Genomic DNA, 72,089 nt, shown 5'->3' on the forward strand with positions numbered 1-72,089 from the left:
AAGAAAGTGAAATAAGGACAAGTTTTAGTGATAGATAAAAAGTGATTTCCCACCATTTCTTCTATATGAATAGTGTGAAGACCTCAGTATAGGTGCGGTGCAGCATTTGCAAATAGGTAATAGTACCTTGTAAGGTGGAACTGCTCATTAAGTTTTCCCAGTTTTTTGTGGCAAACTTAGGGGGGTCAGCTTATACTCAGGTCGGCTTATTCGCGAGTATATATGGTAATAAGAATTGCATCTGACTTTATAGGCGCCCTCCTTTATATCTTTTTTCAGTGTATAGAATGAAACCAAATAGAATGTGTCTGATCTGCTGACAATACCTATGCTGTGATCCATTATTGTTGTAAATTTTATACATATTATTACACAAACTAGCTTATTTTGTTCACAAAAATGCATGTTCTTGCAAATAACTTTTGATTCATACTTCATCAATAAATTGTGTAGCTCATGTCTGTCACATGCAATAAAACAATAAACCACTCTGCACTTATAAATATGAAACACAAGACTTCGTTCTCGATCTGGTTTTATGTAGTGGTAGACCAGGGAGTCTTCAAAGATACAAAAAAGAAAAGATCAGCTGGAGTACTATTCCAGACACTGCTATGGGGAATAATGTTAAGTATCTGTGTTGACAATCTTTTTTACTATATGCGCCTAAAGCCCGGATATTTGAAATAACCACGAGAAAGGAACTATATTATACACAGAATACACAATATATTTTGATGTTTTTAACGTTATAGTATATAAAATCTCAAACTATGCAGCATCCCACAAAATAAAACATATAAAAAACAATGAAGGGGAATATTTATCAACCTGAATGCATCAGAATTCTGATGTAATTTGTGCCAAATTACAGAATATTTACTGTGACTTACAGAATATTTATTATGTGTTTTAGAGACTTTATGCTTTTTCTCCAACAAGGGGGTGGGTATTGCTGAAAAAGGCATGATTTTGTGGGATTTGACAAAAGTTAACATGGTCTAATAAGTAACACCCTGTGTCAAAGAAAATGTGCTAAACTTTCAGCGTAAATTCCTGACATATGACGTGTAGTTATATCATGTGCCGGCTCCCTGAATTCGATGTGGACTCAGAAACTAAGCCCACGTCTTTGCTTGCAGATGATGGCTGGGATAATCGGCCTTCATCTACCTCTGAGAGCAGCATATATGACGTGTAGGTATATCATATGCCGGCTCCCTGAATTCGATGTGGACTCAGAAACTAAGCCCACGTCTTTGCTTGCAGATGATGGCTGGGATAATCGGCCTTCATCTACCTCTGAGAGCAGCATATATGACGTGTAGTTATATCATATGCCGGCTCCCTGAATTCGATGTGGACTCAGAAACTAAGCCCACGTATTTGATTGCAGATGATGGCTGGGATAATCGGCCTTCATCTACCTCTGAGAGCAGCATATGGAGTGGAGCTCCACCCGCAGCTGTTAACCTGGTAATTTACATCGCGCCAACAGGAGGTTGGATCATTCTAGCCCATCGTCTGCCCATCACTCGATCGTGGGGTGCCGATAGGTTGACAAGACTGTAAGGGGTCTGCCAGAGATACCTATACCTGTCATGATGGTACTCCTATGAATGCCAGTTTCTGCCTGGCATTCATAGGAGAACATTACTTTTGCTAAATACAACAGCACTATGGCATTGCTGTATATAGCACAAGCAATCAGATGATCACAGGTTCAAGTTCCTTAAGGGGACTAACAAATAAAATGAAAAGGGATAAAAATGTTTTTAAAATATATATATATATATGTATACACATATGTTCAAATATCTTCCCCGTTCCCCGTTAATAATACAGCTATAGAAAATACACATATGTGGCATCGTTTCATCCGTAGAAGTCCAATTTCTCAAAATGTTAAAGCAAAGGTGTGAAATTGGTAAACGGTATAATGAGAAAAAAAATCTAAACACCATAATTATATTGGGGCTGCTTCAACACTTTTAAAAAATTTAATAAAAGACGATAAAAACATCCCAAATACCTTAAAATGGTATCAATAAAAATGTCAGCTCAGGCAGAAACAAAGAAGCCCTCACACTGCCCCATAGACCAAAAATTAACACTAGCAAATAGGGATATGCAAACCCGAACTGTAAAGTTCGGGACCATACCGAACACAAGGTCACGAACACGGTTTTCCCATTACAGTTCGGGTCCAGGGTGACTGTAAAAGAAAACATCAAATTAGTAATAAACATTATAAATAATATACTTACCTGTCCAGCGACGCGTCCTCCCGTCCCGCTGCCTCCCAGCCGCATCTGCTTCCGGGGCCGCTCATTACCTTCCGGCGGTATTCACTGCACTCGGCAGTCTTTGGCAGTCTTCAGTGTTTGTCACCACACAAACACTGCCGGAAAAAGCTGAAGTCTGTAGTGAATACTGCGGCCGGGAGACAGCAGGACGGGTGGACACATCACTGGATAGGTAAGTATAATTACAGTATAATGTTTATTTTTAATTTTATGCTTTCTTTTACAGCCCCTCGCCCCATCCCATATCTGTAAAGTTCAAGTTTGGGGATCAGACTAAAGTACGCATCATCTCCGGCCCCAAACTCAAACTTTACAGAACAACTTGGGCGAACCCACCAATCCCGAACATCGGGGTGTTCACCCATCATTTCTAGCAAACTGCTTTGTTTTGTTTTTTGTTTTCTTTTCCAAATTTCTGAATTTTTTCCTACCACTTAAGTAGAAAAAAATCAATGCGTGTTTGGTATTGTTGTGACTGTACTGGCCTGTAGAATCATATTTCTGGGTAATTTTTACTGCATCATGAAAACTGGAAATTAAAAAAAAATGGTGGAATTGCGCTTCTTTTCCCATTTCAACGCACTTGGAATTTTGTTTTCTGTTTTCCAGTAAAATCACATGATTAAAGGCATGGTGTTAATAAAAAGTGCAACTTACCGAACAAAAAACAAACCCTCGTGAAGCTACGTAGATGGGAAAATAAAAAAGTTATGGCTCTTGGAATAAGGAAAGGTAAAATAAATAGATGCAAATAATGGAAAATAGCCATATTGGGAAAGGTTAAAGAAGTCCACTTCTTTGTACCCCCTGGACAGATGATTCCATCTGAAAATTCTCAATTCACAGGTAACATTTGTAGATTTCTCCAGTACTGACAATTGAGATAAACTCTCATAAGGTTCTAGCGAGAACTGTAAAGGTACCGTTACACTAAACGACTTACCAACGATCACGACCAGCGATACGACCTGGCCGTGATCGTTGGTAAGTCGTTGTGTGGTCGCTGGGGAGCTGTCACACAGACAGCTCTCTGCAGTGACCAACGACTTCGGCATCATTGAAACTGTCTTCAACGATGCCGAAGTCCCCGGGTAACCAGGTTAAATATCGGGTTACTAAGTGCAGGGCCGCCCTTAGTAACCCGATATTTACCCTGGTTACCATTGTAAAAGTTAAAAAAAAAAACAGTACATACTCACATCACGATGTCTGTCACGTCCCCCGGCGTCAGCTTCCCTGCACTGACTGTCACCGTCGGCCGTAAAGCAGAGCACAGCGGTGACGTCACCGCTGTGCTCTGCTTTACGGCCGGCCGACGCTGACACAGTCAGAGCGGGAAGCTGACGCCGGGGGACGTGTTAGACATCGGAATGTGAGTATGTACTGGTTTTTTTTTTTTACTTTTACAATGGTAACCAGGGTAAATATCGGGTTACTAAGCGTGGCCCTGCGCTTAGTAACCCGATATTTACCCTGGTTACCAGTGAACACATCGCTGGATCGGCGTCACACACGCCGATTCAGCGATGACAGCGGGTGATCAGCGACCAAAAAAAGGTCCTGATCATTCCCAGTGACCAACGATCTCCCAGCAGGGGCCTGATCGTTGGTCGCTGTCACGCATAACGATTTCGTTAACGATATCGTTGCTACGTCACAAAAAGCAACGATATCGTTAACGAAATCGTTATGTGTGAAGGTACCTTAACTGTCATTTCTGAATAATTTTCAGTATAATGCGTCGGCCTATCGTCTGACTTACTAATGCGAAAATCTGTCTTCATTGAATACAGATTTTACTAATGAATTGAGAGCGAAAGATCATTCCAGAAAGAAAGAAGCAAATTTCTCTAATAAGATATATTACAAAGTTTCTTATTGATTTATTAAATGAAAACAAATAAAATACCGCAAATTTATAAAACAGCATGATGAATCTGGCAAATTTTAAGACTGTCTAGTCGGAATTCCCACAGTCTAAAAATTAGATAGTATAGAACAATCTGTCCCAATAAGTCTAATTAAGGCATTGTCCACCAGTACAATTTCTTATCTGAAACTTTTCAGTGAAAGAAGTAGACCAGTCTTAATAAACGGCTCTCAGATAGTGGTGCATGTAAGCAGCATTAATGAGGGTCACATGAAGCAGACACATGATGTATTACATCACTGCTGCATCCAGAGTTTTCCCAGCCTGAGCATGCGAATACATATAAATCGCTGTTAGCATTCAATAGTGGTGTTGTAGTGGGTAAACTGCAGCAATAGGAGCCAGCTCCCATCGCTGCTGACAATGGAAGACTGTATAACACAGCTGGCACTTGTCATGTTTGGCGCTGGATCACCACTGCTGATAGGAGCCCTGATACACATATTTTGTATTATGGTTATATATCTAGAAAAATTAATGGAGCTTTAGACAATTCCCACCATTAATTACATTGTCAAATACTGTGGTCAAAACATGGCAACCACTATGATTGTGAAGCATGTTTGCTAGAGATCACAATCCAGCCTAGGTCCTTATTTCCTATGGTCTAATCAGCAGGTACATAGCAAGGACAAACTATTTCAAATATAGAAGTGATCATCATGCACAGTGCGATCTTTTTAATAACTCTGCCAATAATTATGAGTGGCTGACAGTTCTATGCTCAGGTATTATTTACCTTGTCAACTCAATCAGCAAATGTTGAATAATTATTGTTATTAAAACCCTACTCTTGGGAAATTAGACGTATTAAAATTGAAAAATGACTTGTCTGCTAAATGGAAGTTGAAAGGTTATTAAAACATAACTTCAGGAAGGAAAAGAAAAACAATTCTAAAAAAAAGTTTAACTGTAGAATGCAACAGTCCTGTTCTATTTGGCCAAGGTCTTACAATATAGCCTCAGTATAATTGCAGTGATACAACTGAAAAAGCTGGGGTAATTCAATACAGATAATATGTCCTGTAGGGCTGTACGGTTGCCGGAGACACATTTTAAAGAAAGTTGTAAAGCTAAAAGAAAGTTCATGCTAAAAAAAACTTGATCTCCGGTATTATTTGTAAAGAATACATTTAGCATCACAATTAATACAAAATAGAAAATGTACCTATTAATCTGTTCTTGAAAAATAATAAAAATAAAGAATGTGTGCATTCATTATTTGTTGAATATTCAACATTCTAAGCAGTTCAAATTGGAAAATGCTTTTAAAAACAAGCAACATTGTCATTTACTTGTCTACAAAAATCCTCTGTTCTCACCTTTGCAGTTAAAAGAAGACAAAGAGCACAGCGCTTACAAGCACTGTGCTAGAGAGCTTGCAAGCACTGCTTTGACCCTGAAGAGAAAGTTGGATCCAGAAAATTTCAGTGCCCCTATGCACTTCCAATGTTGCAAAGGCAAAGCGGCCCCAGATTGTAGCATAGGCGATTGTACAGTTTAGACCAGAGGCTTCACCTCGCTGATGGTCTGAACTGTCAATCATCAGGACACTGCCCCTGCACTGGCAAGCAGGAAGCTTGGATTAGAGGAGCGGTGCGCCACTGAAGAGCTATATTGAGCACAATCAAGACGAGATTCAATTAAAAAATAAAAAATTAAATATATATATAATGTGATGTATATGTATATAATGTATATATATATGTATAGATACAGTAAAACCAAAAGTTTGGACTCACCTTCTCTTTTAAAGATTTTTCAGCATTTTCATGACTATGAAAATTGTACATTCACACAGAAGGCATCAAAACTATGAATTAACACATGTGGAATTATACACTTAACAAAAAAGTGTGAAACAACTGAAATTATGTCTTAAATTCTAGGTTCTTCAAAGTAGCCACCTTTTGCTTTGATGACTGCTTTGCACACTCTTGGCATTCTCTTGATGAGCTTCAAGAGGTAGTCACCGGGAATGGTTTTCAATTCACAGGTGTGCCCTGTCAGGTTTAATAAGTGGGATTTCTTCCCTTATAAATGGGGTTGGGACCATCAGTTGTGTTGAGCAGAAGTCTGGTGGATAGACAGCTGATGCTAATGAATAGACTGTTAGAATTTGTATTATGGCAAGAAAAAAGCAGCTAAGTAAAGAAAAACGATTGGCCATCATTACTTTAAGAAATGAAGGTCAGTCAGTCCGAAAAATTGGGCAAACTTTGGAAAGTGTCCCCAAGTGCAGTGGCAAACCAGTAATGAATTTTCATACCTATGATATTGCTATATATAGCGGATATGCATCCCTGGGAAGTTACTCTCCCTGACAAAGCTGCTCTTCAGCAGCGATACGCGTGGGATCTTCCCACACCCCGCCTTTCACCCTCATGCGCTCCACTATTTTTTGGACTTGCACTCCAGTCGCATTTATCTTTATGCATTAAACTATGCTATTGTAATAAAATTCATTCATTTTTTGTACATTATGTAGCAGGTGTGCACATTTATATGCATTGGCTTTCTTCTTTTTTTGTTATGGCCGATATGTGTGTTGCAGAGGAGGAGACTCTGCGCTGCCAGCCTGAAGCGATCTGGTGTTGTGGGACTATAGGTCCCAGAAGTATTTTGTATGTTTATAATGGGAGGTTGGCAGGGCTAGTTATGTGAGATGGGCGGGTCACATGCCTTGGGTGTTGGACGGAGTCCTGAATGGCACCTGGACAGGCCACACACTTGTGTGTTGGGAGGTCCTGGGAGTAGGACCAGATCCCTGAAAAGTGCACAGTGAAACTGTTGAGGAAGCTACCGTTCTTCGGTGGGTCTGGACTGACTAAGATATGCCGCACAGGCAAGTTGGTGATTCCCGTGAGGCAGCTTTCCCAGAGGACTGACAAGGAGTCAGCAGGTGGAGCAGGAGCTCCCGTAAGGTACCATAGACTGTTGGTGCTTGTGTTGTGATACGAACTGTGTGGTAACCCACGACAACTGGTCAAATGAGGACCAGCATGTTTAGTTGCTGCAACCTGTTAATGTGAAGATAATGAGTTAAACCATATCTTGCTGTGTTAAAGACTGGACTACATGTAAGTCAGTCATCTGCAACTTGGCTTACGATGCGGTTTATGCTGTATAAAATAAACTGTATGGACTGTTTTTGTGTTCAAAATTCGTGCCCGTGTGCTTGAATCCTGTGTCAAGCGAGTAATCCCCTAGCCGTTAGGGTATGTGCACATGTTCAGGTTTTTTCCCTTTTTTTTCGCGTTTTTTTCGCGATAAAAATGCATTAGAAACCACAGACATATGCATCCTATCATTTAGAATGCATTCTGCAATTTTTGTGCACATGATGCGTTTTTTTCCGCGAAAAAAACGCATCGTGGTAAAAAAAAGTAGCATATTCATTAATTTTGCAGATTTTCTGCGTTTTTCCCGCTATTCTATGCATTTGGGTAAAAAAACGCACAAAAAACGCATCAAAAACGCATGAAAAAATGCGAAAAAAACGCATGCGGATTTCTGGCAGAAATGTCCGGTTTTTGTCAGGAAAATTTCTGCAAGAAATCCTGACGTGTGCACATCCCCTTAGTGAGTGCAATCTCACAATATATATAATGTGATCTCCACAAACCATGTTCTCAAATTTTCAAATATTTATTTTAGCAAACTTTGCACAAAATGTATTTAGAATATTCAGTATTCAAATTATCTTTTGTCCATAATATATCTAGTGGGTGCATAAAATCCCAAAAATCTGAAATGATGTCCAAAATTATATTATACATTCCAAACTGGAATCTTTCCATCGTATATTACAGGGAGAGAGTTTTGAGTCACAAAATGAAGTGTGACATGTCGTACGTCAATATTATATATTCATGCATTTTGCAGTAGATTACAACATCCCTGTATACATAAGGCTTTAGTTCCATTCTAAATGTGAATAAATGAGTAGTGATAATTGTTTGCACAGGATTTCACTCTGTCTTGTTCATTAAAAAAAAAAAGACTGAGTCAAAATATACAAAATTGTAAAAGCAAAATTGCGAAAGCTTCTAAAGACATGAATGGCAGCCAAGAGATGACAGGGCGAATCGTTGGTCGGTGATGTCCACAGTTCTCTGCAAGGAATTCTGCATCTGTAGCAGAAGTGAAGTTTGAGACAGAAAATAATAAGTCCCTGTAGAAAGATCAGTCTGACATTAGGCGAAATATTTGCAGGCTTATTGTTTTAAGTCTACCTCCTTCCTTTGCATCTAGGACGTGTAACAGCATGACCAGCGCACCTCTAATTTGCCATTCTCTTTGGTGATGTATAAATTCTACAGTGCATTTTGATGGGCAAGTGAGCGGCAAAAAAAACGGATAATTTTTACTTCCCAGAACAATCTTCTTTATAAATTCACCTTACTTGGATTGCTTGACCCCATCACCCTAATAAAATCGCTGCTTCTCATTAGACAGGCTATATGTCTACTCAGCACAAAGGACGAAAACATAAGTTCAACTCGTAGCATTTTTCTATTGTGCAGCTTATTCCAAGAGAAGACAAAAAAAGCTTGATGGTCAGGTAGACACTTGATCCACATTGTTCATCTCTTGCATTTCCATTTTAAAAGGTGAGGTGCTTGCTTAATTTCCAGCCGTCCTGGTACTAATGGCCAGGAGTAAGACTCAGTTCCCATGGAAACATCCGGCTCACAATGGAAGTTTTTTTTCAACCTACGGATATCACATTGCTAAAATATTGCTAGGAGATTTGGGGAAAGTTTTATTTTCTTGCTGTAAATCTGCAATCTAATAAGATCGTAATCTTATACATTTAAATAAGATTATTTGCAGGAAAGGAGACCAAAATCCAAGTACCGTAAATGCAAAAAAATTAAGCCACTGTGGATCTTTGCTGAATTGCTCTTATCAATTGAATTACACATCCATTATTAATGAAAAGCTTGACCTAACAGTAATAAACAATGCCGTAGGGAGTCATAACACCGCAAATCCATGCCGAGCATAGCGTCGGCCAAAGAAGGCTTAAGGTACTAGCTTTGGACAGAAAATAGTGGAGTCTGATAGATAATGTATTTAAAGAGAATTTTCTTAGAAAATGCATGTGGAGAACATGAAGCGAATCTTTCCATCCTGAATAGTGTTTCCTTCTCCATATGCATTTATAATGGCTGGCAACCAATGCATATCAATATACAACAGAAAAGTGTTATTAACATTTGAGCTAATAAGTAGGATTGAGCGAATCGCTTTGGATAACTCCTAATCTGAATAGCTGCAGAGGGAACCCAGATACCTGGAGCGCTCCCAATAATCAGCTGATCGGCCCCACGGCTGCATGTGTCATGGCTGTGTGACAGTGACAGCACATGCATGGAGATCCTGTTTGTTGGGCTCTCCATGCATGTGCTGTGACTGTCACACAGCCACGACACATGCAGCCGTGGTGCCGATCAGCTAATTATTGGGAGCGCTCCAAGTATCCGGGTACCCAAGGTAGCTGTTCGGTAAGCGCTATAGATATTCGGATAAGAACTTATCGAAAGCTATTCGATCATTCCTACTAATAAGTCATTGTAATGTATTGGTGACTTTGCAACAGGGTGGAGTACATCCTTTTGCCTATAGATTGAAACAGTAATAGATAATGCTACTTCCCTGCCACTGATTGTAATACTTAAAGATAGGCAAAATTGTTTAAATTCAAATTCACCGAATTCTTGAAATTGCTTGTAAAATACACATGGGTAGAGGAGCAAGAGAAATATCCTCGCTGATCATAAGAGCTTACACTTTACAGGAGAGTGAGAGAAGACCCTGCTGACCAAATGAGCTCTTCAGTAGAAAGGCGACACCGCTGAACATAAGTGCTTACACTTTACAGGCGAGAGAGGACCCCACTAACCATAATAGCTTACCGATTGACTGTGGAGATGGAAAATGACTGAGCTCAACTACAAACCACTAATCTGTGATGACCAAGGTTCTGACCACCACTGTAAAAGGTATGATAATCTGTAAGATAGCTGCCGGGCATTATGAGGAGGCCCCTATGGCAATGTAAAATGACATTTGCCTGCTTTCTGATGCTTCAGCAGTGTGGCAAATGGTGTTGAGCAAGTTTGTTCAGGGGACTAACCGCAAATCAAATCTTTAGTCATATTGTATTGTATGCATAGATAGTAGAGATAGGCAAATCTTTTGAAATTCAAGGTTGCCAGCTTTGTGAAATTTTCACAAAAAACTTACATTCACGAGGAATCTGTTAGCTGCAAATCTAAAGTATTGCAATGTCTCCAACTGCCATGAAAAGATGAAAAGTGTATGCCACTCTGAGTATTTCTAGGACTGTGTGCAACCTTTTCCAAGTTTTTTAATGCAATCTTAGCCATAGCCCCTTAAAGGGACTTTCCCACGAACAAAAGTATATTTTAATCAGTAGATCTTGGAATAATTGTAATTTCCACAATTTGGATGTGTTAAAAAAAATGTTTCTGTGCTGAGATAATCTTATAAATGTGCCCCTGCTGTGCACTGTGTAATGGCCGTGTCTGACCATGCAGGAGCATAATCTGATCATACCACAGCTCCTGGGCAGGGGGGAACCAAAAGAGTATACAGACATTACAGCACGGGATCACATATATCACATAAGAAAAGACCTCAAAGTGCAAAAAGAGGTCAAGTCCAGAGTATCCTATAGAAAAAATGATAACTTTATTATATAGAATACAGTATTAATAACATTAATCAGAGTGTAGCTAACCATGCAGGATAGGAAAGGTACTCAATCACCATGTATAACAAAATAAATTATGCACACTATATAAAATATTAAATAAAGTGCAGCTGATCAAAAATTTGCATATAAGAGTATATTCCAGCTCATTGCATAGTTTGTCCCAATAAAAATATATAAAGTGCATGTGCACGGGAGTCTACTGCAACACAGCTGTGCACAATAATCAAATGTCCCAATAAGGCTAATATGGTAAAAGGCTATTGCACAAGTTGTCCATGGAAAAATAGTGCAAATGCTTAGAAACTTATCCAGAGCATAAAAGGATAAAGAATACAGAGCTACACAATAAAAATATAAGGCGCATGTGTGATCATAAAACTTACAAGTGGTGAGAGACCTAGACCCCAGCCTGCCCCCTCAGGGCTGGGGTCTAGGTCTCTCTCGGGATCACAGTTGATTTTTTCTTTGAGGTAAAATATTAAAGTATTGTTTAAAAGCAGACAGGGAAAAGTTTTACCTCACAGAAAGGATCATCTGTGATCCCCTGTAGTAATGTCTGTATACCCTTTTAATTCCTCCCCTGCCCAGAGTCCCACAGGGATAAAACTGGCCTATTGCCCAGAGTCCCCATCTTCATAAGAGCTGCTCTGATATGGGTATACCTTGATGTTTGGTGGAGCAGCTTAGTATACATTTTTTGCAAAAAACGTATCAACCAAATACCCTGTTTTTTACATCTTTTTACTAGCACTTGCGGATTACTGTGATTTTTTTTAAACTGAGTGTTTATGGTTCTACTATGCTCTTTTGTATCTTCAAGTGTCTTGGTGTTGTGTGAACATTTTCCTACAGACTTGTTCACTGTGCAAGTAGCCCATGTGTTCCTGTTTCTATAATTGTTCTCTTGTGTCTACAAGACTCGGGAGTTACCCACCACTCCTCCTGGGCTATCTGCACAAAAGCTGTTCCACTCAGCATGTCCTCATGGATTTTTCCTCTCTGAACCCTGTTCACACGGGTAATATACTGATGATCAGGTTTTTAAATACATCAGACAGGAATTGCATACATCAGTTAGGACTGCTCTGATATGGGTATACCTTGACGTTAGGTGGAGCAGCTTAGTATACATTTTTTGCAAAAAACTTATCAACCAAATACCCTGTTTTTTACATCTTTTTGCTAGCACTTGCGGATTACTGTGATTTTTTGAAACTGAGTATTTTTGGTTCTATTATGCTCTTTTGTGTCTTTAAACCATTTTTTTATAGATTTTGCTTTGTCACCGCCTATCCCCCAACATTATATACATGCAGATTGTACTTCTACCATGTCTCTCCATGTACATTATTTATGCACAGATAGTACAAACTCCAATGGTGTTGACAATAATACAGTAGTGTTTATCTGATCACTTTAGTAACCCCTTAAACAGTAACTTTTAATTTTTATTTCATTTATCAATAACACACATAAAAATAAGTAACTTTGTAATAGGTGTGATCAGATTAACCTGATTCTTTTACCTTCAGAACTGATCGTTCACTCTTACTTCATTGGTAAAATCTGTTGTCAGGGAAGATAGATTTTCAAATTACTAATATAGGAGATGCCAGTTAGTTACAGATCTCCATAGAACTTTATGAGCACCAACAGTCATCTCCTATCTTAGTAATGGGAAAATCTGTATTCACTGAAGGGAGATTTTACCCGTCAATTTAGAATTTTTAGAAGTAATTAGCAGTCCAGGAGGAAAAAGAAGCAGATTTTTTTTTACCAAAATAGATTACAAAGAAAATATTTTCATGTGTAGTATCGATTTTTGAAAGGAAAATTAAAATGATGGTTAGGGTTACTCTTTATTGTTTGCCAAGACATCCAGGATTCACTGTGCAGTAGAATTGTAATATTTTAAGGGTGGCATTATAATCCAAGGATGGCTTGAGAGTGACAGTGAAATGTGCATTGGAAAAGCGGATGCATTTTCATAACACAAAGAATAATGTTTATTTGCGGAAACTGAAGTGCACCTTTGAGTAAAGCAAGTCAAATTCTAGGTAAACCAGTTCTCTGAAACTTTTGCATATAATAAAAAGTCTGAAACTTGTCCAATCAATAGGACACACTTAATTCAGCCGATTGGTTCATAAAGCTGCAAATTGTTTCCAATATAAAAGGCTATTATAGAAAGTCTGTTTAATATGCTTCTTAGCTTTTATTGGGCTTGTGACAGTACTGTACTGGAGTAAAAAAGGACATGTCGGTATGATGGGTAATTTTGCATCAATATTTAAATCAATGAGAACAATCTATGCGTAATATTTATACAGTGACTTACGAAAGTATTCATCCTCATTTTTCTTGTTTTGCTACCTCACAGCATGGAATTTCACAGGTTTTTTTTTTAGGGTTTGTATCAGTTCATGTAAAGAACATGCCTACAACTGTGAACTTTTGGTTGACTTATTTTGTGAAGCAAACAATAAATAGGATAAAATAACTAAAAACTTCAATGTGCATAGCTGTTCACTTCCCTAAAGTCAGTACTTTGTAGAGCCTCCGGCAAGTCACTTTGGATAAGTCTCTATGAGCTTTCCACATCTTGCCATTGGTATTTTTGCCTATACTTCAAGGCAAAACTGCTCCAGCTCTTTCACGTTAAGTGGTTTCCTCTGGTGAACAGCAATGTTCAAGTCTGACCATATATTCTCAATTGGATTAAGATCTGGGCTTTGAGTGGGCCACTCCAAAACATTTACACATTTCCTCTTGAATTACTCTAGTGTTGCTTTAGCAGTATGCTTTGGGTTATTGACCTTGATCCCAGTCTCAAATCACTGACAGACTGAAACAGAATTTGTTCAATAATATCCCTGCATTTCTCACCATCAATCTTCCCCTCGATTTGCACCATTTTCCCTGTCCCTGCTGATGAAAAACCTCCCAACAGCATGATGCTGCCACCACCATATTTCACTGTGGGGGTGTTGTTCTTGGTGTGATGAGCTGTGTTGGTTTGTTGCCAAGCATAGCATTTACCTTGGTGGCCAAAAAGTTCTCATAAGACCACAGCACCTTCTTCCATACATTTGAGGAGTCGCCCATTGGTCTTTTGACAAACTCAAAATGAGCCTTACAATGTTTGTGTGTAACTAAAGGATCTTTCTGCCCACTCTTCCATAAAGGCCACCTCTATGAAGTGTATATCTTATTGTGGTCATATGGACAGACATTACAGTTTCTGCTTGGGAACTCTGCTGCCTCTTTGATTAATGCCCTCCTTGCCCAGAGTGAGAGTTTTGATGGGCAGCCCATTCTTGGCAGGTTTGTTGTGTTACCATGTTCTTTCCATTTGATGATAATAGATTTGATGGTGCTCCGAGGGATCATCAGTGATTAGGATATTTTTTTATAACCCAACCCTCACTTGTACCTCTGAAGAACTGTGTCCCTGACTTGTTTTTGGAGATCTCCTTGTTCTTCGTGTTGTTGCTTAATGACTATTGCACTTAAACACACGGGCTGATGACCGGATCATGCAGCTTTATATGAAAATCCCTATTTGTTATAACTGCCAGACCTGAAATAACAAGCGCCTTTCACCTATTGTGTCCCCCCTTCCTTTTCCTTGTAAATTGTAAGCTTGCGAACAGGTACCTCACTCCTAATGTCACTGTTTAAATTGTCATAACTTGTATTGAATTTATTGTCTGTACATGTCCCCGCTTAATTGTAAAGTGCTGTGGAATATGTTAGCGCTATGTAAATAAAAAATATTATTATTATATTATTAATGGTGTTGCAGCCTCTGTGGCCTTTCAGAAAAGGTGTGTACTGAAAGGCCATGTGACACTTAGATCGCACAAAGGTGGACTTCCTTTCTCTAAGCATGTGACCTATGAAGGTAATTGCTTGTACCAGGAATTCTCAGGGGTTTCATCGCAAAGACTTAGACTATCACACAAAAATCGGATTAAAAAATATTTAAACACAGGTTGTAATGTAAGAAAATAGGTAAAAAGCCAAGGTCGTGAATACTTTTGCAAGCCACTGTATATGCTGGAAATACTAAGACATGGCTGCAGGTCTGAAAAGCAGGGGCATATATTTATAGGGGATGGAAATTTCCAGTTGCCATGTACGAAAATACCAGTATTATGGCATATTGTATGTGAGGGGCATGTAACAGATTTGCATTGGGGTCCAGAAGATTTGACTTACTGGTAACAATTGATAAAGACAGAAAATCCAAATTGCACTTCTGAGAAAAACCTATAATGGGTAAATAAGCACTAAAGACTTATAAAGAAAACACCAGCACAGTTGACAATGAGATAATGCATATAGGAAGGACCTGTACATTGAGACAAAGGAGGGAAGGAGAAAAACCCAAGCGTGTCGCCACTAGACCTGTGGCTTCATCAGAGGTAAAGTTTATCCATTATCTCATGTTCAACTGTGCTGTTTTTTCATTAGTCTTTAGTGCTTATTACCCCATTATAAGCTTTATTATCACAATTGTGCTACATGTACTTATTATCTTTGATATTCTATTTTTATTATACCAAATATATTATTTGTTATGTTGAGGTATTCTTATGGGACCATATTTAGGTTTATTGCTTTTACGTTGTTTTTTAACTACCACTTACAGGTCTTTTGAGTCATTACTAGTGATGTTTAAACCCGAACAGTAAAGTTCAGGGTCCACACCGAACACCTACTCTTCGGGCACAGACTCCAAATAGACACTTCTCCAGGAAGTCCGTGATAATGTTTGAGTTTGGCACCCCGATCATTGGCTGCTTCCCACGCTGTCATCTGCATGACTGAGCGAGAAACACCCGCAGCTCTGAACGGTGGTAGGATTATTATCTCCGGTCAGAATGCTGCTGTCCCCACGTTGTCAGATGAGGGCATGAGCCAGCAGCTATGAACGGTGGTAAAGAGCTTACTGTCAATCACAGAAGCATGGGCTGATGGTGAGTATTCATCAGCTGGTATCTACACTGTAAATAAGTAAATTAAAAAAAAATAGACTGTAGCCACCCCAAAAAAGGCACATCAATTAGATGTGCCAATTCTGGCGATTTGTTCGGCTCTTCCCACTTGCCCTTTGGTGGTGGCAAGTGGGGTAATATTTGTGATTCTATTGTTGACATTATCAAGCCCAGCAGGTTGGAAATGGAAAAGCATCTATAAGAATTTCACGGTGCTCGCGGTGATCTCATTGAGATCACCACAGTTCATCGTCCCGGTTCACAGTGAAGTGCAGGTGGGAACGCAGCCTCAGTAACCTGTGGTAACCTTAATAACGTCACTGCTAGTCACTAAGGCTGTGCTTGCATCACCTCATTCTCCTGTGGTTTTAAACCTGTACAGCCACGTTATGGCACCTTCCAAGTTATAAACCATATATCACCAGGCAAGGATTAAGGCGTGTGACATTTTCATTTCGAACAGATGAGGGATATGGTTGCTTATTATTTTCAGTTTTTTACAGGTGACAAGGGATTTAATGGAATGGGCATACGGTGAGTATCATGGTTATTTATTATTTTCTGTTTTTTACAGATGACATGGGCTTCAATCGAATGGATGTAAGGTGAGTATAACTTTGTTTGTTATTTTAAAATAAATTTGTGAAGCAGAGTGTGGCTTTTAATTTCAAATAAAGGACTTTATTTTGTGTGTTTTTTATTTACAATATGAATATGGATGTGCTCTGTGTCACTCGCACCCATAGACTTATATAGGTACGAGTGAGCCAATTCGGCATGAGAAATTAATTGCAGATGTGATCTGCCCCATAGATTAACACTGGTCTGAGTGCTATGCGATGTTTTCTCCCATAGCGCTGGTCCATGTTATACGCTAGTGTGACCCCAGCCTAACTCTCTCCTCCTGGTTCTGATCTTTACTACCTCCTGTCTGGCTCCTGATTTTCATCCTTTACCTGCTCTCTTTGGCTTCCACATGGCTAGTTGACATTCCTCTGCCAGCTTGCTCCACAAGCCAACAGCATGTCAAAGGATTTTATATGTCCATTTCCCTTTGTAGGAGTTAAATAATGAAGGTCAGGGTAGCTTTAGGATCTGCTAAATGGAGTAGCTTTCTTAAAGTCTGTCCATGGAAGCCCTGATAACAAATGGCAGGTTTTCGTGAATAGCTTTTATTGCCCTCAACATCACCTGTTGAAGGAGAATCAGGAAGGAAACACCATACTCACAAGATAGTTGACTCACTGACAAGTTTGGCTGATGTTTCTTTAATGTGCATCAGAGTCTTTCCTTTGTGTAAATCATTTGACGTTTTTGTTCGGTGAGAATGACCTGCGATTACATAAGGTCGTTCTAACACTGCAGCTGGCTATGGTATTACTCAGGTTGAAATGTATCATCTTTTTGTGTTGTTTTTTCAGAATGTCGGAAGATTAAAGTTCTTTTAAATTAAATTTAAGAGAGTCTGAAACCTTTTTTTCTGTCTTGATAAGAAATAAAGCTTCAAAGAGATATAGTATTAAATTAGAACTGGAGTATGGTAGTTATCTTTCTTCTTCCTGTAGGTATTGTTGTTCAATAATTAGCAGAAATCATAGGGAATCAAAAGTAGCAAATAAGAAAAATGTTTACCTATAATTGCGTTTTTACTAAATTAAAAGGAATAGATACAGTTCTTAAAAATAAGAAATTTGTCAGCCAGTACCAGTCTATATTTACAGGGAACCTGTCACCAGAAATAATGCTGTTAACTTGCAGATATGCGGATAATCTCCAGGTCAACGACGTTATGATGCTTCCTGGCGCAGCCGAATGCAGCAGGGCGAAAATTATTTTTATTCTCCTGGCCAATATTCGGTATTCAGTCATGGAGGCGGGTCGACTCCGGTTCAGTCACCGTCCTGATTATACAGAGCGGCCACTGTTACCGCACCCCTGGCCTTCACTGATACTGGCTCTACATTGAGGACGGCTCAGTCAGGGCTGGGGTCACGGTTACAGCGGCTGCTCTATAACATTATGGTTGTGACTGAACCAGTGCCGGTGCCTCCTCCATGACTGAATACCGAATGCTGGCGGGGAGAATAAAGTTAATTTTCTCCCCAGTGCATTTGGCTGCAGGCGCTGGGCAGCATAACAACGCTGTTAACCTGCAGATTAAGGAATATCTGCAGATTAACAGTGATATTTCTAGTGACAGGTTCTCTTTAAATAAACTAAAGCAAACAGTGATGATAAACAATCAAAAGATAGGGTCTTAAAAATGTGTGAAACCGAGATCTGGCTATGTAAATCACAACTAATAAACAGCATAAATACATGACAGCATCTTCGGGGAAAAGTGTGAGATTTGACATCTTTACCTTGGATGCCAAAGCACATTGTCATGATCATGCACATAGGGGCCGATTAATTCCACTGCCTGAGGCAATAATTAAAATGAAAACCTTCATGTCTCTTCCCATATTACCATATTTTTTGTTAATTAGTGTAATACACATTATAAAAGGCAACACGTTTACAAATAAAGCATGACAAGTTAATACTAAGTTTTGACAATTTCATCTCCGGGTTTATGCTACTGCTAGAATTATGAAGCATCATTTACAGTCATTAAATATTCTACTACTACTTAAATAAACAGTAAATGTGGAAGTTAATTATAACAGTTATTAGGAGATAAACCTATCTACCATGTTTTTCAGATTGAAGATTTTTCGTTTTTTTCCTGAGACAAACCATCCATCCAGCCATTTTATGCTTTAGATATATCCAAGTTAAAGAGGTTGTCCACTGCCAGGACAACCCCTTCTTGACCTGAATTTTTGCCCTCTGAAAATATAAACACTTACACTCTCCTCCCGTGCCGGCGCCATTCCAGGGGTGTCGGCACTTGCATTCCTGGGGTCCAGGTTTGCTTGTTATGACATGAGAGCCCTGCACCCAATCAGTGCTGGTGTCACTGTCCCCACTTTCAGACGTATAAGTAATCAAGGGGCAGTGAGCGGCCAGCCGCAGTTCTCGCTTCCTCTTGATTACGTTTTCTACTTGGATAACCACTACTTAGACAACCCCTTCTCAATCGCTATGTTTCCCCCTGGTATAATAATAACACTTATACTCACCTCCAGTGCCGGCGCTGTTCCAGTGGTGTTGTCACGCTATCCCTGGAGGAGCCAGTGCCGACACTGCAGGAACAGCATCAACACCAGAGGTGAGCATAGGTGGTATTATTTCCCTTCAGCCAATCAGCCCTGGCTTCACTCCCCTCGCCTTCGGACAAATCATATACATCTGGAGGAAGTGAGAGCTACTTGGACAACCTCCTTAAAGAAAGCGTACACAGCCAGACATAGGGGTGTGAGAGAGTTCAAGGTACAACAGCCTCCCTTGCTTAAAGGACATGGCACAGATTCAGAAAAGGTTATCATGATCTGTAACACACCAGTTTAATAACTTGTCACAGAAAGTTATCTCAGCTACGAGGATTATGATAATGTTGCACGAGCCATTGAATGATGCAGACGGTGGCGCAGCACGGTGGCGCAGTGGATAGCACAGCAGCCTTGCAGCGCTGGAGTCCTGGGTTCAAGCCCCATCAAGGACAACATCTGCAAAGAGTTTGTATGTTCTCTCCGTGTTTGCGTGGGTTTCCTCCGGGTACTCCGGTTTCCTCCCACATTCCAAAGACATACTGATAGGGAATTTAGATTGTGAGCCCCAACGGGGACAGTGATGATAATGTGTGCAACCTGTAAAGCGCTGCGGAATATGTTAGCGCTATATAAAAATAAAGATTATTATTATTATGCAGACCTGTCGGGGGGTCTGAATTGCATTTTTGTGGGATTTACACAGAAACTCTGAAGTAAGTGCTCAAGTGATCCTGCTTTATACTGGAAAGTGATCCCAAAATGTTACCAATAAAAACCCTAAATAATCCCGCACAAAACCATCCCCCACTTAGGTCCATCATGTGTCACTGGAAATATAGGGGTTTCCACGTTAGTGGTAGAACAAAGACTCTGGTAAAGTGACATGGCTCCCACCCCCTCAAATAAAATCCATTGAAATCTGTGCTCCCAAATCCAAATGCAATGGCATTACTGTAGCAGTGAGAGCCCAATTAGCAATATCCGAGATGCACGTTGTCAGAATCACAAGCTGAGAACAATGTAAGGTGGCACTACAATATATGAGGGCTCTACATTGTTTGAGGGTACAATGTGTGGGCACTAAACTGGCAGATTTGTAGTTTTTCAGAATAAAGCCTGGCGTGGATGTTACAAAATAGTCACTGCAGCCAAAGATACATTTATTTAGCTGTGCAATTTCTACAATGGGGTCACTTTTGGGGTTATTCTGGTGTTCCGGCACCTTTGGGGCTCTGCAAATCTTTCCTGCATCTATTCTAGCAAAATCTGTGCTCCAAAAGCCAAATAGCATTCCTGCCTTCTCACCCTAAGGTATTGCCAAACAGTAGTTTCTGGCAACATATGGGGCACCATCGCATTCGGGAGAAATTGCACAATAAATTGTGGGTCCAGTTTCATCTAGTAACTCTTGTGTAACTGAAAAATTTGCAGCAAATGCTCCCAGATAAAATCTTTAAGCAGTGAAAATTTATATGTGGGGTCACCTCGGCAGGGTTCTACTGATCTGGCACCTCACGGGCTCCACTAAGGCTGCCGTCACACTAGCAGTATTTGGTCAGTATTTTACATCAGTATTTCTCAGCCAAAACCAGGAGTGGGTGATAAATGCAGAAGTGGTGCATATGTTTCTGTTATACTTTTCCTCTAATTGTTTCACTCCTGATTTTGGCTTACAAATACGGATGTAAAATACTGACCAAATACTGACCGTGTGATGGCAGCCTAATAGAGCCCACAATCTATTCGAACAGAATCTGCATTCATAAAGCCAAGTAGGGCTCCTTCCTATCTGCCGTGTACTCAAACAGTACTGTACCAGCACATATGGGGAATTGCCACGTTCGGTTACAATTGCATAACAAATTATGGGGTCCATTTTCTCCTATTACCCCTCATGGAAATTATAAATTTGGTGCTAAAACAGTATTTTACTGGAAAAAGATGTTTGTTTGTTTTCTTTTCAAATCTAAATGTTATAAAGCTTTGTGAATCACCTGTAGGCTAAAAATGCTCATTACATCTCCCGATGAATTCCTTGAGGGGTCTAGTTTCCAAAATGGGATTACTTATGGGGAATTCTTGCTGTTTTGTCATTGCAGATGAGCAGCAAATGTGACATGGCATTTGCAATCTATTCCAGACAAATTTTTGCTCCCAAAATCAAATAGCGCTCTTTCCTTTCCGAGCCCCGCCATATGCCCAAAATGCAGTTTTTTACTGCATATGGGATATCTATATTTCGAAAGTAATTGCATAACAAATTATGGGGTCCATTTTTTCCTATTATCTATTGTGAAATTTACAAATTTGGAGCTAAAACAACATTTTAGCAGGAAAAAACATAATTTTCATTTTAACATCCACATTTTAAAAAGTTCTATGAAGCACCTATGGGTTTGACAAGCTCAACATACACTTAGATGAATTCCTTGATAGGTCTAGTTTCCAAAATGGGGTCACTGCTGTTTTGGTACCTCAGTGGCTCTGCAAATGAGACATGGTGTCTGCAATCTTTTCCAGCCATATTTACATTCCAAATACCAAATGTTGCTTCTTCCCTTCCAAGCCCTGTTCGACTACATATGTGGCATTGCCCCACTCAGAAGAAAGTGGGTAACAAACTGTGTAGTCCACATTTTCGTCCCAAAAAATAAAAAATTGCAAAATGACCAAATGTTATAAAATTCTGTGTAGTACCTGTGAGTTCAAAATGCTCACTATATCCCTGGATAAAATCTTTGAGTGGTGTAGTTTCCAAAAGAGGGTCACTTGTGGGGGGGTTTCTGCTGTTTGTGTTCCTTAGAGGCCGTGTAAATGCAACATGGTGCCCGCAATCTATTTCAGCCAAATTCATGTCCCAAAATTCAAATGTGCTCCTTCCCTTTTGAGCCCTGTCGTTTGTCCAAACAGATGTCTCTGACCACATGTGGGGTATGAACGCGCTCAGATAAATCTAGCTAACAAATTGTGGGGTCCATTTTCTTGTGCTATTCTTTGTACAAGTGAGAAAATTGTGGATAAAGAAACATTTTAGAATAAAAATAAGATGTTTATGTATTAATTCCTGCGAAGCACCTGAAGCATGACAAAAATTCCAGGCAGTAGTTTTGAAGTATTTGAGGGGCACAGTTTTTAAAATGGTATCACTAACAGGTTTTGTAAATTTCTTGAAAAAATGAGAAATTACTACTAAACTTTTAACTCTTCTAACATACTAACAAAATATAAAAAGTTTCAAACTTGATGCAGATGTAAACATATGGGAAATGCTATTTTTTTTATCATTTTGTACAGCTATGACTAACTGGTTTAAGGATGTAAAGATAGAAAGTTTGAAAATTGTGAATCTTTCAAACTTTTCGCCAAAATTCTGATATTTTCACAGATAAACGCAAAACATATCGACCTAAATTTAGCACTTACATAAGTAAAATGTGTGAAAAAAAATAATCTCAGAGTCACTGGGATATGTTGAAGCATGTATTTGGCAAAATAAATTTTGCTTTGTTCGCCATTATCCATTTGCACCCTGTCTATGGTTTTTATGTTTGTGGATTCATTACCTTTGGTATTTGGACTCTGAATCCTGAGTCCTGCTGGCCATTCCAATTAACAAAGTTTTAGGTTAGGTCAACCCTTAAAAGTCTGACCACTAGTGATGAGCGAACGTGTTCGGATAAGCTGTTATCCGAGCTTGCTCGGGTGCTATCCAAGTGTCTTCGGCGTGCTCGAATAATATATTTGAGACCACATGGCTGCAAGTCTCGTGGCTGTTAGGCAGCCGCAACACATGCAGGGATTGCCTAACAAACAGGCAATCCCTGCATGTGTTGCAGCTGTCTAACAGCCGCGAAATATGCAGCCGCAGGGACTCGAACTTATTATTCGAGCACGCCAAAGACACTTGGATAGCACCCGAGCAAGCTCGGATAACAGCTTATCAAAGCACGTTCGCTCATCACTACTCACCATCCCTACAAAGTTGCACTCTAAGGAAGGAAGGGGGTACCCAAAAAATATATCATATGAGGAAATAGATGTAATGCTTTTCCGTCAGAAAAAGGTACTGCTCATATACCAGGTGCATTCTCCATCTTCAATCTCAACCCTCTTAATTTTACGTGTAGCACTAATATTTCACTATTCTACAAGCTGTTTATTATTGCCTAACTCAGAATAAAACTGATTTTTTTTTCATTGAGCTCTATTAATATCAATGCAATAAAGTGGAAACCTGAAGCACAAAGGTGGCTAATACTAAGCCTGAGGTCTGTATTCCTAGGCAATTGCTTGAATCTTCCAGTTGTTGCATGTGTTCTTGGCATATGTAGATTAGAAGGTAAGTAAAGCTATATAATGTAGACACTGGAATACAAGTGAATCAACATCCATTTACACAAGCTGTAAGTGTCCCGATGAGACCATTTGTTATTGAAATGCATAAAGCAGCAGATATATATGCTGTAAAACCAGGAAAGCATTAATTAATGCTCAGACAATCTTGTAAAATGAAATTCTGTACTTTTCAATGACTTATGAATAATGCACATTTTTATTACCCATCACTCAGAGCAAATATGACGCTAATACCATGGAGAAAATAATTATGCTGAAAGCAAAGTCAAAATTATTAACATTTGAAATGTATCCCTATACGGCCATAAAGTATACGGCTATAAATATTTTACCAAACAACGTGCTGGAAATCGGATGTTTACAACTTTGCTCCCATCATAAAAGCGATCATTTTCTATATGTTGCGCTGACATTAAATCAAAAATGGTTTTCTTGACTAATATATGTCTATATATTACAGTCTGACAATGAGAAACGAGGAATGAATGTTGGAATATGTCGAATCGCAAGAGAAAGTAGTCAACGTGATTTACAGTTTGGCTGGCGGAAGGTGCGTTTTGGGACGTGTCTGTTGAGATTCTGCCCATTTCCATCATTACAACTAGGAAATCAATAGACACTACATCAGTACTAGCATCAGACTCAAAATTAGTATGCAGGACGTGTACTACAGTATTTCAGAAGCAAGGAGGATGTTACGCTGACTGATCAGATAGACGACTGGGGAATTGTAAATGTCAGCTGTGCTCATGTCTGTTCTTTTTTTTTTCGAGTTCGATTTCCCGCAGTGTCGTAAAGGACGTATTATTTAGTCTCATTGATGAACATGGCGTCCTGTGGAGATAGCAAATTACCATAGGCTTAAGTTATCAAAGGTTCTCACTAATGTTACACAACAGCAAAAACAAGTTCATCAATGTAGGGATTCCGGATTGAAGCGGTGGCAGGGAATACAAAGACATATGAAGTCTTGAGAGATTAATTTGAACCCTGACTATTTCACCTTTTGTGTGAGCAAAGAGCAATAATTGCTAATTTCATCGTCATTCTCTATAGTTTTCATTGTGTCTAGATGCAAATAATTGGGAAACTGATTTAAAAAATGCTATGAATTTCTAATTCTAATGTGAATACTGTGCTGTACTTGATACATACAGTGGGTATGGAAAGTATTCAGACCCCTTTAAATTTTTCACTCTGTTTCATTGCAGCCATTTGGTAAATTCAAAAAAGTTCTTTCTTTTCTCATTAATGTACACTCTTGACTTGGCCCATCTTGACTGAAAAAAAACAGAAATGTAGAAATGTTTGCAAATTTATTAAAAAATAAAAACTGAAATATCACATGGTCATAAGTATTCAGACCCTTTGCTTAGTATTGAGTAGAAGCACCTTTTGAGCTAGTAGAGCCATGAGTCTTCTTGGGAATGATGCAACAAGTTTTTCACACCTGGATTTGGGGATCCCCTGCCATTCTTCCTTGCAGATCATCTCCAGTTCCGTCAGGCTGGATGGTGAACGTTGGTGGACGCCATTTTCATGTCTCTCCAGAGATGCTCAATTGGGTTTAGGTCAGGGTTCTGGCTTTGTTGTGCCAAGTCGTCCGACCACACCCCTTCTCTGATAAGTAGCTCACTGTCAATATACAATGTACACAAAGCACTGTGCTGTGGGCGGGGGCAGCTTCTGAGCTCTGCGACATGCTACATCTAAAAACTGCACCCAGTAAACTAAGTGATACATCGTTGGTTTCAGGGTCTCTTTTTCTACATTATGCTGCTCTTAGATGAGGCAGCAAAAACTTGCTGACAGATTCCCTTTAAGGATTCATTCACATATCGGTAATTTTCTCTACACAAAAAAAAAATCCGACTTTCATCATTGTTTTAAATATGAGTTTCATCAGAGTTTGGTCAGTGTGTTCATTTTTACCTTCACTATATGGACCATAAACGGCTGCACATTTCCTCAGAATCTGCAGAGACACCAGCACAAGCGGTGGGGTATCAGAAGATTCGGCAAGGACCGGATGGGTGGCAGTAAGTAGGGAAGTGACTGGAGAGGTGAGCAGTGAGTTGAATATTGAAATCTTTTACATATTATGTTTATTATGCTCTGTGCTCTGTAAAGACCCCAGATCAAAGTAGAGACATTTAATTTGTAGGGAATAACTTCTCCCCATCTCTAATTTCCTGGGAAAAAACTAAGAAACATGCAAATTCAAATTTAGCCTGATCAGCTTATCTCTGTCTGCCTAATGTCTAAATAAAGTTTTCGAGTGAAATGTGTTTTTAGAATATCTATATATATATATGTATATATGTATTTTTTTACATATAGCAATCAGTTTTTTAAAAAAACAATAACTTCCTGTTTATAGAAATGATACATCTACATAGTCACAATGGTCAGACTCTGAATGCATCTTTTGTATTAAAGTATGAGCATGTGCAAAGGTCATTGTGAAGGGAGGGGAGCAGGGTCAGACATGATGCCATCTATTGTGAATTACAAAATGTATTTAACTATTTTACTCACTTAAACAGCACCATCTTATTCCACAGCGCTTTTCAAACATTATCATCACTGTCACCATTGATGCTCACAATCTAAGTTTCCTATCAGTATGTTTTTGGGAGTACTAATTTTGGTATTTTAATAAATGTTGTGATATGAAAAAAAGAAGATTAACAACATTTTTTTAAAAAATCCATGTGACACAAAAACCTAGTATAAACAGTAGTATGTTTTCTGATTATGGCTTCCCTATAACAGCTTAACAAACGCGAATACGCCTTTTAGCAACGGCAGTTAAGGGTACTTATTCCTCAGCGCTGCTTTTTAATGGCGCTGAGAAATAAGGGTATAGCGCCCCCCACATTGGAAAATCTGCAGGGTCTTGGCTATCGGGGGTAGCTGAGACCCTGGGGAACATAATCAGGGCCAGTTTTTACAGTCCCCTGTCCTGTGAATGTCATTATTCACCAAATAATGGTGATCACAAAAAATCAGATTTAGAATTAATTTCTGTCTTCTCTGATATGATCTAGCATATCAGAGAAGAGAGAAATGGGGTCTCCCGAGCACCCCCCCCAGTACCTCCGCCATCCTCAGACTCTCCTGATCTGTCCCACAGCACTCCGCGCCATCTTCCTGGAAAAAAATGGAACAAATTAAACAAAATCTATCAATCATATTTTGAAAATGCAGCAAGGTAGTGGTGGACTAATAAAAAATAGCTTTTATTAATAATCCTTTAAAATTCTGAATATTGACAAAGACCACAACAAAAAACTCCAAAAACCAAATAACCAACACACCGAATCTTGTAAGTATCAATCAACTCCAAGATAAATTCCTCATTTTTGTCTGTCAGACAGTAGACTTGCGCAACCTAAGTTATCTCACAGCAGTAGCCTTTGTCACTGTATAGATCCCATATATACGATATCCAATATCAAAAAGCTGTGAACAAAAGACATCTGTGTAATGTAATGAAACAATCTCGTGTGCATCAGATCATCTCGGTTTTTGAGACGACTCCAGTGGTGATTCTGATGATCCGGTTGTGGGGGGAGGATAAACAAACATCCCCATATACTTCAAAACCCACCACTAGGGATTGCAGATATTTGACCATTTCCCCATAAACCTCCCAACTAGAGTTGAGCGACCTTGACCTTTTTAGAGTCGAGCCGGGTTTTGCGAAACCCGACTATGTCCAAAGTCGGGTCGAGTGAAATCGGCCGATTATGACGTAAAGTCGGGATCGACCGAAACACGAAACCCAATGCAAGTCAATGGGGCAGCATAGTCGGCAGTGAGTGGGGGCCAGGAAAACACCTAGAGTGCCCATTTTAATGTCAAAACCATCCATTCTTCTTAATGAAGCTTGTCAAGCGTAATTTACCTTATAATAATTGGAAGGCATTTGAAATTGGGGGTCATTTGGCTAAAGTTGTGGGGGGTAGGGCTGGTTCAAGTAATTAGTGGGCCCAGGAAATCTGGACCACGTCACGGCAGTGGAGCAGGGAGAGGTAAGTATTTCAACTTTGCAAGTGCTGTGAACCTGAGCAAGCAGGGGGGGCCCACTCGTTGGCATTGGCACTGGCACAGGGCCCCTCAAAGTACAGCGGTGTGTTTGCACGGCGGGGGCGCCTCCCACCGGCAGCAACACTTTTGCGTACTATGAGAGGCCCTGTGCCAGTGACGTCGCCAACTAGTATTCCTCCCCCCACCTGATGAAGGAACCTGCACTTTCATCTGCACCTTCCTCTTTGTCCCCGTGTAAGGTGGTATGGTATGCGGGAAGAGCAACCTGACTTTCAGCAGGGTCACAATGTTGTTGTGTAGCGTGCACGGGGAATGTTGCGTTATGGGTCAATGTACCAGCAGACTCATCTATCACTGGCTGGGCAATGGGCACGATGAAGTGGAAACACAGATATAGGCCCAAAGAAGAAAGTGGGCTAAATGCAGTTCAAAATTGGTAACACAGGAATAACCAGGGGGCATTGCAGTGGAGGACAACTGGAATGAGAGGCTGACACAGAGAGTAAGGCCAAATCAGTAAGTAGTCGAAATGCAGTTCAAAATTGGCAACCGTAGTAAACAGGCGGCACAGCTTTGTTCAGTGGAGGAGAACAGCAAGGAGTGGCAGACACCGATAGTAGGCCCCAACCCAACTAGTAGGCCAAATGCAGTTTAACATTAACAACTACTTAACGAGAGGCTGAAAATGGAATTTCAGGACAGGAAACCAGGAGAACAGCAAGGAGCGGCAGACACCGATAGTAGGCCCCAAACCAACTAGTACGCCAAATGCAGTTGTTCCATTTAACCACAATTTAATGAGAGCCTGAAGATAGAAGCTCAGGAAAGGCAACCTGGTGAAAACCTTGGAGTGTAACACAACCTGTCTCTACACCCCATACCAAATTTGTAGGCCTAATGCAGCGTAGTTTCCACCAACTACTAAACGAGAGCCGGAAGATCGAAGCTCATGAAAGGCAACCCGGGGAACACCTTGGAGTGTAACACAACCTCTCTCTACACCACGAAAGGGCTGATTCTTAGGAAGGAAGGCTGTTGTAAATAAGCATTGCGCGTCCGAGGGTGATTATATTCTTATTCGGTATCTACTCACCCTCGGACGCGCCATGCTTCTTGATTTGTAATTAATGTTTATTTGCAATGTGCTTTTGACTTACTCAATTATTTTTTTAATTATTGATTTTATTAAATTAATAGTTTAACATCTTATTGGAAATAATTTAAAGGAGACGCGACAGGACAACACTCGGTGGATGCCATATCTGTGTTAACAACTCCAAAAAACTTTCAGTTAACTTCTTGCAGGAGAAAGAAATTGTAGCTGTTGGACCTTTGTAGTACAGTTCCAGATATTTGTTGTGTGTTTGTTTTGATTGTTAAAATGTCTGCATTTGAGATCTCAACACGATCTTATTTTTTATAATCAAATTAATTTTTTTTATATTTAATGATGTTGGTTCAAGGGGTACACGGGCAGCAATAGACAGGTCAGTGGAGGCCTAGTGGAAGGAGTGACGGCAGACAGGCATCAAAGGCCTAACATTGGGCTGGCTGTAGGCAAGTTAAAATTGGTTCCAGGGGAACACGGCCATCAGTGGCCTGGTCAGTGTAGTTGTAGTTGAAAGAACGGGACGCAGACAGGCTTCGAAGGCCTAACATAATAACATAGGGCTGGCTGTAGGCAAGTTAAAATTGGTTCCAGGGGAACACGGCCATCAGTGGCCTGGTCAGTGTAGTTGTAGTTGAAAGAACGGGACGCAGACAGGCTTCGAAGGCCTAACATAACAAACTTGGGCTGGCTGTAGGCACTTTTAAATTTGTTCCAGGGGTACATGGGCAGCAGTGTATGGTCAGTGGAAGTCTAGTGGAAGGAGTGACCGCAGACAGGCTTCCAAGGCCTAACATAACAAACTTGGGCTGGCTGTAGGCACTTTTAAATTGGTTCCAGGGGTACACGGGCAGCAGTGGTCTGGTCTGTGGAAGTCTAGTGGAAGGAGTGACCGCAGACAGGCTTCGAAGGCCTAACATAACAAACTTGGGCTGGCTGTAGGCACTTTTAAATTGGTTCCAGGGGTACACGGGCAGCAGTGGTCTGGTCAGTGGAAGTCTAGTGGAAGGAGTGACCGCAGACAGGCTTCGAAGGCCTAACATAACAAACTTGGGCTGGCTGTAGGCACTTTTAAATTGGTTCCAGGGGTACATGGGCAGCAGTGTATGGTCAGTGGAAGTCTAGTGGAAGGAGTGACCGCAGACAGGCTTCCAAGGCCTAACATAACAAACTTCGGCTGGCTGTAGGCACTTTTAAATTGGTTCCAGGGGTACACGGGCAGCAGTGGTCTGGTCTGTGGAAGTCTAGTGGAAGGAGTGACCGCAGACAGGCTTCGAAGGCCTAACATAACAAACTTGGGCTGGCTGTAGGCACTTTTAAATTGGTTCCAGGGGTACACGGGCAGCAGTGGTCTGGTCAGTGGAAGTCTAGTGGAAGGAGTGACCGCAGACAGGCTTCCAAGGCCTAACATAACAAACTTGGGCTGGCTGTAGGCACTTTTAAATTGGTTCCAGGGGTACACGGGCAGCAGTGGTCTGGTCTGTGGAAGTCTAGTGGAAGGAGTGACCGCAGACAGGCTTCCAAGGCCTAACATAACAAACTTGGGCTGGCTGTAGGCACTTTTAAATTGGTTCCAGGGGTACACGGGCAGCAGTGGTCTGGTCAGTGGAAGTCTAGTGGAAGGAGTGACCGCAGACAGGCTTCGAAGGCCTAACATAACAAACTTGGGCTGGCTGTAGGCACTTTTAAATTGGTTCCAGGGTAACACGGCCAGCAGTGGCCTGGTCAGTGTAGTAGTTGTAGAAAGAAGGGACCGCAGACAGGCTTCGAAGGCCTAACATAACAAAAATGTCAAAACAATGGTATTGTCAGTGCCAGGCATTGAAGGATGTCAGCGCCTAGACTACACATTGGTGAAGCTGTGAGAGATAATTTTGCTAGTGGTAGAGCACTGTTTGAGCTGGGGGGGGGAACTGTCTTGTGGCCGGCGGTACAGGCACAGGGCCCCTCATATTACAACGGTGTGTCTGACGTTGGGTGCGCACCACCACCGCCAGAGACACTTTATTGTACTATGAGGGACCCAGTGGCAGTGCCGTCGACCAAAAGCGGCCACACCCACCTCTTCAGACAAACAGCACTCTCAAGGGTCCAAGCGCAAAGTGGCGATAGCACGGCCCCGTGTGGGGAGTTTGGCCATTTCGTGAGGTGGAAACATGTCGTATGCTGGACAATCAGGTGAAGAAAATTACGAGATTGGAAAAGTCATTCAGAATAGTCCACAGGCAAGACCTTTTCATAGGAAAGCTAGGTGTCAGCCGGGCAGGGTGGGGCAAAAGATTTTGAAATCCAGTTGTGGTTCATTTTAATGAAGGTTAGATCATCTACATTTTGGGTAGCCAGACGAGTCCTTTTTTCTGTTAGTATTGAACCTGCAGCACTGAATACTCTTTCTGATAGGACACTAGCTGCCGGGCAAGCAAGCTCCTGCAATGCATATTCTGCCAATTCTGGCCAGGTGTCTAATTTGGATGCCCAGTAATCAAATGGGAATGACGGTTGAGGGAGAACGTCGATAAGGGATGAAAAATAGTTTGTAACCATACTGGACAAATGTTGTCTCCTGTCACTTTGAATTGATGCTGCAGTACCTGTCCTGTCTGCGGTCATAGAAAAATCACTCCACAACCTGGTCAGAAAACCCCTCTGGCCAACGCCACTTCTGATTTCTGCCCCTCTAACACCTCTGGTCTGCTGGCCCCTGGAGCTCGTGTGAGAACGATCACGGGCGCTGTGTGCAGGGAATGCCAGAAGCAAACGGTCAACAAGAGTTGATTGTTTTGTTGCTAATATTAGTTCCAAGTTCTCATGTGGCATAATATTTTGCAATTTGCCTTTATAGCGAGGATCAAGGAGGCAGGCCAACCAGTAATCGTCATCGTTCATCATTTTTGTAATGCGTGTGTCCCTTTTGAGGATACGCAAGGCATAATCCGCCATGTGGGCCAAAGTTCCCGTTGTCAAATCTGCGGTTGTGCTTGGTTGAGGGGCAGTTGCAGGCAAATCTACGTCACTTGTGTCCCTCAAAAAACCAGAACCCGGCCTTGCCACGCCACCAATTTCCCGTGCCCCCGGGAAAGCTTCCTCATTAAAAATATACTCATCCCCATCATCCTCCTCATCCTCCACCTCCTCTTCGCCCGGTACCTCGTCATGTACACTGCCCTGACCAGACAATCGCTGACTGTCATCAAGGCTTTCCTCTTCCTCTGGTGCAGACGCCTGATCCTTTATGTGCGTCAAACTTTGCATCAGCAGACGCATTAGGGGGATGCTCATGCTTATTATGGCGTTGTCTGCACTAACCAGCCGTGTGCATTCCTCAAAACACTGAAGGACTTGACACATGTCTTGAATCTTCGACCACTGCACACCTGACAACTCCATGTCTGCCATCCTACTGCCTGCCCGTGTATGTGTATCCTCCCACAAAAACATAACAGCCCGCCTCTGTTCGCACAGTCTCTGAAGCATGTGCAGTGTTGAGTTCCACCTTGTTGCAACATCTATGATTAGGCGATGCTGGGGAAGGTTCAAAGAACGCTGATAGGTCTGCATACGGCTGGAGTGTACAGGCGAACGGCGGATATGTGCGCAAAGTCCACGCACTTTGAGGAGCAGGTCGGATAACCCCGGATAACTTTTCAGGAAGCACTGCACCACCAGGTTTAAGGTGTGAGCCAGGCAAGGAATGTGTTTCAGTTGGGAAAGGGAGATGGCAGCCATGAAATTCCTTCCGTTATCACTCACTACCTTGCCTGCCTCAAGATCTACAGTGCCCAGCCACGACTGCGTTTCTTGCTGCAAGAACTCGGACAGAACTTCCGCGGTGTGTCTATTGTCGCCCAAACACTTCATAGCCAATACAGCCTGCTGACGTTTGCCAGTAGCTGCCCCATAATGGGAGACCTGGTGTGCAACAGTGGCAGGTGCGGATGGAGTGTTTGTGCGACTGCGGTCTGTGGACGAGCTCTTGCTTCTGCAGGAGGACGAGGAGGAGGAGGAGGAGGAGGGGGTGCGAACGGCTACAGACAACTGTTTACTAGACCGTGGGCTAGGCAGAACTGTCCCAAACTTGCTGTCCCCTGTGGACCCTGAATCCACCACATTTACCCAGTGTGCCGTGATGGACACGTAACGTCCCTGGCCATGCCTACTGGTCCATGCATCTGTTGTCAGGTGCACCTTTGTGCTCACAGATTGCCTGAGTGCATGGACGATGCGCTCTTTAACATGCTGGTGGAGGGCTGGGATGGCTTTTCTGGAAAAAAAGTGTCGACTGGGTAGCTCGTAGCGTGGTACAGCGTAGTCCATCAGGTCTTTGAAAGCTTCGCTTTCAACTAACCGGTAGGGCATCATCTCTAACGAGATTAGTCTAGCTATGTGGGCGTTCAAACCCTGTGTACGCGGATGCGAGGCTAAGTATTTCCTTTTTCTAACCATAGTCTCATGTAGGGTGAGCTGTACTGGAGAGCTGGAGATCGTGGAACTAGCGGGGGTGCCGGTGGACATGGCAGACTGAGAGACGGTGGGAGATGGTATTGTTGCCGCCGGTGCCCTAGATGCAGTGTTTCCTACTACGAAACTGGTGATTCCCTGACCCTGACTGCTTTGGCCTGGCAAAGATACCTGCACAGATACAGCAGGTGGTGCGCTAAATGGTGGTCCTACACTGCCGGAAGGGATGTTGCGTTGATGACTAGCTTCATTGGCCGAGGGTGCAACAACCTTAAGGGACGTTTGGTAGTTAGTCCAAGCTTTCAAATGCATGGTGGTTAAATGTCTATGCATGCAACTAGTATTGAGACTTTTCAGATTCTGACCTCTGCTTAAGGAAGTAGAACATTTTTGACAGATGACTTTGCGCTGATCAATTGGATGTTGTTTAAAAAAATGCCAGACTGCACTCTTTCTAGCATCGGATACCTTTTCAGGCATTGCAGACTGAGCTTTAACCGGATGGCCACGCTGTCCTCCACCAGGTTTTGGCTTTGCCACGCGTTTTGGGCAAGATACGGGCCCGGCAGATGGAACCTGTGGCGATGTTGATGCCTGCTGCGGCCCCTCCTCCTCCTCTGCTTCAGAACTGCTGCCGCCTGCACCCTGTTCCCCCAATGGCTGCCAATCGGGGTCAAGAACTGGGTCATCTAATAACTCTTCTTGTACCTCCTGCGCAACTTCGTCTGTGTCACCGTGTCGTTTGGTGGTATAGCGTTCGTGATGGGGCAACATAGTCTCATCAGGGTCTGATTCTTGATCAGCACCCTGCGAGGGCAATGTTGTGGTCTGAGTCAAAGGACCAGCATAGTAGTCTGGCTGTGGCTGTGCGTCAGTGCACTCCATGTCAGATTCAACTTGTAATGGGCATGGACTGTTAACTGCTTCACTTTCTAAGCCAGGGACGGTATGTGTAAAGAGCTCCATGGAGTAACCCGTTGTGTCGCCTGCTGCATTCTTCTCTGTTGTTGTTTTTGCTGAAGAGGACAAGGAAGTGACTTGTCCCTGACCGTGAACATCCACTAACGACGCGCTGCTTTTACTTTTACCAGTTTCACGAGAGGAGGCAAAAGAGCTAGAGGCTGAGTCAGCAAGATAAGCCAAAACTTGCTCTTGCTGCTCCGGCTTTAAAAGCGGTTTTCCTAATCCCAGAAAAGGGAGCGTTCGAGGCCTTGTGTAGCCGGACGACGAACCTGGCTCCACAGCTCCAGACTTAGGTGCAATATTTTTTTCCCCACGACCACCTGATGCTCCACCACTACCACTACCCTCATTACCAGCTGACAATGAACGCCCCCGGCCACGACCTCTTCCACTAGACTTCCTCATTGTTTTAAAAACGTAACCAAACTAACGTTATTTGTTGCAGTCACACAACTTACACGGTGAGCTATAACTTCAGTATGATTTAGCTACCCCTTTACAGGTTGGTGAGACCACAGCGAAAATCAGGCCCAATGTTACACACTCTGTTTTTGGTGGCTGCAAATTAGAGAGATGCCCCACACGCAGGACTGTCACTGAAGCACAAATGTTAATATTAATGTCACACTATTATTTTTTTTTTATTTTTATTTTTTTCAGGAACACTTTAGAAACACCAAAAAAAAAAAAAAAAATAGATTTTTGCAGGGAGAATTTAGAAAACAAATGTAACAAACTATATGCTTTCTATGGGCCACTGAGTGAGAGATGACGCACACAGGAATCAGGAGTGGCACACAAGCCCAGAGGCCAATATTTTTCTACCAATGATTGATGGAGTTATTTTCTCTGGTAGATTTTGGAACCCAAATCAAGGAAAAAAAATATAGGCTTTCTATGGACCACAATTGGAGAGAGAGAGAGAGAGAGAGAGAGAGAGAGATGGCACACCCAGGAGTCAAGACTGGCACACAAGCAGAAAGGCCAATATTAATCTCCCACTGTTTTTTTTGGTTGTTTTTTTTTTTTTTTTTCAGGGAGACTTTAGAAAAAAAAATAATAAAAAAAATATGATTTTATCAGGAAGAATTTAGAAACCAAATAAAATAAAATGATTTTTTCAGGAAGAATTTATAAAACAAATAAAACCAAAAATAGGCGTTCTATGGCCCACTGACTGAGAGATGACGCACACAGGAGTCAAGACTGGCACACAAGCAGAAAGGCCAATATTAATCTCCCACTGTTTTTTTTTTTTTTTTTTCAGGGAGACTTTAGAAAAAAAAATAATAAAAAAAATATGATTTTATCAGGAAGAATTTAGAAACCAAATAAAATAAAATGATTTTTTCAGGGAGAATTTATAAAACAAATAAAAACAAAAATAGGCGTTCTATGGCCCACTGACTGAGAGATGACGCACACAGGAGTCAGGAGTGGCACACAAGCCCAGAGGCCAATATTTTTCTACCAATGATTGATGTAGTTATTTTCTCTGGTAGATTTTGGAACCCAAATCAAGGAAAAAAAATATAGGCTTTCTATGGACCACAATTGGAGAGAGAGAGAGAGAGAGAGAGAGAGAGAGATGGCACACCCAGGAGTCAAGACTGGCACACAAGCAGAAAGGCCAATATTAATCTCCCACTGTTTTTTTTGGTTGTTTTTTTTTTTTTTTTTTCAGGGAGACTTTAGAAAAAAAAATAATAAAAAAAATATGATTTTATCAGGAAGAATTTAGAAACCAAATAAAATAAAATGATTTTTTCAGGAAGAATTTATAAAACAAATAAAACCAAAAATAGGCGTTCTATGGCCCACTGACTGAGAGATGACGCACACAGGAGTCAAGACTGGCACACAAGCAGAAAGGCCAATATTAATCTCCCACTGTTTTTTTTTTTTTTTTTTCAGGGAGACTTTAGAAAAAAAAATAATAAAAAGAATATGATTTTATCAGGAAGAATTTAGAAACCAAATAAAATAAAATGATTTTTTCAGGGAGAATTTATAAAACTAATAAAACAAAAAATAGGCGTTCTATGGCCCACTGAGTGAGAGATGACGCACACAGGAGTCAAGACTGGCACACAAGCAGAAAGGCCAATATTAATCCCCCACTGTTTTTTTTGTTTGTTTTTTTTTTTGTTTTGTTTTTTTCAGGGAGACTTTAGAAAAAAAATAATAAAAAAAATATGATTTTATCAGGAAGAATTTAGAAACCAAATAAAATATAATGATTTTTTCAGGGAGAATTTAGAAAACAAATAAAACCAAAAATAGGCGTTCTATGGCCCACTGACTGAGAGAGAGAGAGAGAGAGATGGCACGCTTAGTACTGGCACACAAGCCCAAAGGGCAATATTAATCTCCCTTTTTTTTTCAGGGAGAATTTCTAAAACCCCAAAAAAAAAAAAAATAGGCTTTCTATGGCCCACTATTTGTGAGAGAGATGGGACGCTCAGGACTGGCACAGATGGCACGCTCAGGACTGGCACAGAAGCCCAGAGGCCAATATTAATCTCCCTTTTTTTCTGGGAGAATTTATAAAACCAAAAAAATATTTAAATAGGCTTTCTATGGCCCACTATTTGTGAGAGAGATGGCACGCTCAGGACTGGCACAGATGGCACGCTCACAACTGGCACACAAGCCCAGAGGCCAATATTAATCTCCCTTTTTTTCAGGGAGAATTTATAAAACCAAAAAAAAAATTAAATAGGCTTTCTATGGCCCACTATTTGTGAGAGAGATGGCACGCTCAGGACTGGCACAGATGGCACGCTCACAACTGGCACACAAGCCCAGAGGCCAATATTAATCTCCCTTTTTTTCTGGGAGAATTTATAAAACCAAAAAAATATTTAAATAGGCTTTCTATGGCCCACTATTTGTGAGAGAGATGGCACGCTCAGGACTGGCACAGATGGCACGCTCAGGACTGGCACAGAAGCCCAGAGGCCAATATTAATCTCCCTTTTTTTCTGGGAGAATTTATAAAACCAAAAAAATATTTAAATAGGCTTTCTATGGCCCACTATTTGTGAGAGAGATGGCACGCTCAGGACTGGCACAGATGGCACGCTCACAACTGGCACACAAGCCCAGAGGCCAATATTAATCTCCCTTTTTTCAGGGAAAATTTATAAAACCAAAAAAAAAATTAAATAGGCTTTCTATGGCCCACTATTTGTGAGAGAGATGGCACGCTCACAACTGGCACAGATGGCACGCTCACAACTGGCACACAAGCCCAGAGGCCAATATTAATCTCCCTTTTTTCAGGGAAAATTTATAAAACCAAAAAAAAAATTAAATAGGCTTTCTATGGCCCACTATTTGTGAGAGAGATGGCACGCTCAGGACTGGCACAGATGGCACGCTCACAACTGGCACACAACCCCAGAGGCCAATATTAATCTCCCTTTTTTTCAGGGAGAATTTATAAAACCAAAAAAAAAAATTAAATAGGCTTTCTATGGCCCACTATTTGTGAGAGAGATGGCACGCTCAGGGCTGGCACAGATGGCACGCTCACAACTGGCACACAAGCCCAGAGGCCAATATTAATCTCCCTTTTTTCAGGGAAAATTTATAAAACCCAAAAAAAAATTAAATAGGCTTTCTATGGCCCACTATTTGTGAGAGAGATGGCACGCTCAGGACTGGCACAGATGGCACGCTCACAACTGGCACACAACCCCAGAGGCCAATATTAATCTCCCTTTTTTTCAGGGAGAATTTATAAAACCAAAAAAAAAAATTAAATAGGCTTTCTATGGCCCACTATTTGTGAGAGAGATGGCACGCTCAGGGCTGGCACAGATGGCACGCTCACAACTGGCACACAAGCCCAGAGGCCAATATTAATCTCCCTTTTTTCAGGGAAAATTTATAAAACCCAAAAAAAAATTAAATAGGCTTTCTATGGCCCACTATTTGTGAGAGAGATGGCACGCTCAGGGCTGGCACAGATGGCACGCTCACAACTGGCACACAAGCCCAGAGGCCAATATTAATCTCCCTTTTTTCAGGGAAAATTTATAAAACCCAAAAAAAAATTAAATAGGCTTTCTATGGCCCACTATTTGTGAGAGAGATGGCACACTCAGGACTGGCACACAAGCCCAAAGGCTAATATTAATCTCCCACTGTATTTTTATCAGGGAGAATTTATACACCCCACAAAAAAAAATACAGAAAAATGAAAAGGCTTTCTATGGCCCACTATGTGAGAGAGATGGCACACACAGGGATGGCACTCTAGCAGAAATGCCAAATTGCCAATCTTAATCTCCCACCAAAAAAAAAAAAAAACAGGGAATGTCCTACAATTACTATCTCCCTGCCTGCAGTAATCTCAGCCAGGTATGGCAGGCAGCAATAAGGAGTGGACTGATGCACAAATCAAATAAAAAGTGTGGACAAACAAAAAAGATAGCTGTGCAGAAAGGAAGGAACAAGAGGATTTGTGCTTTGAAAAAAGCAGTTGGTTTGCACAGCGGCGTACACACAGCAATGCAGCTATCAGGGAGCCTTCTAGGGCAGCCCAATGAGCTACAGCGCTGAGGGGGAAAAAAAAAAAAAAAAACTTCCACTGTCCCTGCACACCGAGGGTGGTGTTGGACAGTGCAAATCGCTGCAGCACAAGCGGTTTTGTGGTTAATGGACCCTGCCTAACGCTATCCCTGCTTCTGACAAAGCGGCAGCAACCTCTCCCTAAGCTCAGATCAGCAGCAGTAAGATGGCGGTCGGCGGGAACGCCTCTTTATAGCCCCTGTGACGTCGCAGACAGCAAGCCAATCACTGCAATGCCCTTCTCAAAGATGGTGGGGACCAGGACCTATGTCATCACGCTGCCCACACTCTGCGTTTACCTTCATTGGCTGAGAAATGGCGCTTTTCGCGTCATTGAAACGCGACTTTGGCGCGAAAGTCGCGTACCGCATGGCCGACCCCGCACAGGGGTCGGATCGGGTTTCATGAAACCCCGACTTAGCCAAAAGTCGGCGACTTTTGAAAATGTTCGACCCGTTTCGCTCAACCCTACTCCCAACGTGTTTCATTTCTCAAATCATCAGGGGAGGAAAAGAAAAAGTAACAAGGTTGGTGGAGGTAGACGTTTTCCTAAAAGGAATAAACATCCTTCTTGTTCAAAATCATCTTGCGGTGGAAAAAAATGCCTTCAAGAATTGGGAATTTCTCATATTCTCTCTATTGATAGACCCTAACACAGTGGTCAAAATAAAAAAATAGTAAATCAAATCAAATCCCCCTTTGTCATCCTGTTAGTTAGATATAAATGTTAAAAAAAAAATCCATTCTTTGCAGTTAGGGTTAGGGATGGGGTTGGAGTTAGGGTTGTGTTAGAGTTGGAGTTAGAATTGAGAGATTTTCAAAAGAAAAAATGATGACAATATCATGGCTAGTTTTGAGCACAAGTGCTCGCTACTCAAGTTTATATCTGAGGCTCTGTTACGCGCAGAGATTTGTGGAATCCCGTATGTTTTTTTGGGGTGTCTTAACACCCATGAAACATGCAGGGCAGGGACTCAAGAATGTTACTCAAACACCCGTGATATTTGGTGCATACATGAGCAACCGATGCAAACTGGAGTAGCGGCACAGCGCTCAACACTAATGACAACATATTCTATATGACGAGCTAATGCTATCAAATTCTGTGTAGAACCTGTGGGTTCAAAATGCTCACTATAACTGTGGATAAAATCCTTGAGGGGTGTGTTTTCCAAAATGGGGTCACATGTAGAGAGTTTCCACTGTTTAGGCATATCAAGGGCTCTCCAAACCTGACATGGCGTCCTCTCTCGATTCCTGCCAATTTTGTGTTCAAAAAGTCATTTTCTCCTGATACCCTTGTAAATATAAAAAAGTTTGGATCTAAAGTAAATTTTTTGTAAAAAAAAAGTTAAATGTTAATTTTTTTCTTCCACATTGCTTCAGTTATCGTGAAGCACATGAAGGGTTAATAAACTTCTTGAATGTGGTTTTGAGCACCTTGAGGGGTGCAGATTTTAAAATGGTGTCACTTTTGGGTGCTGTCTGTCATATAGGCCCCTCAAAGTCACTTCAAATGTGAGGTGGTCCCTAACAAAAATGGTTTTGCGAATTCGCTGGTCAAATTTTAACACTTATAACGTCCTAACTAGTGTTGAGCATTCCGATACCGCAAGTATCGGGTATCGGCCGATATTTGCGGTATCGGAATTCCGATACCGAATTCCGATACTTCCCGCGTATCGGATACCGGAATCGGAAGTTCCCAGAATTCAAATTGAACGCAGCAGCCAATGAGGAATGAATGAAAGTGTGGGCACATCCTGTTTAGCATGGTGGGCATGTAAGTACTGGCAAGGCTGGGATTGGCTGCTGAAATGATGTCACTCTGCACTATAAAAAAGCGCTGCCGCCATTTTGCGCTCACTCTGCTGTGATTTCAGTTAGGGACAGGACGCTGTGTTCTAACTGAGGGCCAGTTGAGCTTGCTAATTGCTTTATTTTTCTTTCCAAAGGCTAATTTAGCAAAACGCTGTGTGTTCTTCACTGTTCACCTTGCTCTTGCCTTGCAGCGCTGTTTTAACAGCGTTCTGCAAGGTCTCTGTGTGTGTGTGTGTGTGCAGCTCACTCTGTAGTCTGTGTGCAGCCATATACCCGGTTGTATTCAGCTCAGGGGGGGTTCACACTGCCTCACACAGTTGTTCTTTTTTGCTCTTAGTGCAGCCTGCTGCACATTTTTTCTCAAATTTCCTATTAGTGTTTTTCCACCAGTCTCCAGCTCTATTGTGGAAAAACACTACATAGGATAACCTAGAGGGGGGTTTTAGGGCCTTGCAGCGCCGTTTATGGCTGTCTGCACGGTCTCCGTGTGAGCCCAGCTCGCCCTGCAGTCTGTGTGCAGCCATAGCCGGTTGGATTCAGCTCAGGGTTCGTTACTGGCTCATACCTTGAGAAAAATTTTCCTTTTTTTCAAATAGTGCAGCCTGTTTAAAATTTGAAAAAAAAATTTCCTATTAGTGTCTTTCCACTCGTATCCAGCTAAATAGTGGAAAAACACTATATAGGATAACCTAGAGGAGGGTTTTTTGGCCTTGCAGCGCCGTTTACGGCTGTCTGCACGGTCTCCGTGTGAGCCCAGCTCGCCCTGTAGTCTGTGTGCAGCCATAGCCGGTTGGATTCAGCTCAGGGTTCGTTACTGGCTCATACCTTGAGAAAAATTTTCCTTTTTTTGAAATAGTGCAGCCTGTTTAAAATTTGAAAAAAAAAATCCTATAAGTGTCTTTCCACTCGTATCCAGCTAAATAGTGGAAAAACACTATATAGGATAACCTAGAGGAGGGTTTTTTGGCCTTGCAGCGCCGTTTACGGCTGTCTGCACGGTCTCCGTGTGATTTAAACTAGCTCTGTAGCCCGATCTGCACCAAAAAAAAAGTTAAGTTCACCAAACACAACTTAACACTTGTGTAGGCCACATTTGAAAAATAATAAAGTTTAGTCCACAATTTACAACATTAGTGTTTCTTACACCTGTTAGGAGGAGCATTACAGGAATAAGCACACTAAGGCCTTAGTACTTTTCTGCTTATCTTTATCTGTCAACCAAGATGAAGAGGGCAGGGAGTAAGGCACGTGGGCGTGGGCGCGGAGCAGGGAGAGGAGCAGGGAGAGGACGTGGTGATTCTGTGCCTGCTGCGGGCGCCGGTGACTCGTCGTCACTCAGTTTCAGCAGGGAACAGTCCTTCATGCGCAGCTTTGTCGGAGAGCGCCGTGCACCGCTGCTGCGTGAAGACCAACTTGAAGCCGTTGTCGGGTGGATGGCAGCTAACGCCTCGGCATCGACTTCAGTTAGTGCCACATCCTCTCAGGCACAGAGCACTGGAGAGCAGCCATCTGTCTCTTCACCACCTGCCAAATTGGCCAGGCAGTCAGAGAGCCCAGGACAGGAGCCGTCTCTACTTCTGTTCTCTGAATCTCTTGGCTTGGAAACAGGGGGCCAGCCAAGCAGCATTGGAGAAATGGAAGAAGAGGCAGTGTGCAGTGATGCCCAACACCTTTTTCTCTCTGACTCTGAAGAGGCAGGTGGGCCAGTGCCTCCGGTGACCACAGCGCAGTACGCATCTGATGATGAAACTCAGGTGCCGCTTTCTCGTGCGTACTGTGCTGCTGAGACTACCCAGGAGGAGCAGTTGGTGGCAGAGGGTAGTGGAGATGATGAGGTCCTTGACCCATCGTGGCGTGAGGAACAGGAAGGTGGTGGGAGCAGCTCAGAGGAAGAGCTTCCTCTTACGGGCCAAAGAGGGAGAGGGAGGGGGAAGACTGCGGAGCCTGTAGCCTCCACTTTGGCACCCGTTAGGAGCCTGTCTCTTTCCAAAGCCAAAAAGGGCGCTCCCAAGACTTGCAGTGCCTGGTCCTTTTTTGACACAGTTGCAGATGACATTTGTTTTGTCAAATGCAAGCTGTGTCATCATAAAGTAAAAAGAGGGAAAAATGTCAGCAACCTCAATACCACAAATATGTGGAAACATGTGCGGACCAGGCACGCGGTGGAGTTACAGAAACACACTGAAGATGTAGGCCAACCAACAGCGGCAGCTACCACCTCTTCAGCTCGTGTTGCCTCTTCCTCCAGCTCACGCACAGCTGGTTTGGCTTCCTCCCAGAGACCTTGTGTAATTCCACCCACAGCACCACCTTCCCAGTCATCCTCACACTCCCAGTCTACTCTACAGCCATCGGTAGTACAGGCATGGGAGAAAAGGCGGGCATTCTCGGCCAACCACCCCCGAGCACAGGCTCTGAATGCAGGCATTGCCAAACTGTTGTCCCTGGAAATGCTCTCGTTCAGGCTGGTGGAGACTGACAGCTTCCGTGACTTGATGGCATTGGCAGTCCCACAGTACAAGGTGCCCAGCCGCTTTTACTTCAGCAGGCAGGCTGTCCCTGCCCTGCACAGGCATGTTGAGGCAAACATAAAACATGCGCTACTGAACGCCATCAGTAGCAAGGTCCACCTCACCACCGATGCATGGACCAGTCAGCATGGACAGGGGCGATATGTTTCCCTCACTGCCCATTGGGTTAATGTTGTTGAGCCAGGTACAGATCGTGCGAGTGGCGCAGGACGTGTCCTGCCCACTCCAAGGATTGCAGGAATCCAGTCTGTACGCATCGACTCCTCCTCTTACACCAGTTCCTCTGATTCCTCTCTGCAGGATCCGTCACAGTCCACCCCCACATGGACCCGTGAACGTTTACCTATGACCGACATGAGCACAGCCGTGGCCAAACGTCAGCAGGCCGTCTTGAAACTAGTTTCATTGGGGCATCGAAGCCACACAGCGCAGGAGCTCTGGAATGCCATCAAGCAGGAGAGCGATGTGTGGTTACTGCCAGCGAATCTCCAGCCAGGCATGGTAGTGTGTGACAATGGCCGAAATCTGGTGGCAGCTTTGGCCCTTGGCAACCTCACTCACATCCCATGTCTGGCACATGTGCTCAATTTGGTTGTGCAGAGTTTTCTGAGGGACTATCCGGATCTTGATGCCCTGCTGCACAAGGTCCGCCTAGAGTGTGCTCACTTGCGGCGTTCCAGCTTGGCCAGATCCCGCATTGCTGCTCTGCAGCGCAGATTCCGCCTTCTGGAACACCGCATCATATGTGACCTACCTACCCGGTGGAATTCCACGTTACATATGTTGGAGCGGTTGTGTGAGCAGCAGCAAGCAGTTATGGAGTACCAGCTGCATCAGGCGCAAAGAAGTCGCAGTCAGCGCCGATCAGACTTCACAACCACAGAGTGGGCCACTCTGAAGGACGTCTGCCAGGTTTTGAGTCCTTTTGATTATTCCACGCGGATGGCAAGTGCAGATGATGCACTAGTCAGCATGACTGTCCCCCTTATCTGCCTGCTTCAGCAAACTTTGCAAGGGTTAAGGGATGATGTGGTGGAAGAGGTGGAGGATGAGGAGTCACCTTTTCCATCAGCTTCTGGAGAGTCAGCGCCACGTGGTTCCTCACAAAGGGGTACGCAGGGGCCAATTTGTGAGGAGGATGAGGAGGAGTCAATGGACGAGGAAGAGCTCCGTCCAGAGGAGGGAGCGACACAATTGTCCAGTGGTCAGTGTGTACAGCGAGGGTGGGGTGATGACGAGCGGGCAGAGATCATGTCTCAAGCAGGGGACAGCGTTTCTGGGCCGGTTGGCACTCTGCAGCACATGGTGGATTTTATGCTGCAGTGCCTGAGAAATGACCGCCGCATCGACCACATTCTCAACATGCCTGATTATTGGGTGTTCACCCTCCTCGATCCTCGCTACCGGGACAACGTCCAAAACCTCATCCCTGCGTTGACCCGGGAGCGTAAATTGCGGGAGTACCACGACACACTGGTGAATTCCATCATCTTCTCCTGTCCAACTGAGAGGAGTGCTGCTAGTGCTTTACAAAGCAGCTCAGTGCGTCGAGGCAGTGGGGGAGGCTCTGCCCAAAGAGGGAGCAGAAGCAGTGCCTCTGCCCAAGGCAAGCCGAGTATGGCACAACTCTGGCACACTTTTGTCTGCCCGCCCCAAATGTCTACACCATCACCGGCGGCTCCAGTCAGCAGGAGGCAACGGTTCCGTCAGATGGTGACAGACTACATGGCTTGCCCTCTTACTGTACTCCCCGACGGCTCTTCCCCGTTCAAGTTTTGGGTCTCTAAGCTGGATACATGGCCAGAGCTAAGTCAGTATGCATTGGAGGTGCTGGCTTGCCCTGCGGCTAGTGTCTTATCAGAACGTGTCTTTAGTGCCGCAGGTGGTGTACTAACAGACCGTCGCATGCGACTATCCTCCGATAACGTTGACCGGCTTACTTTCCTGAAAATGAACCAGGCATGGATCTCGCAGGAATTTGCCACTCCTCTGCCTGATTAATTAATTGGGTGTCATCCAGGTCTTCTGCTGTGTTCATCTTTCTACCACCTGAAATGCTATTCCTGGGCTCCAACACCGCCAGTTGCGGCTCAGAAGTGCAGGCTGCACAGTCAAAACATACGACCCAGTGTTATTGGGTTTCAGTAACGTCAGCTGATCCCCAGCTGTGTAGCCGGCAATGTGTCCTGCGACCGCTACGCTGGCACAACAACCTGAATGTAAGGGAACCTGCCCCCCCCCCCCGTCGTTTGTTACTGAAAGAGCCATCTTGTGCAGCAGTAATGCTGCACAAGGAAAAGGTAGCTATTTTTTTTGGGCTCCTTGCACACGCAGAACTTAACACTTATAAAATGTGTTCACTGATACCGTTATACCGTCCCAGAGCTGGGACTTTCCTTCGTAATGTGACGCAGCACAGCCGTCATTCCTACCCCCTTGGTGCCATGCGCTGCCTCCTCAGCGTTGTTTTAAGCTGTCATGGAGCCTGCGCTGTTCTGTTATCCCTTGGCCATGCCCTATTTGCGCTGCCTGTCTTCTGACATAATTTGGTGTCAGGCTGGCTGCGCCTGTGCGGCCGCGCTGCCATAGATCCCGCCTCGCAGTGTCTTCTGATTGAGTCACACTGCGGGCCTGGGATCCATGGGCATGCGCAGTGCATATCTTCCCCTCGGGCTCTCGCTCATTTCCCTCCGCCTTCTTTAGACTGTGCGCCGTCAGCTGATCCCTAATAGCATGCCACGGCCGTGACAACGCACAGTCTGAAGAAGAGGGAAGGAGGGGAGTGAGAGTCGAGGATATGCACTGTGCATGCCCATGGATCCAAGGCCCGCAGTGGGATTACGTTAGACGAGACTGCGAGGTGGGATCTGGAGCAGCGTGGACGCACAGGCAGTGACAGCCTGACACCAAATTATGTCAGAAGACAGGCAGCGCTAATTGGGCATGGCCAAGGGATAACAGAACAGCGCAGGCTCCGTGACAGTTTAAAACAACGCTGAGGAGGCAGCACATGGCACCAAGGGGATAGGAATGACAGCTGTGCTGTGTCCCATTACGAAGGAAATTCGCACCTCCGTGACGGTTTAACGGTATAAGGGGACACATTTTTAGTGTTTACTTCTGTGTTTGCAAGGAGCATAATTAAAAGAGCAACCTTTTCCTTTTGCATCCTTAGCGCTGCACAAGATGGCTCTTTCAGCTACAAACGTCTTGGGGGGGGGGGTTAAAGGTTCCCTTTCAACTTGCTCCAATCAGGCTTCGGCCTACACTCTGTTCCTCTGCTCCTCCTGCTGTCCCTGGTCTCTAACACCGCCAGTTGGTGCCTGGAAGTGCTGTGTGCACAGTCAACAGTCGCTCCTCTGTTATTGGGGTTCAGTAACGTCAGCTGATCCCCAGCTGTGTGTGCGGTAATACCTCCAATCTGCTCCTCCTGCTGTCCCTGGGCTCTAACACCGCCAGTTGGTGCCTGGAAGTGCTGTGTGCACAGTCAACAGTCGCTCCTCTGTTATTGGGGTTCAGTAACGTCAGCTGATCCCCAGCTGTGTGTGCGGTAATACCTCCAATCTGCTCCTCCTGCTGTCCCTGGGCTCTAACACCGCCAGTTGGTGCCTGGAAGTGCTGTGTGCACAGTCAACAGTCGCTCCTCTGTTATTGGGGTTCAGTAACGTCAGCTGATCCCCAGCTGTGTGTGCGGTAATACCTCCAATCTGCTCCTCCTGCTGTCCCTGGGCTCTAACACCGCCAGTTGGTGCCTGGAAGTGCTGTGTGCACAGTCAACAGTCGCTCCTCTGTTATTGGGGTTCAGTAACGTCAGCTGATCCCCAGCTGTGTGTGCGGTAATACCTCCAATCTGCTCCTCCTGCTGTCCCTGGGCTCTAACACCGCCAGTTGGTGCCTGGAAGTGCTGTGTGCACAGTCAACAGTCGCTCCTCTGTTATTGGGGTTCAGTAACGTCAGCTGATCCCCAGCTGTGTGTGCGGTAATACCTCCAATCTGCTCCTCCTGCTGTCCCTGGGCTCTAACACCGCCAGTTGGTGCCTGGAAGTGCTGTGTGCACAGTCAACAGTCGCTCCTCTGTTATTGGGGTTCAGTAACGTCAGCTGATCCCCAGCTGTGTATCCGGCAACGTGTCATGCGACCGCCACGCTGGCACAACTAAAATGTAAGGGGACCTGTCCCCCCCCCCCCCTAGGCGTTTGTTACTGAAAGAGCCACCATGTGCAGCACTAATACTGCACAAGGGAAAGGTCGCTCTTGAAATTATGCTCCTTGGAAACGCTGAACTACACACTCATGTAATGTGTCCCTTCACACCGTCCAACCGTCCCAGAGGTGGGACTTTCCTTTGTAATGTGACGCAGCACAGCCGTCATTGCTACCCCCTTGGCACCGTGCGCTGCCTCCTTAGCGTTGTTTGATTCCGTCATGGACCCTGCACTGTTATGTTATCCCTTGGCCATGCACAGTTTGCGCTGCCCGTCCTCTGACATCATTTGTTGTCGTCCTGGCTGCGCCTGTGCGTCCACGCTGCCCGAAATCCCACCTCGCAGTGTCGTCTAATGTGATCCCACAGTGGGCCTGGTATCCATGGCCATGCGCAGTGCATATACTAGCCTCTCATTCCCCTTCTTCATGCTTCTTCAGACTAGGCGGCGTCAGCTGATCCCTAATAGCATGCCACGGCCGTGACGCCGCACAGTCTGAAGAAGCATGAAGGAGGTGAGTGAGAGGCGATGATATGCACTGCGCATGCCCATGGATCCCTGGCCCGCAGTGGGATTACATTTGATGACACTGCAAGGTTGGATCTCGGGCAGCTTTGACGCACAGGCACTGCCAGCCTGACACCTAAATGATGTCAGAAGACGGGCACCGCTAACTGTGCATGGCCAAGGGATAACATTACAGCGCGGGCTCCGTGACAGAACCAAACAACGTTGAGGAGGTGGCGCACGGCACCAAGGGGGTTGGAATGACGGCTGTGCTGTGTCACATTACAAAGGAAAGTCCCACTTCCGGGATGGTTTGACGGTGTGAGGGGACACATTATATGAGTGTGTACTTCAGCGTTTGCAAGGAGCATAATTTTCGGAGCCACCATTTTCCATGTGCAGTATTACTGCTGTACAAGATGGCTCTTTCAGCAACAAATGCCTGAGGGGGGGGGGGTTAAAGGTTCCCTTTCAACTTGCTCCACTGCAGGCTTCGGCCTACACTCTGCTCCTCTTTGATTCCCTGGGTTTCAACACTGTCAGTTGACACCTGGAAGTGTTGTCTACACAGAAAAAACACTAGGTGATGTGTCAGTGGGGTTCAGCACCGCCAGCTGTTCCCCTGCTGTGTAGTCGGCATCGTGTCCAGCACAAGCCACGCTGGCACAACCGACCAAAAGCTTCCACCAGTGCAGGCTTCGGCCTACACTTTGCTCCTCTCCTCCTCCTGCTGACCCTGGGCTCAAACACCGCTAGTTTTTGCCCGGAACTGCTAGCTGCACAGAGAAAAACACCAGCCAATGTGTTAGTGGGGTTCAGCAACGCCAGCTGTTCCCCTGCTGTGTAGCTGGCAACGTGTCCTGCAAACGCCACGCAGGCACATGAACTGAAATTGAAGGGAGCCTGGCCCCCTCTCCCCCAGGTGTTTCTATGTATAACAGCCACCTTGTACAGTAGTACTGCTGCATTTGTACAAGGTGGCTGACTTTTTATCCTTACACACGTGGAACTCAACACGTACAAAATGTGTCTCTTTGAGACCATTCCACTGTCCCTGAGGTGTGACTTTCCTTTCTAATGATACGCAGCACCCCCCTTGGTAGCGCTTCCCATCTTCTGACATCATCGGTTGGCTAGTTGCGCCTGTGCGTCCGCCCTGCCTGAATAAAATGCTCCTCGTTGTCTTAATTATTTTGACTGCGAGGGTGTGATTGATGGGCACGAGCAGTGCATATCTTCGCCTGTCTTAACTCATCTCCTTCCGCCTTCTTCAGACTGTGCAGCCTCATGGCCGCGGCATGCGAGAAGGGATCAGATGAGGCCGCCCAGTCTGAAGCAGGTGTAAGGACATGTGTGAGCGGCAAACATATTTAGTGCACCAGGGCACAAATCCCAGCACCGCAGTGTGATTTTTTAAAAACACACTGTGGGTCTGGGATTCATGTCCACCGCTAACCGCAACGGCCAACATGAAATGAGGTCGTAAGACAGGAAGCGCTCACAGCGCATGGCCAAAGGATCACAAGAGCGCAGACTCCTGTACAGCAACTAACAACGCTCAGGAAGCTGCGCCCATGCAAAAAGGTGTTGTTTTCGACACCTGTGCTGCTTTTCTTTAAAAAGACAAGTCACGCCTCCACTACTGTTTAACAGTATAATGGGCTAAATAGTGTACGTGTTGCATTCAGCGTGTGCAAGTAGACAAATTAATAGAGCAACCTTTTACTTGTGCAGCATTAATGCTGCAGAAGGAGTGGCTCTTGTACTTTGTAACACCTGAGGGGGGGTTAAAGGTAACCTTTGAAATTGGTTCAACTAGGCTTCGGCCTACACTCTGCTCCTCTCCTCCTCCTGCTGACCCTGGGTTCTAACAACGCTAGTTTTTGCCCGGAAATGCTAGCTGCACAGAGAAAAACGCCAGCCAATGTGTTAGTGGGGTTCAGCAACGCCAGCTGTTTCCCTGCTGTGTAGCTTGCATCGTGTCCAGCACAAGCCACGCTGGCACAACCGACCAAAAGCTGCCACCAGTGCAGGCTTCGGCCTACACTTTGCTCCTCTCCTCCTCCTCCTGCTGACCCTGGGCTCTAACACCGCTAGTTTTTGCCCGGAACTGCTAGCTGCACAGAGAAAATCACCAGTCAATGTGTCAGTGGGGTTCAGCAACGCCAGCTGTTCCCCTGCTGTGTAGCTTGCAACGTGACCTGCAAACGCCACGCAGGCACATGAACTGAAATTGAAGGGAGCCTGCCCCCCACCCCCAGGTGTTTCTATGTATAACAGCCACCTTGTACAGCAGTACTGCTGCATTTGTACAAGGTGGCTGACTTTTTCTCCTTGCCCACGTGGAACTCAACACGTACAAAATGTGTCTCATTAGAGACCATTACAATGTCCCTGAGGTGTGACTTTCCTTTGTAATGACACGCAGCACCACCCTTGTTAGCGCTGCCCGTCTTTTGACATCATTGGTTAGCTGGCTGCGCCTGTGCATCTCCCCTGCTCGAAACAACGCCCCTCGGTGTCTTATTTTTTTGGACAGCGAGGGTGTGATTGATGGGCATGTGCAGTGCATATGTTTGCCTGTGTTCACTCATCTCCTTCCGCCTTCTTCAGACTGGGTGTCCTCATGGCCGCGGCAGGCGATAAGGGATCAGATGAGGCCGCCCAGTCTGAAGCAGGTGTAAGGACATGTGTGAGCGTCAAACATATTTACTGCACAAGGCCACGAATCCCAGCCATGCAGTGTGATTTTTTGAAAACACACTGTGGGTCTGGGATTCATGTCCACCTCTAACCGCAACGGCCAACATGAAATGAGGTCATAAGACAGGAAGCGCTCACAGCGCATGGCCAAAGGATCACAAGAGCGCAGACTCCTGTACAGCAACTAACAACGCTCAGGAAGCTGCGCCCATGCAAAAAGGTGTTGTTTTCGACACCTGTGCTGCTTTTCTTTAAAAAGACAAGTCACGCCTCCACTACTGTTTAACAGTATAATGGGCTAAATAGTGTACGTGTTGCATTCAGCGTGTGCAAGTAGACAAATTAATAGAGCAACCTTTTACTTGTGCAGCATTAATGCTGCAGAAGGAGTGGCTCTTGTACTTTGTAACACCTGAGGGGGGGTTAAAGGTAACCTTTGAAATTGGTTCAACTAGGCTTCGGCCTACACTCTGCTCCTCTCCCCTCCTCCTGCTGACCCTGGGCTCTAACAACGCTAGTTTTTGCCCGGAACTGCTAGCTGCACAGAGAAAAACACCAGCCAATGTGTTAGTGGGGTTCAGCACCGCCAGCTGTTCCCCCGCTGTGTAGCCGGCATCGTGTCCAGCAAAAGCCACGCTGGCACAACCGACCAAAAGCTGCCACCAGTGCAGGCTTCGGCCTACACTTTGCTCCTCTCCTCCTCTTGCTGACCCTGGGCTCAAACACCGCTAGTTTTTGCCCGGAAATGCTAGCTGCACAGAGAAAAACACCAGCCAATGTGTTAGTGGGGTTCAGCACTGCCAGCTGTTCCCCCGCTGTGTAGCCGGCATCGTGTCCAGCACAAGCCACGCTGGCACAACCGACCAAAAGCTGCCACCAGTGCAGGCTTCGGCCTACACTTTGCTCCTCTCCTCCTCCTCCTGCTGACCCTGGGCTCTAACACCGCTAGTTTTTGCCCGGACATGCAATCTGCACAGAGAAAAACACCAGTCAATGTGTCAGTGGGGTTCAGCAACGCCAGCTGTTCCCCTGCTGTGTAGCTTGCAACGTGACCTGCAAACGCCACGCAGGCACATGAACTGAAATTGAAGGGAGCCTGCCCCCCACCCCCAGGTGTTTCTATGTATAACAGCCACCTTGTACAGCAGTACTGCTGCATTTGTACAAGGTGGCTGACTTTTTCTCCTTGCCCACGTGGAACTCAACACGTACAAAATGTGTCTCATTAGAGACCATTACAATGTCCCTGAGGTGTGACTTTCCTTTGTAATGACACGCAGCACCACCCTTGTTAGCGCTGCCCGTCTTTTGACATCATTGGTTAGCTGGCTGCGCCTGTGCATCTCCCCTGCTCGAAACAACGCCCCTCGGTGTCTTATTTTTTTGGACAGCGAGGGTGTGATTGATGGGCATGTGCAGTGCATATGTTTGCCTGTGTTCACTCATCTCCTTCTGCCTTCTTCAGACTGGGTGTCCTCATGGCCGCGGCAGGCGATAAGGGATCAGATGAGGCCGCCCAGTCTGAAGCAGGTGTAAGGACATGTGTGAGCGTCAAACATATTTACTGCACAAGGCCACGAATCCCAGCCACGCAGTGTGATTTTTTGAAAACACACTGTGGGTCTGGGATTCATGTCCACCGCTAACCGCAACGGCCAACATGAAATGAGGTCATAAGACAGGAAGCGCTCACAGCGCATGGCCAAAGGATCACAAGAGCGCAGACTCCTGTACAGCAACTAACAACGCTCAGGAAGCTGCGCCCATGCAAAAAGGTGTTGTTTTCGACACCTGTGCTGCTTTTCTTTAAAAAGACAAGTCACGCCTCCACTACTGTTTAACAGTATAATGGGCTAAATAGTGTACGTGTTGCATTCAGCTTGTGCAAGTAGACAAATTAATAGAGCAACCTTTTACTTGTGCAGCATTAATGCTGCAGAAGGAGTGGCTCTTGTACTTTGTAACACCTGAGGGGGGGTTAAAGGTAACCTTTGAAATTGGTTCAACTAGGCTTCGGCCTACACTCTGCTCCTCTCCTCCTCCTGCTGACCCTGGGCTCTAACAACGCTAGTTTTTGCCCGGAACTGCTAGCTGCACAGAGAAAAACACCAGCCAATGTGTTAGTGGGGTTCAGCACCGCCAGCTGTTCCCCTGCTGTGTAGCCGGCATCGTGTCCAGCAAAAGCCACGCTGGCACAACCGACCAAAAGCTGCCACCAGTGCAGGCTTCGGCCTACACTTTGCTCCTCTCCTCCTCCTGCTGACCCTGGGCTCAAACACCGCTAGTTTTTGCCCGGAAATGCTAGCTGCACAGAGAAAAACACCAGCCAATGTGTTAGTGGGGTTCAGCACCGCCAGCTGTTCCCCCGCTGTGTAGCCGGCATCGTGTCCAGCACAAGCCACGCTGGCACAACCGACCAAAAGCTGCCACCAGTGCAGGCTTCGGCCTACACTTTGCTCCTCTCCTCCTCCTCCTGCTGACCCTGGGCTCTAACACCGCTAGTTTTTGCCCGGACATGCAATCTGCACAGAGAAAAACACCAGTCAATGTGTCAGTGGGGTTCAGCAACGCCAGCTGTTCCCCTGCTGTGTAGCTTGCAACGTGACCTGCAAAAACGCCACGCAGGTACATGAACTGAAATTGAAGGGAGCCTGCCCCCCACCCCCAGGTGTTTCTATGTATAACAGCCACCTTGTACAGCAGTACTGCTGCATTTGTACAAGGTGGCTGACTTTTTCTCCTTGCCCACGTGGAACTCAACACGTACAAAATGTGTCTCATTAGAGACCATTACAATGTCCCTGAGGTGTGACTTTCCTTTGTAATGACACGCAGCACCACCCTTGTTAGCGCTGCCCGTCTTTTGACATCATTGGTTAGCTGGCTGCGCCTGTGCATCTCCCCTGCTCGAAACAACGCCCCTCGGTGTCTTATTTTTTTGGACAGCGAGGGTGTGATTGATGGGCATGTGCAGTGCATATGTTTGCCTGTGTTCACTCATCTCCTTCCGCCTTCTTCAGACTGGGTGTCCTCATGGCCGCGGCAGGCGATAAGGGATCAGATGAGGCCGCCCAGTCTGAAGCAGGTGTAAGGACATGTGTGAGCGTCAAACATATTTACTGCACAAGGCCACGAATCCCAGCCACGCAGTGTGATTTTTTGAAAACACACTGTGGGTCTGGGATTCATGTCCACCGCTAACCGCAACGGCCAACATGAAATGAGGTCATAAGACAGGAAGCGCTCACAGCGCATGGCCAAAGGATCACAAGAGCGCAGACTCCTGTACAGCAACTAACAACGCTCAGGAAGCTGCGCCCATGCAAAAAGGTGTTGTTTTCGACACCTGTGCTGCTTTTCTTTAAAAAGACAAGTCACGCCTCCACTACTGTTTAACAGTATAATGGGCTAAATAGTGTACGTGTTGCATTCAGCTTGTGCAAGTAGACAAATTAATAGAGCAACCTTTTACTTGTGCAGCATTAATGCTGCAGAAGGAGTGGCTCTTGTACTTTGTAACACCTGAGGGGGGGTTAAAGGTAACCTTTGAAATTGGTTCAACTAGGCTTCGGCCTACACTCTGCTCCTCTCCTCCTCCTGCTGACCCTGGGCTCTAACAACGCTAGTTTTTGCCCGGAACTGCTAGCTGCACAGAGAAAAACACCAGCCAATGTGTTAGTGGGGTTCAGCACCGCCAGCTGTTCCCCCGCTGTGTAGCCGGCATCGTGTCCAGCAAAAGCCACGCTGGCACAACCGACCAAAAGCTGCCACCAGTGCAGGCTTCGGCCTACACTTTGCTCCTCTCCTCCTCCTGCTGACCCTGGGCTCAAACACCGCTAGTTTTTGCCCGGAAATGCTAGCTGCACAGAGAAAAACACCAGCCAATGTGTTAGTGGGGTTCAGCACCGCCAGCTGTTCCCCCGCTGTGTAGCCGGCATCGTGTCCAGCACAAGCCACGCTGGCACAACCGACCAAAAGCTGCCACCAGTGCAGGCTTCGGCCTACACTTTGCTCCTCTCCTCCTCCTCCTGCTGACCCTGGGCTCTAACACCGCTAGTTTTTGCCCGGACATGCAATCTGCACAGAGAAAAACACCAGTCAATGTGTCAGTGGGGTTCAGCAACGCCAGCTGTTCCCCTGCTGTGTAGCTTGCAACGTGACCTGCAAACGCCACGCAGGCACATGAACTGAAATTGAAGGGAGCCTGCCCCCCACCCCCAGGTGTTTCTATGTATAACAGCCACCTTGTACAGCAGTACTGCTGCATTTGTACAAGGTGGCTGACTTTTTCTCCTTGCCCACGTGGAACTCAACACGTACAAAATGTGTCTCATTAGAGACCATTACAATGTCCCTGAGGTGTGACTTTCCTTTGTAATGACACGCAGCACCACCCTTGTTAGCGCTGCCCGTCTTTTGACATCATTGGTTAGCTGGCTGCGCCTGTGCATCTCCCCTGCTCGAAACAACGCCCCTCGGTGTCTTATTTTTTTGGACAGCGAGGGTGTGATTGATGGGCATGTGCAGTGCATATGTTTGCCTGTGCTCACTCATCTCCTTCCGCCTTCTTCAGACTGGGTGTCCTCATGGCCGTGGCAGGCGATAAGGGATCAGATGAGGCCGCCCAGTCTGAAGCAGGTGTAAGGACATGTGTGAGCGTCAAACATATTTACTGCACAAGGCCACGAATCCCAGCCACGCAGTGTGATTTTTTGAAAACACACTGTGGGTCTGGGATTCATGTCCACCGCTAACCGCAACGGCCAACATGAAATGAGGTCATAAGACAGGAAGCGCTCACAGCGCATGGCCAAAGGATCACAAGAGCGCAGACTCCTGTACAGCAACTAACAACGCTCAGGAAGCTGCGCCCATGCAAAAAGGTGTTGTTTTCGACACCTGTGTTGCTTTTCTTTAAAAAGACAAGTCACGCCTCCACTACTGTTTAACAGTATAATGGGCTAAATAGTGTACGTGTTGCATTCAGCTTGTGCAAGTAGACAAATTAATAGAGCAACCTTTTACTTGTGCAGCATTAATGCTGCAGAAGGAGTGGCTCTTGTACTTTGTAACACCTGAGGGGGGGTTAAAGGTAACCTTTGAAATTGGTTCAACTAGGCTTCGGCCTACACTCTGCTCCTCTCCTCCTCCTGCTGACCCTGGGCTCTAACAACGCTAGTTTTTGCCCGGAACTGCTAGCTGCACAGAGAAAAACACCAGCCAATGTGTTAGTGGGGTTCAGCACCGCCAGCTGTTCCCCCGCTGTGTAGCCGGCATCGTGTCCAGCAAAAGCCACGCTGGCACAACCGACCAAAAGCTGCCACCAGTGCAGGCTTCGGCCTACACTTTGCTCCTCTCCTCCTCCTGCTGACCCTGGGCTCTAACACCGCCAGTTTTTGCCCGGACATGCGATCTGCACAGAGAAAAACACCAGCCAATGTGTTAGTGGGGTTCAGCAACGCCAGCTGTTCCCCTGCTGTGTAGCTTGCAACGTGACCTGCAAACGCCACGCAGGCACATGAACTGAAATTGAAGGGAGCCTGGCCCCCACCCCCAGGTGTTTCTATGTATAACAGCCACCTTGTACAGCAGTACTGCTGCATTTGTACAAGGTGGCTGATGTTTTCTCCTTGCCCACGTGGAACTCAACACGTACAAAATGTGTCTCTTTGAGACCATTCCACTGTCCCTGAGGTGTGACTTTCCTTTCTAATGATACGCAGCACCCCCCTTGGTAGCGCTTCCCGTCTTCTGACATCATTGGTTGGCTACTTGCGCCTGTTCGTCCGCCCTGCCTGAATAAAATGCTCCTCGTTGTCTTAATTATTTTGACTGCGAGGGTGTGATTGATGGGCACGAGCAGTGCATATCTTCGCCTGTCTTAACTCATCTCCTTCCGCCTTCTTCAGACTGTGCAGCCTCATGGCCGCGGCATGCGAGAAGGGATCAGCAGAGGCCGCCCAGTCTGAAGCAGGTGTAAGGACGTGTGTGAGCGGCCAAAATATTTACAGCTCAAGGCCACGAATCCCAGCACCGCAGTGTGGCTTTATGAAAAGACACTGTGGGTCTGGGATTTATGGCCATCGTTAACCGCAACGGCCAACATGAAATGATGTCATAAGATGGGCAGCGCTAACAGGGCATTGCCAAGGGATAACACAAGAGCGCAGACTCCTGTACAGCAAATAACAACGCTCAGGAAGCTGCGCCAAGCACCAAGGCGTTATTTTGGACACCTGTGCTGCGTCTCATCAAAAAACCAAGTCACGCATCCACTACAGTTTGACTGTAGAATGGGGTAAATTGTGTATGTCTTTCATTCAGCGTGTGCAAGTAGACAAATTAATAGAGCAACCTTTCACTTGTGCAGCATTAATACTGCACAAGGTGTGTCTCTTGTACTTTGTAACACCTGAGGGGGGGGTTAAAGGTTTCCTTTGAAATTGGTTCAACTAGGCTTCGGCCTACACTCTGCTCCTCTCCTCCTCCTCCTGCTTCAACACGGGCTCTAACATCGCTAGTTTTTGCCCGCAAGTGCTAGCTGCACAGAAAAAAACACACGCCATTGTGTTAGTGGGGTTCAGCTACGCCAGCTGTTCCCCCAGTGTGTAGCCGGCAAAGTGTCCTGCAAACGCAACGCAGACACAAAGCTGCCTCCAGTGCAGGCTTCGGCCTACACTCATCTCCCCTTGCTTACCCTTTGCTCCAACACCGCTAGTTGGGGCTCTAGGAAGACAATCTTTAATAGGCAAGGCAACGCATCTGGGTTCCAGCACCGCCAGCTGGTTCTCGGCAGTGTTCTTGTCACAGGTACTCCCTCGTGCCAAGCCTGGTTTCAGCACCGTCAGCTGTTTCCGGGTTGTGTCAACTTCACTGAGACGCCTATGCTTGCCCCGTCGTGGTGCGGTCGAGTTAGCCAACTCCAGGGTGCCTCCAGTTTAGGAGCTTCCTATGTGGGCTGCGTGAACTGGTAGTCAAGGCTGGTTCTGTAGTGCCAGTAGGCCCAGCTCCCCCTGTAGGACTGTTGGGGTTCGGTAACTGCGGCTGCCTCGCGGCCTAGCTGTTCTCTCCTCTCCTGTGGGCCTTCGGGTCCACCACCTGGTTCCAGCACCGTCAGCTGGTTCCGGGCCGAGCCTTTGGCTTAGGTGCCTCCTCCTGGGTATCCGAGTTCCGCCAACGCCAGGCGGTCCTTGGTAGTGCTTTTAAGCGCGGGCACCTACAGCTTAGTAACCGGGTTACAGCACCGTCAGCTGGTCCTCGGTCGTGCCATTGGCTCTTGCACACTGGGGCAACGCATCCGGGTTCCAGCACCGCCAGCTGGTTCTCGGCAGTGTTCTTGTCACAGGTACTCCCTCGTGCCAAGCCTGGTTTCAGCACCGTCAGCTGTTTCCGGGTTGTGTCAACTTCACTGAGACGCCTATGCTTGCCCCGTCGTGGTGCGGTCGAGTTAGCCAACTCCAGGGTGCCTCCAGTTTAGGAGCTTCCTATGTGGGCTGCGTGAACTGGTAGTCAAGGCTGGTTCTGTAGTGCCAGTAGGCCCAGCTCCCCCTGTAGGACTGTTGGGGTTCGGTAACTGCGGCTGCCTCGCGGCCTAGCTGTTCTCTCCTCTCCTGTGGGCCTTCGGGTCCACCACCTGGTTCCAGCACCGTCAGCTGGTTCCGGGCCGAGCCTTTGGCTTAGGTGCCTCCTCCTGGGTTTCCGAGTTCCGCCAACGCCAGGCGGTCCTTGGTAGTGCTTTTAAGCGCGGGCACCTACAGCTTAGTAACCGGGTTCCAGCACCGTCAGCTGGTCCTCGGTCGTGCCATTGGCTCTTGCACACTGGGGCAACGCATCCGGGTTCCAGCACCGCCAGCTGGTTCTCGGCAGTGTTCTTGTCACAGGTACTCCCTCGTGCCAAGCCTGGTTTCAGCACCGTCAGCTGTTTCCGGGTTGTGTCAACTTCACTGAGACGCCTATGCTTGCCCCGTCGTGGTGCGGTCGAGTTAGCCAACTCCAGGGTGCCTCCAGTTTAGGAGCTTCCTATGTGGGCTGCGTGAACTGGTAGTCAAGGCTGGTTCTGTAGTGCCAGTAGGCCCAGCTCCCCCTGTAGGACTGTTGGGGTTCGGTAACTGCGGCTGCCTCGCGGCCTAGCTGTTCTCTCCTCTCCTGTGGGCCTTCGGGTCCACCACCTGGTTCCAGCACCGTCAGCTGGTTCCGGGCCGAGCCTTTGGCTTAGGTGCCTCCTCCTGGGTATCCGAGTTCCGCCAACGCCAGGCGGTCCTTGGTAGTGCTTTTAAGCGCGGGCACCTACAGCTTAGTAACCGGGTTCCAGCACCGTCAGCTGGTCCTCGGTCGTGCCATTGGCTCTTGCACACTGGGGCAACGCATCTGGGTTCCAGCACCGCCAGCTGGTTCTCGGCAGTGTTCTTGTCACAGGTACTCCCTCGTGCCAAGCCTGGTTTCAGCACCGTCAGCTGTTTCCGGGTTGTGTCAACTTCACTGAGACGCCTATGCTTGCCCCGTCGTGGTGCGGTCGAGTTAGCCAACTCCAGGGTGCCTCCAGTTTAGGAGCTTCCTATGTGGGCTGCGTGAACTGGTAGTCAAGGCTGGTTCTGTAGTGCCAGTAGGCCCAGCTCCCCCTGTAGGACTGTTGGGGTTCGGTAACTGCGGCTGCCTCGCGGCCTAGCTGTTCTCTCCTCTCCTGTGGGCCTTCGGGTCCACCACCTGGTTCCAGCACCGTCAGCTGGTTCCGGGCCGAGCCTTTGGCTTAGGTGCCTCCTCCTGGGTATCCGAGTTCCGCCAACGCCAGGCGGTCCTTGGTAGTGCTTTTAAGCGCGGGCACCTACAGCTTAGTAACCGGGTTCCAGCACCGTCAGCTGGTCCTCGGTCGTGCCATTGGCTCTTGCACACTGGGGCAACGCATCCGGGTTCCAGCACCGCCAGCTGGTTCTCGGCAGTGTTCTTGTCACAGGTACTCCCTCGTGCCAAGCCTGGTTTCAGCACCGTCAGCTGTTTCCGGGTTGTGTCAACTTCACTGAGACGCCTATGCTTGCCCCGTCGTGGTGCGGTCGAGTTAGCCAACTCCAGGGTGCCTCCAGTTTAGGAGCTTCCTATGTGGGCTGCGTGAACTGGTAGTCAAGGCTGGTTCTGTAGTGCCAGTAGGCCCAGCTCCCCCTGTAGGACTGTTGGGGTTCGGTAACTGCGGCTGCCTCGCGGCCTAGCTGTTCTCTCCTCTCCTGTGGGCCTTCGGGTCCACCACCTGGTTCCAGCACCGTCAGCTGGTTCCGGGCCGAGCCTTTGGCTTAGGTGCCTCCTCCTGGGTATCCGAGTTCCGCCAACGCCAGGCGGTCCTTGGTAGTGCTTTTAAGCGCGGGCACCTACAGCTTAGTAACCGGGTTCCAGCACCGTCAGCTGGTCCTCGGTCGTGCCATTGGCTCTTGCACACTGGGGCAACGCATCCGGGTTCCAGCACCGCCAGCTGGTTCTCGGCAGTGTTCTTGTCACAGGTACTCCCTCGTGCCAAGCCTGGTTTCAGCACCGTCAGCTGTTTCCGGGTTGTGTCAACTTCACTGAGACGCCTATGCTTGCCCCGTCGTGGTGCGGTCGAGTTAGCCAACTCCAGGGTGCCTCCAGTTTAGGAGCTTCCTATGTGGGCTGCGTGAACTGGTAGTCAAGGCTGGTTCTGTAGTGCCAGTAGGCCCAGCTCCCCCTGTAGGACTGTTGGGGTTCGGTAACTGCGGCTGCCTCGCAGCCTAGCTGTTCTCTCCTCTCCTGTGGGCCTTCGGGTCCACCACCTGGTTCCAGCACCGTCAGCTGGTTCCGGGCCGAGCCTTTGGCTTAGGTGCCTCCTCCTGGGTATCCGAGTTCCGCCAACGCCAGGCGGTCCTTGGTAGTGCTTTTAAGCGCGGGCACCTACAGCTTAGTAACCGGGTTCCAGCACCGTCAGCTGGTCCTCGGTCGTGCCATTGGCTCTTGCACACTGGGGCAACGCATCTGGGTTCCAGCACCGCCAGCTGGTTCTCGGCAGTGTTCTTGTCACAGGTACTCCCTCGTGCCAAGCCTGGTTTCAGCACCGTCAGCTGTTTCCGGGTTGTGTCAACTTCACTGAGACGCCTATGCTTGCCCCGTCGTGGTGCGGTCGAGTTAGCCAACTCCAGGGTGCCTCCAGTTTAGGAGCTTCCTATGTGGGCTGCGTGAACTGGTAGTCAAGGCTGGTTCTGTAGTGCCAGTAGGCCCAGCTCCCCCTGTAGGACTGTTGGGGTTCGGTAACTGCGGCTGCCTCGCGGCCTAGCTGTTCTCTCCTCTCCTGTGGGCCTTCGGGTCCACCACCTGGTTCCAGCACCGTCAGCTGGTTCCGGGCCGAGCCTTTGGCTTAGGTGCCTCCTCCTGGGTATCCGAGTTCCGCCAACGCCAGTCGGTCCTTGGTAGTGCTTTTAAGCGCGGGCACCTACAGCTTAGTAACCGGGTTCCAGCACCGTCAGCTGGTCCTCGGTCGTGCCATTGGCTCTTGCACACTGGGGCAACGCATCCGGGTTCCAGCACCGCCAGCTGGTTCTCGGCAGTGTTCTTGTCACAGGTACTCCCTCGTGCCAAGCCTGGTTTCAGCACCGTCAGCTGTTTCCGGGTTGTGTCAACTTCACTGAGACGCCTATGCTTGCCCCGTCGTGGTGCGGTCGAGTTAGCCAACTCCAGGGTGCCTCCAGTTTAGGAGCTTCCTATGTGGGCTGCGTGAACTGGTAGTCAAGGCTGGTTCTGTAGTGTCAGTAGGCCCAGCTCCCCCTGTAGGACTGTTGGGGTTCGGTAACTGCGGCTGCCTCGCGGCCTAGCTGTTCTCTCCTCTCCTGTGGGCCTTCGGGTCCACCACCTGGTTCCAGCACCGTCAGCTGGTTCCGGGCCGAGCCTTTGGCTTAGGTGCCTCCTCCTGGGTATCCGAGTTCCGCCAACGCCAGGCGGTCCTTGGTAGTGCTTTTAAGCGCGGGCACCTACAGCTTAGTAACCGGGTTCCAGCACCGTCAGCTGGTCCTCGGTCGTGCCATTGGCTCTTGCACACTGGGGCAACGCATCCGGGTTCCAGCACCGCCAGCTGGTTCTCGGCAGTGTTCTTGTCACAGGTACTCCCTCGTGCCAAGCCTGGTTTCAGCACCGTCAGCTGTTTCCGGGTTGTGTCAACTTCACTGAGACGCCTATGCTTGCCCCGTCGTGGTGCGGTCGAGTTAGCCAACTCCAGGGTGCCTCCAGTTTAGGAGCTTCCTATGTGGGCTGCGTGAACTGGTAGTCAAGGCTGGTTCTGTAGTGCCAGTAGGCCCAGCTCCCCCTGTAGGACTGTTGGGGTTCGGTAACTGCGGCTGCCTCGCGGCCTAGCTGTTCTCTCCTCTCCTGTGGGCCTTCGGGTCCACCACCTGGTTCCAGCACCGTCAGCTGGTTCTAGGCAGTGTCTTTTGCTCTTGTACCTTCTGCTCCCCATCCTGGTTCCAGTAACGTCAGCTGGTTCCGGGCAGAGCCTTTGGCTTAGGTGCCTCCTTCTGGGTATCCAAGTTCCACCAACGTCAGGTGGTCCTTGGTAGTGCTTTCAGGCACGGGTACCTCCTGCTTAGTAACCGGGTTCCAGTAACGTCAGCTGGTCCTAGGTAGTTCCATTGGCTCTTGGACCTTCGGCTACCCATCCGGGTTCCAGTACCGTCAGCTGGTTCTCGGCAGTGTCTTTTGCTCTTGTACCTTCTGCTCCCCATCCTGGTTCCAGTAACGTCAGCTGGTTCCGGGCAGAGCCTTTGGCTTAGGTGCCTCCTTCTGGGTATCCGAGTTCCGCCAACGTCAGGCGGTCCTTGGTAGTGCTTTTTAGCACGGGTACCTCCTGCTTAGTAACCGGGTTCCAGTAACATCACCTGGTCCTCGGTAGTTCCATAGGCTCTTGAACCTTCGGGTAGCCATCCAAGTTCCAGTTCCATCAGCTGGTTCTTGGCATTTTCTCAGCCTTCTTGTACCTTCTGCTACATTTCCAAGTTTAAGACCCTAAAGTCGACGACCCGGAAGACCACCCCGATGACGACGACGACGACGGCGGAGACGACGACGGAGACGACGACGGCGGAGACGACGACGGAGACGACGACGGCGGAGACGACGACGGCGGACATGACGACACTGAAGACGACGACCCTGGAGACGACGACATGGAAGACCGAGAAGCAGAAGAACAAGAGGCTGCAGAACAAAGAGCAGAAGAACATTAAGCATAACACTTAATATCAGAGCAAAAGATATTATCTAAATTATATGCAGAAGAAGACTAAGCAGTGTATGGGGGTGAGTCCGTTCCTCCTCGTGGTGCCCCTGGATAAAGCCTGATGCTGCAGGCCAAACTGAACGCGGACAAATGTAACTTTTGTGACTGGCAGAACGGAAGGTGTAATCTTCCAACTTTTATAGATAACAACTACGGGAATGCCTGTCACAAATGAGAATATGATGAAGAAGTAGAATAGGAAGAATAATAACAGTGGAACAAAAAGAATATGTAGAATAGGAAGAATAATAATAGTTGAAGAAAATGAATGTAATAAAAAAAAAAAATAGGTAGAAGATGAAGAAGAAGATGAATAAGGTGAAGAAGTTGATGTCAAAGATGCTGATGATGATGAAGATGAAAGTGTGGGAAAAGGAAAAAAAAGAAGGGGAAGGTCGTGGAATAGTGAAACATCAATATCTGACAAAATAAAAAAAAATTTACATAGTCAATATCTTTTTCAATCCGAACGTCTTTAAAAAAAAAAAAATCATGCTATTCTATTTGATTGGACTAATCCTCATTGCCTTTAATGTCTCCGCCACCTCCCCCATACATCCTACATTATTCTTAGTTGTTTTCCTTCATGTAGAATGAACCTACAAGGAAAGAAAGGGTTTATTTTAATTCAGATATTTTGGTCCCATTGACTTGCATTGGGATCGGGTATCGGTATCGGCGATATCCGATATTTTTTGAATATCGGCCGATCCAAACCGATACCGATACTTTCCGATATCGGAAGGTATCGCTCAACACTAGTCCTAACAGAAAACAATGTTTCCAAAATTGTGCTGATGTAAAGTGGACATCTGGGAAATGTTATTTAATGAACTATTTTGTGGAGCATATCTCTCTGATTTAAGGGCACAAAAATTTAAACTTTAAAAACTGCTAAATTTTCAACATTTTTTCAAAATTGCTGCTTTTTTCCCTATAAATTACGCAAATCATATAGACGAAATTTTAACACTATTATGAAGTTCAGTATATCACGAAAAAACATTCTCAAAATCGGTGGGATCCGCTGAAACGTTCCAGAGTTATTACCACATAAAGTGACAGAGGGCAGAATTGTAAAAATTGGCTTGGTCATTAAGGTCAAATTTGGTTCAGTCACTAAGGGGTTAAATAGAGAGAATTTGATTTGTCTATTTATATAGTTTGCCTTTGAGAAGATAAAAATACACAGCAAATATGTTTTTTTAGATACCATACAGTTATATACATCATGAAACTCTATATTTTCTTTCAGACACCATCTTTTTCCCCTATGTTTTTCTTCCTGATGATGTATGTAGATTGACAAGTCCCAAGAGTGTGTCCTGTCAACTTGGATGTAAAAGGTTAAAGGGAACCTGTCACCTGAATTTGGCGGGACTGGTTTTGGGTCATATGGGCGGAGTTTTCGGGTGTTTGATTCACCCTTTCCTTACCCGCTGGCTGCATGCTGGCTGCAATATTGGATTGAAGTTCATTCTCTGTCCTCCATAGTACACGCCTGCACAAGGCAAGATTGCCAGCGGTGGCTGCAACTGCGTCTCAGCGCCGGCAGCGCGTCCTGTCTTCAGCGGTCACATGGTACCGCTCATGAATATGCGCATATTCATTACCTTAATTAGCGCTATCATGTGACCGCTGAAGACAGGAAGGAAGACGCTGCAGAAGAGATGCCAGGAAGTTTTGTTCTGTGCCGCGCGGTGAGAGGTAAGTATGACAGGGAAAAAGGATGGGGAGGCATGCACACAGGGGAGAAGGATGGGGAGCCATGCACACAGGGGAGAAGGATGGGGAGCCATGCACACAGGGGAGAAGGATGGGGAGCCATGCACACAGGGAAAAAGGATGGGGAGCCATGCACACAGGGAAGAAGGATGGGGGAGCCATGCACACAGGGGAGAAGGATGGGGGAGCCATGCACACAGGGGAGAAGGATAGGGGAGCCATGCACGCAGGGTGGGAGGATAGGGGAGGCATGCACGCAGGGGAGAAGGATGGGGGGGCCGTGAACGCAAGGAAGAAAGATGGGGAGCCGTGAACGCAGGCGAGAAGGATGGGGGAGCCGTGAACGCAGGCGAGAAGGATGGGGGAGCCGTGAACACAGGGGAGAAGGATGGGGGAGCCATGCACGCAGGGTGGGAGGATAGGGGAGGCATGCACGCAGGGGAGAAGGATGGGGGAGCCGTGAACACAAGGGAGAAAGATGGGGAGCCGTGAACGCAGGGAAGAAGGATGGGGGAGCCGTGAACGCAGGGGAGAAGGATGGGGGAGCCGTGAACGCAGGGGAGAAGGATGGGGGAGCCGTGAACGAGGGGAGAAGGATGGGGGAGCCCAGCACGCAGGGGAGAAGGATGGGGGAGCCGTGAACGCAGGGGAGAAGGATGGGGGAGCCGTGAACGCAGGGGAGAAGGATGGGGGAGCCCAGCACGCAGGGGAGAAGAATGGGGGAGCCGTGAACGCAGGGGAGAAGGATGGGGGAGCCGTGAATGTAGGGGAGAAGGATGGGGGAGCCCAGCACGCAGGGGAAAAGGATGGGGGAGCTGTGAACGCAGGGGAGAAGGATGGGGAAGCCGTGAACGCAGGGGAGAAGGATGGGGGAGCCCAGCACGCAGGGGAGAAGGATGGGGGAGCCGTGAACGCAGGGGAGAAGGATGGGGGAGCCGTGAACGCAGGGGAGAAGGGTGGGGGAGCCCAGCACGCAGGGGAGAAGGATGGGGGAGCTGTGAACGCAGGGGAGAAGGATGGGGGATGTTGTGGATTCTGTTTTTGGGCTCCCTCTGGTGGTTACAGATGGTACTGGGTGACTTGTGTTTTCTGCGGTCTCTGGTGTCCACCTGTTCTATCAGGATATGGGAGTTTCCTATTTAACCTGGCTTTCTTGTCATTTCCTCGCCGGCTATCAATGTAATCAGTGTGTCTTGTTACCTCTGCTTCCCGCTTCTGTAATCTTCAGGACAAGCTAAGTTTTTGATTTTCCTGTTCCACGTTTTGCTTAATTTTTGTCTTAGTCCAGCTTGCAGATATGTGATTCCTTTTTGCTGGTTGCTCTAGTGGGCTGATATTACTCCTCATGTTCCATGAGTTGGCACATGAGTTCAAGTAATTTCAGGATGGTTTTTTGTAGGGTTTTTCGCTGACCGCGCAGTTCACTTTTGTATCCTCTGCTATCTAGCTTTAGCGGGCCTCATTTTGCTGAATCTATTTTCATAACTACGTATGTGCTTTCCTCTCATTTCACCGTCATTACATGTGGGGGGCTGCTATTTCTGTGGGGTGTTTCTCTGGAGGCAAGAGAGGTCTGTGTTTCTTCTAATAGGGGAAGTTAGTCCTTCGGCTGGCGCGAGACGTCTAGGAATCATCGTAGGCACGTTCCCCGGCTACAGCTAGTTGTGTGTTTAGGTTCAGGATCGCGGTCAGCTCAGTTTCCATCACCCTAGAGCTTGTTTTGTTTTTTGTGCTTGTCCTTTTGTGATCCCCTGCCATTGGGATCATGACAGGGGGAGCCATGAACGCAGGGGAGAAGGAATTGCGGGAGCCGTGAACGCAGGGGAGAAGGATGGGGGAGCCGTGAACGCAGGGGAGAAGGAATTATGGGAGCCGTGAACGCAAGGGAGAAGGATGGGGGAGCCATGCACACAGGGTGGGAGGATGGAGTACAAATATGGAGTATAAATACTAGGCCCTATAGGGGGGACACAGTGTGAGTGGACAGTGTGAAGAGGGGGCCGGTATAGAAAGGAGAGGTCAGTGTGAAGAGCATATACCATAAGAGGGACAGTGGGGGGGTCATATCTTGTGCAGACAATATAGTGAGGGGCAATTTTTTATTCCGGAGCATTATAATGACACTTGTATCTTTAAGGGCGTCATGTGGAGACTTTCTGCAAAAGAGCAGAAAAGATGGAAGTCTGCAGAGACGGCTGTGGCTGAGAAAACTCATCATGGGGTCTGGAAAAGATGAAGAAAAGAAGAACGGCTCCAGAGTCAACGCCATCTATAAGGTACCTGGATGTAAATGTTATTTGTGATACTAACTAATTCTCATGTTTTTATTTATGTTCGGAGATTTAAAGGGGATGTCCAGGTTTGTGATGAGTCTGCAGTCATTCTTTGTGACTGCAGACTTCTGACTTCTCACAGTGCGCACTGCACGCTGTCAGGATTCTCTTGTGCTGGTGATTTACATACATGCGGTCATGTGCTGACTAGACATGTGTAGCCTCCGTCATTGAAAATGAACTGAGCGAGGCCGGGCACGTCTAGTCGGAATGTGATCAGAAGTATACAAATCACATGCTTGTGCTGACATGACCGTCCACCGGCAAGGGAGAATCCTAGTAGTGTGTAGTGCATGCGTTGCGAGAATTCATAAGCTGCGATGTCAGGATTCAGCTCTGCAGGTTCCAGTAGTCGTCACATGGACACTTCACTCATATGCGACTTTCATACTTATGGTCCTGTGACATCGAGCTTCTCTTCTGCTTCTCTCAGTTTTTCACTGAACATTGAGAGCATTAGGGAGAGGAGCTCGTGGGCACATGACTAAGTGTACAAATCGCATATGTCCTTGGCGGAGGGGGGGCACCAAAATGAATTCTTGCCCCTGGTGCCAGAAACCCTAGATACACCTCTGCTGGTATGCTACTGCGAGCGGCGATTACCGGGTCCGGTGGAGGGATGTGTGTGCACAGGCAGTGAGGCAGGGACTGTGTGGGGGGGGTCGCCATTTTTCCGTTCGCCTCAGGCAGCAGAGAGGCTAGGTTCACCCCTCAGGGCGGCTAATATAGAGGGCAATCTGGCCAGTCTATCCGGCCCCGAGGCTCCGGGGGCCCCCTGGCCTGATTGCCCTCATGTGCGGCAGGCATGGAGCAATCCCTGCAGCTCCGCTGCCTGCAAGTGAAAATGGCAACGGATCTGCAGGGAATGGATGCTTCCTGCTTCCTTTCTCACACAGACAGCAGCGGCTCAGCTGAATGACATCATTCCGCGCTGCGGCTGTGCGAGACAGGAAGCTGCCGGCGTGCAGCTTCAGGATAGGATCCGTGTGCAGAGGTCTTCTTCACGGCTGCTCCTCCTCCCGGCTCGTCCTGTCTGGCACCTTCTCCCTGCACACACTTCCAGCCTGTGCAGAACGGCGTCTGCACACTCATGCCTGGAAGGAAGCTGCAGCTGTGCAGGACCTCAATCACCCCCTGAACAGGAGGTAAAGAACGGTCTGAATGTGACAGATTGTTTAGAGAGTAAAGAGGGGAGACAGGGGCTGCAGTCAGAGACTAGAAGCAGTGATTTACTGACTGTGACCCCCGGAGCTTTGTGTTCTCTGGTCAGTGCAGGATTTTCATCCACACACAGCAGGGACAAGAGAGTTCAGAGCTCAGGAACACAGTCACTAAATCACTGGGTCTATTCTCTGACGGGACTCCAGTCATCACTGCAGTATCAGATCCAGGCTGGGACTGACCCCTGAGCCCATCCCCCAGCGAAGACTTTCACATATACTGTATCTGTTGCATTAAACACACAGGTACAATACATAGACACATATAAGGGTATGTTTCCACTGTCAGTAAACTCTGCGGATCGGATGCTGTGTACATCCGCAGCATCCAGTCCGCAGCGTCCTGATGTTACAGCATAGTGCATGAGATTTCAAGGAATCCAATGTCCACTATGTATGGAGTGGCACCCGCAGCTTCCCTGCAGAGACGGACATGCGGCACATCTTTCTAGAGCGTAGCATGTCTATTTATCTTGCGGAGACGCTCAGTCTCCACAAGATAAATATCACAGTCCAATGTATAGGATGCGGTGATTCCGCATGTGTTCAATGAACACATGCGGAAGCATCACTCGTACAAAAGCCGGCAGCGCTTTGGACCGAGCGGACATGTGCTGCATCCAAAGCATATATATATATAGCTTTGTCGCCTATAAAGAAGGGGGGGCCCAGACACATTTCCTGCACAGGGGCCCCAAGCTGTCTGTGTCCGCCCCTGGGTGATGCCTTGCATTTTCATACTACTGTGTTTTCTTTTATTAACTCATAAGGACAACCCAAAACATCCAAATTACCCTGATCAAACGTTCACATACCCCAATTCTTCATACCGTGTATTGCCCCCTCTAACATCAATGACAGCTTGAAGTCTTATGTGGTAGTTGTGGCTGAGGTTTTTTATTTTGTCAGATGGTAAAGCTGCCACTCTTCTTGGCAAAAAGCCTTCAGCTCCTATATATTGCTGGGCTATCTAGAATGAACTGCGCGTTTGAGATCTCCCTAGAGTTTTTATCAAAATATCACGGATGGACAATATTTTTAACACACATTGGAAAACCATAATAAATCTTTATGATTATAAGTCCTACAGCCCATAATTCTGACATAAAGACATCAGCTGCATTCACTGTAAAATAATGATAATAACTACAGTCAGTATAAACTGTATACGTTTCTTCAGCTTGAAAAAAAATCACAGACGCCTTAAATTTTTTACAAACAAGACAAAAATGTGCCTTATTTTCACAGACTGTCCTGGAATTTGTGGACAGTTGGCAACCCTGTATCCGTGGCAAATCAAATCTAGGTCAAATTTTCTAAAACTTGCAGGTCCCCACAAATTCCAAAAGTTGTGATTTGATTTGTGTGGATCGGCCCCCCCCCAAATTGCACTGCACCATTTCACTCACTGCTGGAGAGTCACGGGCTTATGACGACGTGCACGGCCAGGCCGGCCAATCAGCGGGCTATCACTGCCAGTATAAAAGAAGGGGGCCAGCCAAGCAGCACCAATTTATATTTGCACAGCATAGCGTTAGGAGGCCAGAATGCACCACTCCTTCCACATGAGGATAAGAAAAAGAAGAGATAAAGGCCTCTAGTGTTGAAAAACATTTAGTTGCATCAATAGGGAGCGAGAGCTGTAGGCGGCAGCAGAGCCAGTGTAATTGCAAAATGCGCTAATCAAAAAAATGCCAAAAATTTAGCAAAAGGGGTGATGGGGAAGGGATTAGGGACAGGAGGGAATAGGTGGAGAAAGGGTTGAGATGGGACCTGGGTATGGATTAGTATAGATAAGGGATCAGAAAAGGATCAGGGAAGGATCAGAAATATCTCATTTCTTCTTTCTTCAACAGCAGCAGCAACACCAGCAGTGATGCCACAGGATTCAAAAAAACTGTGGCACCACACGGTCTAGCATACTGTGACAGAACAGAAGTATTACCACTCTGCACATGTCCAAAACAAGAATGAGGTAGTGAAGGGCAGTCATACTGAGGTCAGATACCTCTGTGCACTTTGATGCGCAGTTGCAGGGGAAGGGGGCAGTGCCACCCCCGTGATAACGACTCCCGGTGCCCTGCTGCAAGATTCAGCAGGCACCTTAATGCGATCACTCTGACTGCAGTCGCTGTGCCGCATTAAGGACAGGATGTAGCCATATGCCCAAGATCGGTAAATACTTTCCAAACTGGACGTATGGATACGTCCAAGGTTGTGAAGATCTTAAAGTAATATATAGGTTACTATATTATCTAATGTATAGATAATAGTGACTTTGCCTGCAGCAGATCTTCTCGAGCATCATTTTATTGGAGCATTTCCACTGAAGTTGGATCAGCCTGTAATTTGATTTTCCACTTTTATTTTGAGTATCATTCCAAATCCAGACCTCCATTGGATATTAATTTTGATCTACATTGATCATTTTTATGTTTTATTGTTCTCAATGCATTCCAGGATGTAATGAATAAATATTTGCAACTGGAATATTTCATTCAGTGATATCTAGGATGTGGTATTTAAGTATTACCTTTATTTTTTTGAGCAGTATGTACAGCTCTGGCAAAAATTAAAAGACCACCACATCAAAACCCTGACATGGACAGCCCTATCTCCAGACCTGAACCCCATTGAAAACCTCTGGAATGTAATCAAGAGGATGATGGATAGTCACAAGCCATCAAACAAAGAAGAACTGCTTACATTTTTCGGCCAGAAGCAGTGTGAAATACTGGGGGCAAGCATGCCAAGACGCATAAAAGCTGTGACTAAATATCATGGTTATTCCACAAAATATTGATTTCTGTACTCTTCCTGAGTTAAAACATTAGTATTGTTATTTCTAAATGATTATAAACTTGTTTTCTTTGCATTATTTGAGGTATGAAAGCACTGGATTTTTAATTTGGACAATTTCTCTTAAAAAAAATAAAAAATTATTGCTTGGAAATTCAGAGACATGTTGTCTTAAGTTTATAGACTAAAAGAAAAATTTACATTCTGCTCAAAATATACCTATATAGAGAAAAATCAGACAAACTGAAAATTTTGCAGTGGTCTCTGGTATATACAGCTCTGGCAAGAAATTAATAAGAGACCACCACATCAAAACCCTGTCATGGGCAGCCCAATCTCCAGACCTGAACCCCATTGAAAACCTCTGGAATGTAAGAGGATGATGGAACTGCTTACATTTTTGCACCAGAATCAGTGTGACAGACTGGTGGAAAGCATGCCAAGACGCATGAAAGCTGTGATTAAAAATCATGGTTATTCCACAAAATATTGATTTCTGAACTCTTCCTGAGGTGCTTGGAAATTCGGAGACATGTTGTCAGAAGTTTAGACTAAAAGAACAATTTACATTTTACTCAAAAATATGCCTATAAAGAGAAAAATCAGACAAATTGAACATTTTGCAGTGGTCTCTTAATTTTTGCCAGAGCTGTATATGTATATACTAGATGGTGGCCCGATTCTAACGCATCCGGTATTCTAGAATATGTATGTATGTATATAGCAGCCACATAGTATATAGCACAGGCCACGTAGTATATAGGAGTACTACGTGGCCTGTGGTATATACCATGTGGCTGCTATATACATACATACATATTGTAGAATACCCGATGCGTTAATATAGGCCACGCAGTAAATAACACACCCTACGTGGTATATAACACAGGCCACATAGTATCTAGCAGCCACGCAGTATATAACAGCCACGCAGTAAATAACACAGCCCACATAGTATATAACACAGCCCACACAGTATATAGCAGCCACGCAGTATATAACACAGCCCACGAAGTATGTAACACTGGCCACATAATATATAGCACAGCCCACACAGTATCTAACAGTGGCCACGTAGTATACAGCAGCCACGTGGTATCTAACACAGCCCACGTAGTATTTAGCAGTGTGGGCACCGTATCCCTGTTAAAAAAATAATTTAAAAAAAAATAGTGATATACTCACTTGCCGGCAGGATCCAGCGTAGATTCAGCAAACCTCTGGCGATGCGTGCGCGGCTGCCGCATTCTTTCGTTCCCAGGATGCATTGCGAAATTACCTAGATCACTTAGCGGTCTCGCGAGACCGCTAAGTCTTCTGGGTAATTTCGC

This window comes from Ranitomeya imitator, chromosome 2 (assembly GCF_032444005.1).
Source record: "Ranitomeya imitator isolate aRanImi1 chromosome 2, aRanImi1.pri, whole genome shotgun sequence".
Lineage (NCBI taxonomy): Eukaryota > Metazoa > Chordata > Amphibia > Anura > Dendrobatidae > Ranitomeya > Ranitomeya imitator.